Raw genomic sequence first — 60,963 nt, 5'->3', positions numbered from 1 at the left:
ATGTAACAGCCAATCACGCGCAAAATTTTGTGTTCGTCGCATTCCGGTTAGTAATATTCGATATGTCAAAAGATGCACCACGCATCTGGAGGCCCAATTTCGAAATCGATTAAATCATGGACATTGGCTCGAGTCGACGTCATGTAAGCATTGTTTCGGTTGCCCAAGAGCTAAAGATTTGCACAAAAAACCGTTTGGAACCATTTGAATAAGGCTGGATACAAAAAGAAGCTCGATGTATGGGTGGCCACACGAGTTAACGAAAAAAAAACTCATGGACTGAATTTCCATCTGCGAATCGCTGCTGAATCGCAACAAAATCGACCCATTTCTGAAGCGGTTGGTCACTAGTGATGAAAAGTGGATCACTTACGACAACGTCAAGCGAAACGGTTGTGGTCGAATCGCGGTGAGCCGGCGGAAACGGTGGCCAAGCCAGGATTGACGGCCAGGAAGGTTTTTGCTGTGTGTTTTGGTGGGATTGGCAGGGAATTACTTACTATGAGCTGCTCCCCTACGGCAAAACTCTTAACTCGGAACTGTACTGTCAACAATTGGACCGTCTGAAGGAAGCAATCGCCCAGAAGCGGCCAGTTTGGCCAATAGGAGAGGAATTGTGTTCCATCAGGACAACGCCAGGCCACACACATCGATAGTGACTCGCCAGAAGCTCCGGGAGCTTGGTTGGGAGGTTCTTATGCATCCACCTTATAGTCCGGACCTGGCACCAAATGATTACCATCTGTTCCTGTCCATGGCGAACAATTTTGCTGGTGAAAAATTCGCTTCAAGAGAGGCTTGTGAAAATCGACTGTCTCAATTTTTTGCCAATAGGGACGAGGGCTGCTATGAGAGAGGCATAATGAAATTACCTTCAAAATGGCAACAAGTTATCGAACAAAACGGCACATATTTGATCTAAATCGGATCATTCTAACTATGGTAATTAAAGCCTTCAATTTCATGCAAAAATAATGGATTTCTTTTTACTACATCTAATATAATACTCGGCTCGTTAAGGCCATCTATGGTAAGAAATATTTTCAGTCTTCATAGAGAGAGAGAGAAAGAGAGATTAGTTAGTATTGTCATCCAACAAGAAATGTGCTTCTTTTGCAGATGCTGTATGTAGAACAACTATTTGCAAAACCTGAGAAGTCAGAGTTCCAGAAGCAGATGCGGGAGTTTTTGCGTGTAATAAAAGAAAGAAACCGTATGAGAGGAAACCGTGGACGCCAACACAATCTTGCCTGACTGAACGCAGAGCATTTGTGGGACAAGGAAGAGGAAGAACACAATGATGATTGACAATATGAATCAGTTAAGTTAAAAATATCCGTTGCACATTTTAAGACAAGTAGTGAGAATGAAGAAGATGATGCTGATAACGTCGATGGATAAGTCTGGGGAAGAAAGTCTAATATCTCTCTTTTAGATCAACATACTGAATTACAAAAATTGGCTGAAGGTATTAAACTTTTGAAATGCCTTAAAAAACCGTGCCGTCAGTGTTAATATTTGCGAAGAAGAAGCGCGACGTGGATGCTATCCACGAATATCTGCTAATCAAAGGAGTGGAAGTTGTTGCATTACATGGAGGCATCGGTACGCCGTATTTCAAAGCACTGGGACTGTTAATAAATTGTATTAACATTTCGAAGTTAAACATCATGTAGATAAATTAAGTCTATAGCATGATATTTATTTTCTTATTTATTCTAGTATGTATAATATTCACAAACATTGTCAATTACAGATCAGGAGAAAAGATCATGTTCTGTCGAAGCGTTTCTCGCAGATCAGAAGGACGTTCTGGTTGCGATAGATGTTGCGTCCAAAGGTCTCGAGTTTGCTAATGTACAACACATAATAATAAAATTATGATATGCCACATGATGTGGAGAATTACGGTGATATTTCGTGATTTAATCTACAATTTAGGTTATTGCATCAGAAGAACTCAATGTTAATGTATCTCTCTTAATATAGTTCACAGGATAGGACGTACTGATCGTTCCGGACGTACTGGCATCGCGATGGCTTTCATTAATAAGGCAAACGATGAATCGCTGTTGCTTGATCTCAAATATCTGCTAATGGAGGCGAAGCAGGAAGTGCCGTCATTCTTGTTGAAACTTTGCTCGGAAACCGAAAAATACCTCAATCTGGGAAGTAAGATGATAATTGCAATACATTTGCTTTCTTCTTGTGATGTTCAAATTACAAGCGAACACTAGCGTTTGGTGACTGCGCCTACATTTGCGTTTATGATCGTCTCTTGACTAATTAGAAAAAAGCTACTGGCGATTGAGATTTTTCTGATTGATCAAGAGACAATCGTAAATATAGACGTTAGTGTGATTTGGGCATTAAACAGCGTTCATTCTCGATCTCACTGTGACTTGTAAATTCATCTGCAAATTTGAAATGGACATTTATGGACATTTATATTCTTTTCATTTTACAGACGAACGCGGTTGCAGTTATTGCGGCGATCACAGAACCACAGAATGTCCGAAATTGGAAGCCATGCAGAATAAGCAAGTGTCAAATATCGGACGTCGCAAGCTAACAATGCGGCAGATTATTAAATATTATGATATTTTTTAGATAATTATTGTATATATATACAATAACATATACAAAAGATTATTTATATATATATATAATACATATACATATATAAAAGATCTTTTAGTATATGTTAAAGCGTTGTAAAAACAAAATATGTTACGAGAAACAAAATCTAATAAAATTGTTACATTCGCGTTATGTTTGCGGAATAATTATGCAGAGAATCGATAGACAAGCGCGAAGAGTTCCTGCACTCCGCCAACTTCAAGGACTCCTTCATTTCATCGAAGAAATGCATTCACGAAAGAGACCAAGCAAAGCATATCGCAAGCGTTATTTTTATTAAAAATGTTTCTCATATATTTACAAAATAAAATTAATATTGTATATTCACAAATACCAATTCTGACTTCTTTATTCAGAAATACCAATTCTAACCTAACGACCAAGATTATATACGCGATGCGTACCATTAAAAGATCAGCTGATTTAATGCAAGCGTTGCTGCGAATTTGCTGTCAACTTGCACTCAAGTCTTGAGTTCAAGACCTTGCTCCGGTGTTGCCGCCAACTTGCTGCCAAGTTATGTGCGCAAGGTTTGCGTGCTGTTTGCTGCAAATTTGCATCAAATGCTTGACGTCAAGATTTGCAGCCAAATCCATAGCCTCAAGACGCCGCAGATGACTATGGTTTTGGCATCAACATTTGATCAAATTTGCTGCCAATTTGCGTGCAACTTTCTCTCAATTTGCTTGCTGGGTAGTTGCTTATTAATATTACTAATAATGGCTTTATATTACTAATAACTAATAATTAAGAAGCGCAGATTATATAAACCAAATAATAATAGCTTAGACCAATAAATATCTAAAATACTTTTTTTCCTAATCCACAGACATACATACCTTTATTTTTTTAACTATTCAAATGTAATATATTTTAATCGCAAAGAAGACTCATAACAAAGGATTAAACAAGGACAACAATTATTAAACAAGGATAACAATTAGGATTCAATCAAGGAATGTTTTCTTCGTAAATACATAACACATACATGTGTTATATACCTACAAGGATAGAAGAGAAGAATCAAGTAATAGTGCAATTTAAAGTACGTTTCAAAATTAATATAGCAATATATTCTTTTAAAACTTCTCTCAATTGCGCACACATCACAGAATTAAACTAAAAGATAGAATAGAACAACATTCTGTAATAATGGAGAAAAAATGAAAAATTTTTAATTGTAAGATTACTTTACCATTATGGCCATGGTGTACAATCTTCTCTCGAAAGTCTTAATTGCAAGGTACTTTTCTATTATATTTGACCCAATTGCGCATTAGTAAAATTTATCTTAATATCTCATTTTGTCATGTCGATAGTCTCTAAAACAATACAAACCAAGTTGACAACTGTAACTGTAAGGAAATAGAAATCTTCAATAACATATCGTAAATTATAATCAACAGTTACTTTCTATGCCTAAGGTTGCTTTCAGAGCAATATGCAAATAAACGTCACATCTTATATTATTAAATTGTTAACTACTTCTACACTTTGACCCTGTCACATACCTAATGACCATTAACAGATACAAATTAAATTTCAAATCTTACAATAATGCGTAATCCAAAATATACTTACGTACAAAAACTTTACGAAACACTGGCTGCGTTCAAAAAACAAAGCGCTCACTGAGCGCTTAGTAACTATTGGTCCTTAATGTTAGATCCTTACATTCAGACCAATAACGTTGACGAATTACTCAACCGTTGTGTAATTGTCGTGTTTTCTGAACGCAGTCAATGGTTGCGTTTAGCAGAGAAAGCTGCTTTGCAACTGTTCCCATATAGCACAGATCATTGCAACAACATTGCAGCAACGTTGCAACGTTGCAAATTGCATAGCAACATTGCAAAAACATTGCAGAGACATAAATCCGCAAGATATCAGCACACTTTTAGCAACATTGCATTAACGTTGCATTAACACTGCAAAATGAAAATTCCATAATTTATTTATAACAACCACTATTGTTGCGAGCGTTAAGTGGAACGCATCAAAGGTTCTTCCTACGGAGAGCAGCTTTCCAATGGAGAATTCAATTCTCTATTAGACAGCTGTTCTCCTATTGGATATCGTATTATGACTGTGTCCCGAAATTCACTGCCAGTACTGAACATCTATAGTTTATGAGACATAAACTATAGATTTTCAGTACTGACAGTGAATTACGGGACACAGCCATCGGCCGCGTTCAGTAGACTCAACAGTTGGACAACATTACTAGATTTTCCACCGAATCTCGCTCTTGATTGGTAAATACTTCTGGGTCTATGAAGAATCTAAAAGAATGCTCCAATCACAGACAATAATCACTAAGCGCTCACTGATCACTTTGTTCTACTGAACGCGGCCATTGTATGTCGCATCATCGGACACAGTGTGAATCCGCCATAACATGCACTTGGGTCATGTTTATGAACGCAGCCTTAGGCCGCCATTCAGAATGTATCGTGAGCGATTCGAACATCGATCGTGTGTGGTTGTTAAATAAAAGAAAGAGGTAAGTGCTTTCTGATAAAATTAGTATTTAATTATAGGTACTTGTGTGATGCTTCTATGCCTATTATAATAGTATTCTATGCTTATCCCAGAGTTAACCCTCTACAGACAAGGTTGAAATAAGATTCTCTCCCGTGGACGCCACCTTGCCGTGGTGGGGGAGCTTGCGTGTCCCGATGAAGTACAGAGCTGCGCCGGCGGAGGTTTCGACCCCTGGCAGGTTCTACCATGCCGGAGAGGTCTGTACAGAGGGGCCAGACTAAGAGCGTCCATAATACTCCTGGATGGGCAGCTGCCTCCAGGTTTTATCCAGGGTTTGGAGGGTTTCATTCGTGAGGCTCAAAGGACTCTACAGCGCGGGCAGAGCGGGCTCGTTAGCCTTGGCAGGCAACCGGTCTAAGGGAAGGAAAATCCCGAAATCACACCCGTGTTACAGGGGCACGTAAAACTCCTGCATTTATGGAGATATGACTAGTAAGGAGACAAGCGCCCCGGTACTCGGAGCCGGGGAACGGCGGGAGGGGACGTATCGTCCCGGCACCCCCCCGTCGTCATCCAGCTACGGGCTTGACGGCGCGTGCCAGGCGGGCGCGCCGTCTGAATATGCTACCGAAGGGAGGCACTCTTGGACCGGCTGAGGCCGAGTGTGGGTCGGATGAACCCACCCTCGGCCTTCGCCGGTCCAAAGAGCGCCAAGAAAAGGAAGCGCGTGGCGGAGGAATCTGCCACGCATTTGTGGCAGGACAGAGAGATGCACTTCCCTCCCCTCGGGGGCGTTAGTTCCCATCGGGGGGAGGGGAGTGCAGCTCCCTGCACGCGTAGGGGTAGGGACGTAGTATCCGCCACGCAAAGATGGAAGGAACTCTTCCCAGGGGAGGAGTTTCCCTCATCCGAGGACGAAGAGTCCTCGGTTGGGGGGACTCCACTCCGAAACGCGCGGGAGGGGAGAGTTTCGGGGGGGCGATCAGGGCGCCACCAGTGGGGCCTTCCGCCCGTGCGGAGACCCGCTGCCGAGGCGGAGAGAGAGAGGGACCTTGCCGACAGGGCCCTGGACGGCATAGATTATGTCCGAACCGTCCAAGTAAATCCCTCGTTGAGGGCTGCCAAGGGGTACGGAAAACCCTTGGAGGCCCTCAACGAGGATTTTAGGGAGAGCCTCCTCTGCATAGAGGAGGCATTAGAAGATTATAAGAGGCAGGCGAGGGAGGATGGCCCGGATGGACGACTTGGGGCCCTGGAGGTGCAAGTCCGGGGCCTCAAGTCCGAAATCGCCCGCATTGGGCGGCTGCTGGAGAAGCTTTTGCCTTCTCCAGCAGCTGCAGCTGCGGGCAGCGGGGCCACCCTCTCTCGCCCCTCTCCGCGGCAACCGACGGCCGATGGGGAGGGGCGCGGCGGGTGGACAGTCGTGTCCACCCGCAAGGGGAAGGGTAAGGGAGGGAAGGGTGCGCGGCCTGACCCTCCTCTACCAAAGGGTGGAGGTGCTGCAAAGAAGGCGGCATCTCTTCCCAAGGGAGGGAAGGCTGGGAGGAAGAGGGCCCCGAAGAAGGGACCCCCTCTCCCCAAGGAAGCCACAGATGAAGAACCCCCCGCGCAACCCGGTCGTAACCTTTGACTATATAACTATGGACTGCTAGCAATGACTTTGGGCATCTATGAACATCTGCAGCGCCGCCAGTACCAAACACGGCCATTATTAGAACTATCATCGCACTTTTCATTCCTGTTTTACCATTAAAAAGATATTTGCGATCATGAATTTATAAGGAAAGGAAAATATAAAGAACACAAAATATGCTGTATATAATAAAAATTACATTAGTTATATAGTTTATGTTATGAAAATCTTTATTATACAATAACAATTAGTATTTATATATAAATAAAAATAAAAATATATATGTTAAACATAGCATCACATAACATATATATGTTAAACATAACATAAATAAAAATAGAACTTTGTTATTAATGTAAAAAAAAACGTTACATTTTCCATATTTGTTAAGATATTACTGACCTTTGAATAAAATAATTTTTGTAAACTGATGTCTGATGTACTCAATATTTTGGCTCATTAATTTCCCTTCATAATTCATAAGAATCTGTATATAACATTCTATAATTAATTTAATTAAATAATATTTGTGATTTTCGAAAACGTCTAACTCATTAACGTGGTTGTTAAAATTTATAAATATCTTATCCATATCAATATTACGTATTGTTTTTATAATTATTTCTTGGCATACATTTTTCTTATACAAATTATTCTGTAATTTATAAAAATTAAAAACTTTGTCAGCGGCAACAATGAGTTTATATGTATCTTCTCGTGGATAATGTAAATATCCACAGCTTTTTCTTTCTATGAATGTAGACTTCATAACTGTACATTAAAAAGATAAAGACATGTTTCGCAAGTAATCTTTTTTAATAATTTAATAATTAAACTTCCTTAAACTACTTGACGACATGTTTGCCACTTTTTCGGTTGTAATATCTCCTGGATATCTTATTAAACATTTATCATTTGACGCCACAATATTGGTTTTTGTTGAATATGTCATATCATCTTGTGTTTGTCCTTGATGAGAACCAATTGTTGATTCATCTTCCATCAATACTTCAGAAGATGCATTATTGTTTTCGTTACAGTGTATACTTTCTGTTATGCTATTAACAATTTTTTTTTATTTGTATAAAGTTTGTATGAAAGTTTGTATGAAAGTGGTATTATTATAGTTTAAATGTATTAACAATTTTAGTAATATTACCTTAAATTAGAAACATGTGGAAATATAGATGATACAGATCCTTCGTACAAGCGTAACTATGACAATCCAGTTTTGTACATACAGGTTTCATTAAAATGTTCTTGACATACAGTGCTATTTGTTTTTATGGCCACATTTTTCAATGCTTTCACCCATTTTGTACGATGTTCCAGATTTTTTGGAAATCTAAAAATATTAATAAAGATTTAAACTATTCTAGTAATATATTTGTTTCATATGATATTCTCATACATGTCTAAACACATGAAATTGTACAAACATTACTTTTAATTGCCGTATTATTATTGCAATCTCATGTGTTTATATGTATACACATATTATACGACACTGCTTTCTTACTTTATTTAAAAATTAACCATTTAATAAGTTATTGTTGTAATGTAACATGAGAGAGACTTACGCAAATAAAGCCACATGCTTCCTGTCTTTTTCTCTTTATGAATAGAATTATTGCACCAATGGACAACACAGTATTTCATTTTTATTTATTATTTTCTTGTTTGTAATTGCCGTGTTATTATATATCTTATATGGTATAATATATAGCTACTAGATACGTCTACTTTGTTATCATTCGTTATGCTCAACGAGTTCCATCATTTGCCGTGTTTGGTACTGGCGGCGCTGCAGATGTTTGTAGACACTTATTGCGTGGAAAAGTAAGCTGCTAGCAGTCCATAGTTATATAGTCAAAGGTCGTAACAGTGACCGCGTTGCCGGGGGGTCCCTCCATCACGGAGGTGATGGCTAAAGCCAGGCTTCAGGTCGACCTGCAGGAGGTCGGCCTGGAGCCTGGCAGCTTCAAGATAAAAAGGGCCAGAAATGAGGGAGTAATCCTGGAGGTCCCTGGCCAGGACGGTCAGAGTAAAGCCGACCGCCTGGCTAGGGATCTCCATGTCTTGTGTGGGGACGCAGTGGTCTCCAGGCCGACGAGGAGGACGGAGCTCCGCCTCGTCGGACAGGAGGACTCTGTGACCAAACTGATGGTCAGGGTCGCGATATTGAAAGCCACAGGCTGTCCACCGATCTCCAGGTCGGTGAGATCAGGAGCTCGTCCGGGGGACTAGAGGGGTTTGGATCCGGTGCCCGCTGACACCGGCCCAAAAACTGGCGGCAGCCGGGGGTCTGATAGTCGGTTGGGGACGGGCGCAGATACGGACACTGGAGGACCGGCCCCTCCAGTGTTATAAGTGCTTGCACTTTGGTCACATGGCAGCGACCTGCCAGACCGATAATGGTCTGGCAGGCCGCTGCTTTAGGTGCGGAGGGGCCGGTCACGTGGCACAGGGGTGCACCGCGGCGGTGCGGTGCCCCCTGTGCGACAAAGAGAGGAGGGAAGCCGGCCACCGAATGGGTGGCCGAGCCTGTAGGGCGGTTCCCCGGACTGTCCCGAGAGGGGGGTACCTCCTCCTCGAAAGAGGAGGAGAAAGAAGAAGAAGGCGGCACGCGGGGGGGCTGCGGCTGATGTCCGGCAGCAGCCTCCAGGCGATGCCGCCGAAATGGCGATACAACCGGTCGCTGGCCCAAGCAGGACCGATGGGGAAGGGATGGGGGCGACGGAGGCTGGAGCGATCCAGCCTCCGCCGCCCACGGATCAGGTAGGGCCTGGGGTGGGTGGAGCGTCGGCCGCTCCAACTGCGCTGGACCCTCCTCCGGCGGTTAGGCCGGAGGGGGTTTCCGAGGCGATGATGACGATGGAGGTCGAGGCCTCAGTCTCCCTCCTAGCGGAGGCGGGGTGGGAGGAGTGGGGGGGGGCAATGAGCACGAGTAGTTCTCCCCACCCACTCCCTCACCCTAGGTCCATGGGATCTGCCGGTGCGGTAGTGGCCTCGAAGTGCTAGAGGCCCCCGCACCGGGACCCATGGGCCAGGTAGGAGCAGTCAGGGGTGGGCCGACCCCTTGTGGGAACACCCCTGACCGCGCTAGGAGGGTTAGCCTCCCGCCAAGGGTGAGACCCCCGAATCCGATTTTGGTGCGGAGGAGGAGGGAGCCCTGGGGGGGAAGACCCACCCCACGTGGGGTGGGTGCTGTAGGGTCCCCCTCGGTTCTTCACCGGGGGGGGGTTGGGGGGTCCCATTCGGACCCCCACACACCTTTTCTTCTGCGGATGGTCGCCACCTTGTCGTGGTGCAGAAGCTTGATGGCCACAATGATCCAAGGGGATGGACTCGACTTGGAATCTCAGGATTCCAAGTTCAAGGGTGAACCGAGGAGAGTGGCTACTAAAAGCGACCAACACATGCTTGAAGATGGGCAGCTGCCTCTTGAAGCATTAAGGGACTAGAGGGCTGCTCTCGAGCGGCACGAAGGACTCTGCAGCGCGGACGTTTGGGCTCGTTAGCCTCGCCTTTGGGAGGCAACCGAACAAGGGAAGGACACCCATAAAAACCCGTGGCGATGAGGGCACCCGTTAGCCTATTTTCCAGGCACCCAATGAGGGGACGGAAAACCCATTGTAAAAACCCGGGTATCGGACTCGTTAGTCTGGGAGGTTTCCAGACAATCCGACGAGGAGAAGGAAAACCCACTGCAAAAACCCGGGCTAGTGGGCTCATCAGCCTTGAGCAACCTATTCCGGAGATTGGAAACTCTGTTATCAAATTCGGAAGGCTCGAGAGCTTGACTTCGTGGGCAAACAACCTAAGTGAAGGGGAAGAAGAACTCCAATACCAAACCCTGGCATCGGGCTCGTTAGTCTGGGAGGTTGCCAGACAATCCGACGAGGGGAAGGAAAACCCACTATAAAAACCCGGGTTAGTGGGCTCGTTAGCCTCGTGCAACCTATTCCGGAGATTGGCAACTCCGTTATCAAACCCGGGCGAGGGCTCGAGGGCTTGTCTACGTGGACAAGCAACCTATTGCTAGGGGAGGAAGAACCCCAATACCAAACCCGGGTGTGCAGCTCGTTAGCCTGAAGGCATCTGCACCGGAGAGAAAACTCCGCACAAACCGGGCGTTCGGGCTCGTGAGTCTGGCGGTCCGGACATCCGAAACGGAGAGAAAACTCCGATCAAACCGGGCGTTCGGGCTCGTGAGTCTGGCTGTCCAGACATCTGAACTAGAGGGAAGGAAGAACCTTGACTAATAAATCCGAGCGTGCGGCTCGTTAGCTTAGGGCATCAGCACCGGAGAGAAAACTCCGCATAAACCGGGCATTCGGGCTCGTGAGTCTGGCAGTCCAGACATCCGAAACGGAGAGAAAACTTCGAACCAAACCGGGCGTTCAGGCTCGCGAGTCTGGCAGACCAGACACCTGAACTAGAGGGAAGGAAGAACCCTGACTAATAAACCCGGGCGATCGGGCCCGTGAGTCTATTTTTCCAAGACATCCGAACAAGGGGAAAGAAAACCCAATGTAAAAATCGAGGGATGGAAAACCCACGAAAACCCGGGTATCGGACTCGTTAGTTTGGGAGGTTGCCAAACAACCCGACGAGGGAAAGGACACCCACTGTAAAAACCCGGGCTAGTGGGCTCGTTAGCCTTGTGCAACCTATTCCGGAGATTGGAAACTCCGATATCAAACCCGGGCGAGAGCTCGAGAGCTTGACTTCGTGGGCAAGCAATCTATTATTAGGGGAGAAAGAACCCCAATGCTAAATCCGGGCGATCGGGCTCGTTACGCTGGAGAAGACAGCTAACCGAACCAGGGGAAGGAAACCCAACGTAAAAACCCGGGCGTGTGGGCTCGACAGCCTTCGGGCAACCACAACAGAGAACAAATCTGACAATAACCGGGCGTTCGGGCTCGTGAGTCTGGCAGTCCAGGCAGCCGATACTAGGGGAGGAAGAACCCCGAATAATAAACCAGGGCGATTGGGCCTGTTAGTCTGTTTAACAGACACCAAACGAGGGGCAGGAAAACCCAAAGTAAAAACCCGGGAGTTTGGGCTCGGTAGCAGCATGGCAACCAAACCAGAGAGGAAAACTCCGATTAAAACCGGTCGGGCGTTTGGACTCGTTAGTTCCGGGGCGGTGTTTAGGACTCGCCAAGCCTCGGGGCGACCAAACCGGAGAGGCAACTTCGTGAACAAACCGGTTGGGTGCTCGGACTTGTGAGACTGGTTTCCCTGTCCACCGAGGAAGAAGGAAGAACCTCAAAGAACAAATCCGGGGAGGTGGCCTCGTTAGTCTAGTGAGACAGCCGAGCGTATGAAGTCCACAAGGCAAAGTTCATGTGGTCTAATTCCTCTACATGAGCGCTGCCGAATGGCAACACCCGGTGGAGCGCGTGGCGAACCCCGCGGGTCCCGGTTCTGTCGTCGGTGGGGGTCTTTTGGGTGCCGGGGGGCGGAGAATAGTCGGCAACGGTGGGCTTGCACTCACTGATCCGTTAGGACGAAGTCCCGCGGCGCCTGGGGGGGTCGCTCGGCGGCGGGGGCGGGGGTGCTCTCGGGAGACGGGGCGGGCTCCTCCTGGGTGTAGGATGGCTAGCCATCCAGAATGAATGTGTGTGTGGGGGGGTGGGGACCGGAGGGGGCTGGAGACGCCTATCCTCGATGGGATGGGGCTGTAACGGTGGTGGATGGGGCCACCTTCGTCACAGTGCCGGAGAGGATAAGCGTGACGAATGAACCAGCTTAGGTCGCCTCTGAAGGGGGGTTTTTCTGGGTGCTGGGTGGGTATCCCTTGAGGAAACTTGGGGGATGCATTTATCGGTGTCCCAGTCTTACTCCCATGGAAAGGAGTTGGCCGGCTGTTACGGGCGTATGGGTCGTGGAGGTATGCCGCCGGTAGAGACGGTGCTGCTGCGTCGCCCCGCGTGGGCTGGGCGGGCGGAGGTAGGGCGGCCGACCTTCCAGGTCAGGCTGTCTGGCCTCTGCTGGCCCGGCGTGTGTGGGGCGGCAATGTGGCGCCGATGACGGTGACGAAACCTCCTGTATGCACTACTGCAGGGCTGGGAGACTCCCGCAGCTGGCGTCCCCTGCGCCTCGACCGGCCCTGAAAAGGGTGCATGCGGACAATACTGTGACCGGAATCAGTTCGACCAGCGCGTGCCAAAAATGTCATGACAATTACGGTGCCTGGATTGCGGGCGAGATGGATGAAGTTCACCACTCACCATTTAGCATGTAACCAAGGGCACAACATCCGGTGTCCGGGAAATCTGGAGCATACAGTCGGGGGTTGTCCGTCCGAAATGGAGTACCCCGGTGTTCGACGGCTGGAGATAGTCGGCAACGGGGAACCCGCAGGTGGCGGGCGACCTGATCCGTCAGGCAAAAGCCGCCGGGCATTGGGGCCCATTTCGGAGTGGATGGCCGACGACTGTGCCAGGTTACTGGGCATTAGGTGGGGAAGGGGACCAGAAAGAGTCTCCTTTTCCCCCCCGTGGGCGCCACCTTGACGTGATGGTGGGGCTTGTGTGCCTTCATGATGTACAGAGCTGTGCCGGCGGGGGTTTCGACCCCTGGCAGGTTCTACCATGCCGGAGAGATCTATACTGAGAGGCCAGACTAAGAGCGTCCTTATTCACTCTCGGAGGGGCAGCTGCCTCCGAGTTTCATACAGGGACCGGAGGACCGTACTTATACGATCCAAAGGACCCTACAACGCGGACAGAACGGGCTCGTGAGCCGGGTGAAGGCAACCGTTCTAGGGGAACGAAAACCCTGATTGCAAATCCGTACTTGTCAGGACGTATAACCTGACACAATTGCGAGGGGCCAGGGTGCTTCGGCACTCTGGTACAGGGGGCTCGGGCATCCCCGGCAGACCCTAGCCTACACCGTAACCCTAGGTCATGTCTCTGGGGCCGGGAGTCTTGCCTTAATTGGCCAGACCGCGAGGCGGGTCTTCTATAAAACACCACGTAATCCTACGGTTGAGGCATGCCACGCTTATGGGATGAATGGCAGGTGCGTGACCTATCGCTAGTGGTTCCTCACCCTGGGCACCTGGCGAACCCAGGGGACAAGCTAGCCTTACCCCGGGTAATGCGGGGGCTCTACCCGGGGTCGACGCCCACTTCCTGCCGCACTCGTGGGAACAGAATGAAGATTTCCATTTTAAAAACAAAAAACTCCGAGCTTTCGGGCTCAAAGTCCCGTATGGACGGGTGTAGCAACCCGTCCGAGGACTCACCACTCTCTTCGGAGAGTGATTTTTATAAGGAAGGGAAAGGGGGTTTAGAGGTGGTAGGAAATCTACCGGCAGGTGCCACCTCCCCGCCCCCTGGGGAGGAAGAGCAGGCAGGCCCCAGTGGAATAGCCGCTGGGGTGCTGCCTAAAAGCGAGTGTCGACCACCACCCTCGGGGAAGCATCCCTCCGACCGTGGAGATGGCGCGGTGAGCTCGCCGGGTAGGTCTATGCGAGCGGCCACCCAACGTGGGATCTGCAAACCTCAGGGGCCTGGGGGTCCTAGTCCGGCACTGGCTACCACCAAACCCGGTCCCCTCAGTTCAAAAAGGGGAAAGGACGTTCCCTAAGAACGAGGAGGAGGAGCAGCAGCAGACTGGGAGCCGAGAGGTGGGGACCTCGAGGCCTGTGAGGGCTGAAGGGACGCCGGAGCGGACCACCGCTGGTCCGATGGTCCTCTCCGACGTCCTGCTCTCACAGGGATCGAGAATCCCCATATCCCGACTGAGGGAAGGACAGAGGAAGAGGGCCAAGGAGCTGGTGAGCTCCAACGGCAGCAGCAGCAGCGGCTCATGCACCATCACCGCCGGCCCAGCGCTTGAGCAGGTACAGAGGGGACGCGGTAGGCCCGTAGTTACTGGCAAGGGCGTAGGGATTAGGGAGAGGAAGAAGGCGGAAAAAGAGAAGAAAGAGGCGGAAAGTGCCAGACTAGAAAAGGAGATACAGGCCATTCTAGATGCTGGCATATTCCGGTCCCTGGGAGATAGGAGGCCGATGGAAGAGGTCTTCCGAGACAACGCCGCGAAAGGGCTGCTGAGAGAAGCTAAGGTGAGTGAGCTGGCCTCGGAGGTAGGTCGCGCCCTGGGCACGATTCGTATGGTCTCACGAAGGTCTAACTCCCAAGTTTAACTCCCAACTCTTCGTGGGAGCACTGAATCGTGTCGTAGGGATCTCCGAGGCCGTGCTCACCACCCTAATGGCCAGGGTAGCCAGCAGGGAAAAGGAAGGGGACATCACCCTGGCCGAAAAAGAGGCAGAAGAACTCCGCATGGAGCTGAAAAAGGTAAGGGTGGAGAATAGGCGGCTAGCTGGAATCGACGAAGCGACAAGTCGCTTCGTCGATTCCTATGGCTCCTCCGGCGGTTGCCTCTTCTCCACCAGCTTCGTCAGTAGGCCGCAGGAGACCGACCTATGCGGAGCTGACGGGAGGATCGTCGTCGGTTGCGATGAGCGAGGAAGGGGAAAGGAATAGGGAGGAGAGGGAGAGGAGAATGATGAAGGTAAGGAAGAAGAGGAGGAGGATGGCCTCTTCCTCCACTCCCGCCTCCATCGGGGCAGCGGGAAAGGAAGGGGGAGGGTCGGACATCCCATCATTGGATGATAATATGGAGGAGTTGAACGACCCCCCCCCCACAAATGAAAAGATGAAAGGAGCGGAGAAGGAGCTGGACGCCGACATGGAGGCCCGGTTCCCGGACTGTAGCTGCAGGGCGGAGGTTAACCGGCTCAAAGCCGTAGTCGACCGCCTTGCAGCTGCCGGTCCGGGAGACGGGGCAGCTATGGCGGTGGGGGCTTCGGCACCCATCCTCCCCGTAGGACCAGGGAAGGAAAAGAAAGGGAAGGCCTCTCCCAAGGAAGAACGGACAGTCTCCAAGGTGCCCAAAGGACAGGGGAAAAAGGAGAGGAAGAAGGAGAGCAAAAAGAGGAAGAAGGCCAGGGCCAAATTAATGAAAGAAGAAGAGGAGAAGAGGACCCGGGAAGGAGGAAGGAGCATTGCTGCCAAGGACCTCCTGGAGGCAGGATGGGATCCGACCGAGAAGGCTCTACTGAAGGCGCTTCTGCCCAGCCAAGGACCAAAGGAGACATGGTCCTAGGTGGTTGGGCGGAAGGAGCTGCAGAGGAGGAAGAAGGAGGAGATGAGGACGAACGGGCCGGCCGGCCCGGTGGCCCCCGCTCCAAAGGCCAGACCTGGAGGAAAGGGGGCAGCAGCAGCGGGACGGGGCAGGCCCAAACAAAACCCGCCGCGCTCGGCGGCCGTCACGGTGATATGCCTCGAGGGTGAATATCACAGATTCATGGTGGAGGCCAGGCGCCGCATCATCCCGGCGGACCTGGGGATATGAACATCCCTGAAGGTCCGCTGGGCCCTGAGCGGGGCTCTGTTGATTGAGGTGCCTGGCCTTAACGTCGGGGCATCCGCCGACCGGCTTGCGGAGTAGCTCCGCAAGCTGGCGGCGGAAATGGGCCCCGGTTTTCGCATCCAGAGACCGGTGAAGGTCGCAGCACTGCGACTAGCCGGCCTGGATGCGATAACCGGGGCCGATGAGGTGACGGCCCGCGCTGGTGGATGTTCGCCCGGGGAAATATCCCTCCCGGGAGTGATGAACATCACCCAGCGGCGAACGGGCGCAATTGTGATGCGGTGTCCGCTGGCGGTGGCCGCGAAAGTCACCGCCGCGGAACGGGTCCACGTTGAGTGGACCCGGGCCGGGGTGACGGCGCTGCCCGCTCGCGCAGTGTTGTGCTTCCGGTGCTTGCAACCGGGGCATGTACGCGAGCGATGCACCAGCGCCGTCGACCGCAGCGACCTATGTTATCGCTGCGGTACCCCCAGCCACCGCGCCGGGGGGTGTCAGCGGGCGGTGAACTGCCCCGTCTGTGCAGAGGCGGGCAGGCCCTCCGGTCATAAGATCGGAGGGCCGGCCTGTGCCCCCCCCCAGGAACGAAGAAGAAGAAGAAGAGAGGAAAGAAGGAGCGAGGACCGGAGGGAGTGGGAGGTGCACAGGCGACGGGAGCCCGAGACGTCGCCGGGTTACCAGCCTAACCTACACCGGAGCAGCCAAGGGAGGGGAGCGAGTCCCCTTCCCCAAAGAGGAACCCTGAGGAGAGAACGAGCGGTGGTGAAACACCGGCTCTCACCCCAGCGGGAACCACGGAGGACCAACTGCTCATCCAATTCGACTGAGAGCCGGAGACGACACCGGGCCTGGAAGGATGGAGGGAGGAGCCACCAACAGCAGTTGGGAGGAAAAGGAAGGGGAGAGAGGACCCGGACCCGGAACTGGACCTTTTGACTGGGGACGTGCAACACGAAAGACCAGTCACAGAGGAGGGACAAAGTTCCAAGGTGAGGAGGGTGAAGCCTACGGGCCCACCCCCAACGACCGTAGAAGGAGGGGAGATGGAGGGAACGCCACCCCCATCTCCCCATTCAGCCGATTCCTCCTCATATTCCCGAGAGGAAGGAGTCGCAGAGGTAGCGACCCCCCGCCACTCCGCGGAGGTACTTGCAGAAGGGGCCACCATGGCCGAAGTCCCCCCCGGGGAATCCAAGACGGCTCAGCCGTCGGAAGATGACCAGGGGGAGACTGAAGTAGGCAGCCCAGAGGAGGCGTGCAAGGTTTAGCCTTCATACCACGCCGGGCCCTACAGGCCAACGTCGGCCGCGGCGCCCGGGCTCAGGACCTCTGTATGCAGTGGATGACTGAGCTGGGCGCCGGGCTGGCGGTGGTCACCGAGCCGACCTGGATCCCGCCGACCTGGTTCGCAGCGCGAACTGGTTCGGCGGTCCGGACGGCTCGGTGGCCTTGGTGGCAAACCCTGCGACGGGGACCCCACTCTGTACATTCAGGGAATCGGGGCTCTCGTACATGGCAGTCGATTGGGGGCCTGTTACTGTAGTGGGGATATATCTTCCCTACCGCAGAAACAGAGCCGGTCTCGGTTGTCCTGCCTCGATTAAGGCGGTCCTGGACGGGGTCGGGGAGTTGGTGCGAAGGTGCCATCCTCGACCAGTCATAATTGCCGGGGACTTCAATGCCTACTCGGAAGGGTGGGGCTCTAGTCCCCGGCAGCGGGACCGCCGGGGGAACACCGTGATCGGCTGGGCGGAGGGACTGGGTCTCGTTCTGATGAACGAGGGCTCAAAGAGCACCTGCATGCGGCCGGGGGGGGCGGAGGCGGAGGCAGAGGGGGAAACACTGTCTGATCACAGACATATAGTGTGGACCCTCCGCCTCCCCAAACCCGAGCAGGTGCTCATCCGCTGCCCAGGGGAGAGGGAGCTCCTTCTCCCCAAGAGATGGGCCCTCAATCGGCTAGACGCGGACAGGTTTTGGGCGGCTGTCCTTATGGCATCCTGGCACCTGGGAGAGGTGCCAGGAGGGCGGGACCCCGACCCCTGTAAAGGGGCCGGGGAAATAGTGGGCATTGTGACGTTGTGCTGCGACGTCGCGATGCCCCGATCTCGCCCCCGTCACTGCCGGGCCACGTATTGGTGGAGCGAGGAGCTACGGCGGCTCCGGTGCTCCGCCAAGCTGCCAGAAGGCAGCTGACACGGGCCCAGCGGGAAGACGGGGATGCCGCAGGGGCAAAAAGGGATTACCTCAATGCGAGGGAATCCCTAAAAGTCGCCATCGCCGAGGCAAAGCGAGCGGCCTGAGAGCAACTAGTGAGCTCCCTGGACGACGATCTGTGGGGACGCCCTTATAAAAGGGTGATTGGGAAGATTCGCCCTTGGGCGTCCCCACCGACCGAACAGTTGGACCACCAGGCCCTCAATGGGCTCCTGGATGCCCTCTTTCCGAGGGCAGAAGGGGGCCCACCCAGGATTCCTCCCCCAGAAATGGGGGAGGGAGACTGGGACGAGGGCCTGGAGGTCAGTCCGGAGGAGCTCGCTGGGGCCAGGAAGAGGCTCGGGGTCAAGGGCAAGGCCCCTGGCTCCGACGGGATTTCTGGCCGCGTCTGGGCCCTCGCATTCGGCGAGGGAAATCTGTTCGCGGCCACCCGCAAGGTACTGAACGGGTGCCTCAGGGAGGGGGTATTCCCCCCAGAGTGGAGGAGGGCCAAACTGGTCCTCCTCCCCAAGGAGGGCAAAGCACCCGGCAGTGCGTCGACCTATAGGCCGATATGCCTGCTGGACGAGGCGGGTAAGTTGCTTGAACGCATCATTGCCGACCGCCTCGTCCAGCACCTGTCCTCGGAGGGGCCGAACCTCCACGATCGCCAATATACCCACCGGTTCAGACCCGGGAGATCAACGGGACGCAATCCAGTGTCTCCGGGGCCTGACCCAGGCGGTCGTGGAGAGGAACGGCGGAGTGTTGCTGGCAGTATCCTTAGATATAAGGAACGCCTTTAACACCTTGCCGTGGCCGGAGATAGGACGGGTACTCGGGCATCACGGTGTGCCCACTTATCTTCGGCGTATCCTCTCGGCCTACTTCGGGGGCAGGGACCTCGCCTTCCCAGTGGAGGGTGGGGTCCAAGGCCGGCACACAATGGAACGCGGTGTTCCACAGGGGTCCGTCTTGGGCCCCCTGCTGTGGAACATCGCGTTCGACCGGGTGTTGAGAACTCCGCTCCCCCCGGGCTGCCACGTCATCTGCTATGCGGATGACACATTAGTGGCGGCCGGGGGGGAGAGCTGGGGGAAGTCCGCCTCCGAGCGGAGGCGGCACTGGTATCGGTGGTGGGCTCCATAAAGGACCTGGGCCTATCGGTGGCGCCTCAGAAGACCGAAGCTGTATACTTTTACGGCAGAGGTCGAGGGGTGCCTCCGGAGACTCAGGTCCTTGTGGATGGCGTCCACGTCCGCGTCGGGCCGACGATGAAGTATCTCGGCCTGACGCTGGACAGTCGCTGGAGTTTCAGGCCTCACTTTGGGAACCTGGCCCCCAGGGTGCGCAAGGCGGGCCTGGCGGTCGCCAGCCTCATGCGCGCCCAAGTGGGCCCAGGATGGATGGCACGCCGCCTGTATGTCACGGCTGCGCTCTCGATCGCCCTATACGGGGCATCCATATGGGCGCCCAGCCTCTTGGTCTGCCGAAGGGGAAACGCTCCCTTCGGCAGGCCTTGAGGCAAGTATTAATCAGGGCGATTCGAGGGTATCGGACCGTGTCATACATGGCGGCGACCACCCTGACCGGCGTCCCTCCCGTGGAGCTCCTTGCTGAGGAGAGGTCGATCCTCTATTGGCGGGTGAAGGAGCTCCGCGGGGAGGGGGCTCTAACGGCCAGGGATTTGAAGGGCCTGAAGCTCCAGGCCAGGGGCCGGAACCTTCGGAAGTGGAAGGACGAATTGTCCGACCCGAAGGTGTCCGGTCCCACAACAGCCGCGGCTGTCCACCCCTGCCTGTCTGAAATGACGGGCAGAAGGGGACGTGGAATGACATTCCACCTGGTGCAGATGCTGACCGGGCATGGCTGCTTCGGTCGGTATCTGCACCGGATACGAAAGGAGCCCACCACTCGATGTCACCACTGCCCCATCCTCGAGGACACGGCGCACCACACCCTGCCCGCATGCTCCGCATGGGACGGGGAGCGCTGGGTCCTCGAGGGGGCGGTTAGGTGCCGAAGGGGGGAACTCTCGCTCCCGCGCATGATCATGGCCATGTGCGGGAGCGAGGAAGTGTGGGACACAGCGGCCTCCTTCTGCAGGGAGACCATCTCGCAGAAGGAGGCCAGAAGGGGGAATCGGTAGCGGACCCGAGGTGGCGTCGGCCGAGGAGGACCTGCCTGTCCACAGGGACTGGACAGAGACTCCTCGGCCGCCTCGGGCCCGCCTCCGTCCGGACAGGTAGGACAAGGCGGAGTGGTGTCCCGGTTGGGGGCCGGGCCCACTCCCCCAAAACCCTCCCTCCTTGACTAGCAAGGAGGGGGGTAAGGAGGAGGGGTGGATGTCCCCTTCCTCCTAATAGGTGATACCAGAAGGCCAACCGGTGGGGCAACCCACCGGGGACCGCGCCCTGGACTCCATCTGTGGGACAGGGCGCGGTACGTTGATGAGCGCGGGGCTCCCGGAGAGCCCTGGGGCCGGGGGGTTGGGGAGGGAATGCGGGAGCAGTCTCCTAACTCCCCACCCAACGGCCCGACAGGTAGACATCCCGCAGGGGTTTTAGTCGGTAAGAGTCCGACATAACCCCCTCCCCCACAAGGGGAAGGGGTATCCACGATGGATTTCTCCTGCGTTACCAAAAAAAAGAAAAAAAAAAGGTTGAAGTAAGATTCACCCTGCATAGGTGACTTCAGGTTGAATCACGTTAACACCTGCTTTTTTAACCCATTTTCTACTGATTAGATGAAAATTGGACAAAAGAACATGGGGTCGGATCCGACCCCAACTTATTAGATACGTCTGAAAATCTATCTTGTCCGTAGAGGGTTAATAACCTTAAAACAATTGTTTTACTTTATATATTTTATTTGGAAACAATATTTATTAATAACGGTTTTGTGTTAAATATTTAAATTAATAGTATTTAAAATATTATCTATAATATTTGTGTACTATTATTTTAGAGAATATCACCAAGTAATTAATCACAGTATTCCACATATAGTGCAATACGTATATATGGCATTCAACCAACAATAGAAGGAAAGTGTCTTCAATCACATTGGGTTAGTTTTTTCACCTTTTATTAGTAATTATTGAAATTATCTTAAACTATATATATAATATATTTTTACAGATTTAATTCAAATATACATTTCATTGTCAAGAACTATACTTGTGTTTATACTGGTATATTTAAACTTATATGTATGTAATGCTAATATTTGATTATATATACAGGGTGTTTGATAGCTGATCATGCAGACGAAAGTTGGAGATAGATTAGGTGTAGCCGAGAAGAAAAGGCATGTACCATAATGTCAAATTGGCAATAGTTATCGAGTTATTAATTAAAACATGTGAGCCAACGAGCGCGTAGAGAGCGGAGAGCGGCCGCAGTAGGCACGAAGAAATTTGATACAGGCGGAGTCAGTGAATGACGGTAGGCAAGCGCGCGCGGCGAGGGCTACGTAAGCGACAAGAGGCGATCGTGCACGATGAGGAGCGAGCGAGTGCGAACGACGAGGAGCGAGCGAGTGCGAACGACGAGGAGCGAGCGAGCGCGCGCAGCGAGCTATAAGAAAAAAATGTCATTGCGCCGACCCGTCTTTTCAGAGGCGATAGGAAAGTGATGTGCTATCATTTCCACACCACCTTGCGGTAGATAGCTTGGTGCGTTTTTTTATAGTGGTTTCCCGGTAGGCCTAATCCACTCTTACAATCTAATGTAAGAATTGTTCGAAGTGCCATCCTCTCTCTCGTATGCAGAGTTCGGCCCTTCATATAATATTGCGCGTCGCATGGCGTGCCATGTCCGGCGTAATGGTATCGAAGGCTTCAATAATAGCTTCACGTACCTCGTTTTCTGTATCATGACGCTGGTGCTCGATTAGACTTTTTATATGATCCCATATAAAAAAGTCTAATATATTTAAATCTGACGACCGTGCCGGCCAGATGATTGGATCACCACGACCCATCCACCTGTCCGGAAATTGCGCGTTTAGTACCTCCCGTACTTCGCGACAAAAATGAGCCGGTGCTCCGTCATGTTGATAAATCAACTGTGCTCGTATGTTTAACGGCACACTTGCGAGAAGTACTGGCAACTCGTTCTCTAAGAATTGTTTATAAATTCTGCCAGTTGAACACGGCGGGAGGAAATGTGGACCGATCTGGAAATAACAAACAAAAAAATGTTTCACTTGAACAGTAGGAAAAATTATTTTCTTTCCACTTACCACTTGATTCCCAATTATTCTCGCCCATACGTTGATGGACCAACGATATTGAAATCCGCCTTCACGGACGACGTGCGGATTTTCATCGGACCAATATAAATTATTGCGACAATTAAGTACGCCGTTTGGTGTAAATGTTGTTTCGTCGGTCCACAAAATAATACCCGGGAACGTGTCATTCTGCCGACATTGCGCGAGGAACCCTGATTATATTTTTCAATGATTATTATATTCTCAAATTACCGCGAATATGAAAAGTTAATGACAATACCTTCGCAAAAGTATATCCGTTGTTCCAAATCCCGCGGTAACAGTTGTTGCACCCGCTGGTAATGGTACGGATGCAACTGATCTTCATGTAAAGTGCGATGTACGTTGTATTGCGATAAATTTAGTTCGCGCGCCGCACGACGCACGCTGTTTCCGGGGTTTTCATAGAAGGCGTCGAGAATCCTTTCCTCGTCTTGAAGACGACGCACTGGCATATGTGGCGAATTATGCACTAAACACCCCGTTTCACGTAATCTTTGCACAACACGGAAAATTGATCTGTCGGATAATGTGCACGCCCGAGAAATTGCTCCGTGTATATTCGAGCCGCGATGCGTGCATTTCGACCTGTTAGCCCGTAGGCCACTATCATATCCGTGTATTCTTGTGAAGTATATCGCATTGTCGGTTTGTCACTATGCGAGAACTATACGTGACTGCACAAAAAGACCTCGTGTTCACGAATCTCGGCAGAAACAATTGACGTTCGAAATATCTAAAGTCAATTGTTTCTGCCGCCTTTTTCGAAATACGCTTGTCGCAGCTCGAATATACATGGTGAGGCTTCTAACTCTAGTAATTTCCCGGACGTGCACATTATCCAAGACATCAAACAATTTTCCGTGTTGTGCAAAGATTGCGTGAAACGAGGTGCATAATGCGCCAGATATGCCAGTGCGTGTTCAAGACGAGGAAAGGATTCTCGACGCCTTCTACGAAAACCCCGGAAACAGCGTGCGTCGTGCGGCGCGCGAACTTAATTTATCGCAATACAACGTGCATCGCACTTTACATGAAGATCAGTTGCATCCGTACCATTACCAGCGGATGCAACAGCTGTTACCGCGGGATTTGGAACAACGGATATACTTTTGCAAAAGTATTGTCATTAACTTTTCATATTCGCGGTAATTTGAGAATATAATAATCATTGAAAAATATAATCAGGGTTCTTCGCGCAATGTCGGCAGAATGATACGTTTCCGGATATTATTTTGTGGACCGACGAAGCAACATTTACACCAAACGGCGTACTTAATTGTCGCAATAATTTATATTGGTCCGATGAAAATCCGCACGTCGTCCGTGAAGGCGGATTTCAATATCGTTGGTCCATCAACGTACGGGCGAGAATAATTGGGAATCAAGTGGTAAGTGGAAAAAAAATAATTTTTCCTACTGTTCAAGTGAAACACTTTTTTGTTTGTTATTTCCAGATCGGTCCACATTTCCTCCCGCCGCGTTTAACTGGCAGAATTTATAAACAATTCTTAGAGAACGAGTTGCCAGTACATCTCGCAAATGTGCCGTTAAACATACGAGCACAGTTGATTTATCAACATGACGGAGCACCGGCTCATTTTTGTCGCGAAGTACGGGAGGTACTAAACGCGCAATTTCCGGACAAGTGGATGGGTCGTGGTGATCCAATCATCTGGCCGGCACGGTCGTCAGATTTAAATGTATTAGACTTTTTTATATGGGATCATATAAAAAGTCTAATCGAGCACCAGCGTCATGGTACAGAAAACGAGGTACGTGAAGCTATTATTGAGGCCTTCGATACCATTACGCCGGACATGGCACGCCGTGCGACGCGCAATATTATACGAAGGGCCGAACTCTGCATACGAGAGAGAGGATGGCACTTCGAACAATTCTTACATTAGATTGTAAGAGTGGATTAGGCCTACCGGGAAACCACTATAAAAAAACGCACCAAGCTATCTACCGCAAGGTGGTGTGGAAATGATAGCACTTCCTATCGCCTCTGAAAAGACGGATCGGCGCAATGACATATTTTTGTCTTATAGCTCGCTGCGCGCGCTCGCTCGCTCCTCGTCATTCGCACTCGCTCGCTCCTCATCATGCACGATCGCCTCTTGTCGCTTACGTAGCCCTCGCCGCGCGCGCTTGCCTACCGTCATTCACTGACTCCGCCTGTATCAAATTTCTTCGTGCTTACTGCGGCCGCCCTCCGCTCTCTACGCGCTCGTTGGCTCACATGTTTTAATTAATAACTCGATAACTATTGCCAATTTGACATTACGGTACATGACTTTTCTTCTCGGCTACACCCAATCTATCTCCAACTTTCCTCTGCATGATCAGCTATCAAACACCCTATATAACTGTGATCAATATGTCTGACGCATCAAAACGTAAAGTATCTGCTCCAAAATTATATTTTTCAAAACGTCATATTAGGAGAATTGTTAAAGATGAAACTAACATTGATATAGCAGGATTAAGTACACAAATCACTAATCAGTCACTACTAATAGATCTATTAAAGATAATTGTTTAGATAACATTATTGATATAAATATTAATGCGTTTAATGAAGATGTCATTGGTGAAACACGTAATGCTGAAATTGAAATTTCTGAAAACGAAAATTATTATGTACAAGATCAAAATGATATTAACACTGACATACAAATGGACCATAATCATGATAGTGATATTGACAATCCTAAAACAGAAAGTAATAACAGAGCTCACAATGATGATGATGATGATGATGATGATAAATTAATAATAAATTTAAAAATGATATAGCCATATGGGCTTTATCATATAATATTAATCATAACGCATGTAATTCATTGCTAAAAATTTTGCAGCAGTATACTGCATGTAACTTCCCAGAAGATATACGAACATTACTACGAACTCCACGACAAGTTGATGTAATAAGTGCATGTGGCGGGGAATATTTTTATACCGCTTTGAGTAATGTAATTAAACAAATGTTTTTAAAATCTGGAGAGAAATATATAAATTTACTTATAAACATAGATGGTCTTCCTCTGTCAAAGTCGTCACATGCTTCATTATGGCCTATTTTATGTTCAAATTCAATAAATAAAGATGTGTATCTTGTTGGTGCATTTTTTGGAGATAAAAGACCACAAGATTCTAATACTTTTCTATAACCTCTAGTAAATGATTTAATTTCTTTAAACAATGGTTATATTTATGATAATAATGTGATTAAATTAAATTATATGGTTTGATATGTGATGCACCAGCAAAATCCTTTGTTTTGTATACAAAAGGTCATACCGGATTCTACAGTTGCACAAAATGTACAATTAAAGGAATATATTTAAATGGTAGAATTTGCTTCCCAAATACATCATCATATTCTTTGAGAACTGACGATTTAATTTGCTATTAATGGTTACAAGAATTTTCAGACTGGTTATTCTATTATAAATAATATTCCTGGCTTTTTACCTAATAACAAACACGCCATTAGACTACATGCATCTTCTATGTTTGGGAGTTGTTAAGAAATTAATACTTTTATGGTTAAAAGGACCGCTTTCTATACGTCTGAGTCCAAGATCGATCAAAAGAATATCCTATTTGTTAATTCTACTTAGAAATAATACATCAAGTGATTTTGTTAGGAAGCCAAGATGCATTGAAGAAGTTAAACAATGGAAAGCTGTCGAATTCAGAAATTTTCTGTTATATACTCGTCCTATAGTTTTGAAATATTCATTGACAATGCGACGTAATTTCTGCTCGCCGTCGGCAAACTGCCGTCGGTCCACGCGCCCCGGCCGTTCGCACTTGCACCAAAGTGGTTGGGCGCCAGGTGCAGCGGGCTGCACCGATCACCAACACGAAACGACACACCACCAAAGGGCCGAGACACGCGAATTCGACGGGACCGGTAGTTCCTCGGTATTTAGAGTCGGTAGACGGGAGGGTTCGATCGGGAATCCGGGAAGTGACCGGGAAAACACAAGAATAGCAATGCGCGTTTCGATTATCTCACTTTTTATTATTTCGGGAATCGGAACGGTCCGACCCCTCGATACGGTACACTCCGCTGGGTGCTCTTGCGAATTCGAGATTTGCTCTTCGCCGACAACTAAATCGAGACACGGTACGCACGGGACACCGAAATAGTAAAACAAGTGGACGGTCTTACACAGTCGGGAACCTCCCGGCGGCGTGGTCCTTCGCTTTCCTTCCACAGCTCGCTCCTACGCCACGTAGCCACCCCCGGTAACTCCCTGGGCGCGTGGAACTCCACCAAAACTTCTCCTCTCGCTCCCGGCAAACGATATCCTTTTCGTTCGTTATCGGCACGATACTCCTTTCCTTAGTGATATATGCGATACTCCAAGCGATACTTTTCCCGTATTAGCCGACAACAGACTAACTATCCCAGAGATAAGAGAGAGCGAAAACGGAAGTTCGCTCTTTTATTTTCTCCCAAAAACAGTGTCGCTCCTTTCTTCATTGTTGTGTCTCGCTACACTTCTCTCCCCGTTCCTCGTTTTATCTCCCAATACGGGAATCCTTCCGCGGATCTTTGTTATCGATCCGCGGAACGGGTCTCGGTCTCACTCTCGCGCGTTCTCTCTCTCGCTCGCGCTCCCGCTGTCGTTTCGCCTAGGCCGGCTTTGTTTCGCCTGCGATCACGCTTCGAGCACGGGAGTGACGATAGCTTCGCTGGATATTCCTACGGGCCTGTGGACAACGGAAACGGCAGCGAGAATCTTTTAAGGCGATACGGGAGTCGGCAATAATAGAGAGAAGGAGGAGCATTCACCTGAGGTGGCGGTCCGGGCGATGGGTGACGTCCTCTTCTTTCCTCTGGCTCTTTCGGTCTGGATGGGCGGCGCAGGAGGTCCAGGGGCACAAAGCTCGGGGACGCGGGACCGTCACACCTGCGCGCTCCTATCACTAATACCAATTAATACGGGGGGGGGGGCAATGCGGCTCCTCTCCCCCGCAATTCTCGCGCGATACTCTTCCCCCCCCGCAAACCTCGCGTAAGGACCGAGGGTTCGCACTGTGACGGGCGCCTTCACGGCCGCCACATCACAACAAATAACCTGTATCATCATTTTCTTACGCTTCATGTAGCTACCACAATTCTTGTTCGTTCAGATTTGTGTAAACTAGAGTTAATTAATTATGCTCAGGCTTTACTATAAAATTTTGTCTCATCATTTCAAATATTGTATGGTAAAAAATATATATCACATAATGTCCACAACCTATTACATTTATGTTCCGATGTGAGAATATATGGTCCGTTAGATAATTTCAGTGCCTTTCGTTTTGAGAACTACATGATGTCCATTAAAAGATTATTAAAAAAGAAGGAAAAACCATTGCAACAATTGATGAAGAGATATAATGAAAAAGAAAATATCGATTTTCTGTTATCAAAACCTAAATCCAATATAATATAGCCAATTTATTTTCATTAAAATATTTGCATAACAATGGACCAATATCTCCAGATTGTATTAATTTTCAATCACAATATCTACATTTATTTACTAAAAAATTTAACATTGATTGCAAAAGTAATAATAATAGTAATAGTTGTTGTCTTTTAAGAAACGGGTGTTATATTGTTGTTTTAAACATTGTGAAAAAAAATGAAGATATTTTCGTTATTGGTAAAAAACTTACATATGTAAATAATGTTTATGAAGTACATTGTAAATCTAGCGAATTTGGTATAAAAGTAATGATGATTAATAGTGATGAAATGTTTTCTTATCCAATTACAGATGTGCTTGGTAAAGCATGGAAAATTCCGTTGGCAAATAAGCCCAACACATTTGCAATATTTCCTTTAAATCATATAATATAGTAACATGTACACCCCTGAACATCGATTCGTCCTATCCTACACTTAGAAAGGCAAGCCCAAAAGATGCTCACCCTGTTGCATGTAGGGAAATGATATAAGTAAAGAGTCACATACCATAAAAATCTTATTGTGAAAAATATGGTACAAGGATTGTATTCATATTTAATCATTTTACAATACTGTATACGATACAATTTACGGTATATAGCTTTTTACGTATATGATTATTCTACATAGAAGAGAATGAACATTTTTTTGGCTTATCTTTCTACATCTAGGATGGAATGAATCATTGTCGAGACACCGGTATTGATCTCTTGACACTTACTACATCTATGGTCATTAGAAATTGACTGATTGTCGAAGACTTTATAGTGTCAGATTTACAGATCCTAGCTCCTTTTAGGTATAGGTGTCGCTTTTTCAATTATCTATAGTCATAGTTTACGAATACATATAATTAGCAACAATTCAAAATAAATAATAATCCTATGTCTGGTAAGTGTCAAGAGATCAATGTCGGACTCTGTCCATAAATGTATTTTGTTAGGGATATATAATGCGTTACACATGTTTTAAATACTTTATAATGTTCACTCAGTTTTTTGCGTTCTCAAAATATTTATTAAACAAACATATAATGCATTATATACATATTTTTATACCTCAATAGACACTCAATAGAAGTATTTTTAACCTTTAAGAACAATGAATAACAAGGCATATATAATTGTGGAATTCTACGATGGACTACAAATAATACCTGCATCGTGGTACAATGCAGATAAAAAATCAAGTATTTGGCCTGCTCATTTAAAAAGTAAATTCCGGATAAACAAAGCTATAGTGACGAGAGAGATGCCAAAAAATAATATTGAATGGGACGAATTAGCAGTTAAGAGGATTTTTAGCACAGCTGGTAAAAATTAATTGTTATATTCTGAAATTACACAGTAGAAAAAGAAACATTCGTATTTAATTTGTTTCCATCACTGTAGTACACATGTTATAAGTTATTATTAGTATGAATCATAATTTATACATAACTTATTAATACATAACTTCGTTTTCAATTTTACAGATACTTACGAAGAAGGAATAGAAAAACTAGTCCTTGCGGAAGACATATCTAATATAGATATGTCTTCTGACGAATTAAGAGAACAGAATTAAGAGAACAGAATAAAAAAAGAAGATGAAAGCTCAAATACCTATATCATCTTCTTCAGACGAAGATGCATGTATAGATAAAAACGAAAACAATAGGCTCAGACAAACTTTTGCCAAATTTATGCCTGCTTATCCACAAATTGGAGACTTTGTATCATCTAATAAAAAATTGCATATTCAAAACTCGATTAAAACCAATCCAACAAATATATTACGCCAAGCAAGTACTTCCTGTGCAATGAGTGGAAGCGGTGAGTAGTAACTATAATTCATGAAGACTATATAATGTTAATATCAAAAGTAATTGGTAATGCTTTTGCTCTTCAGATAGAACTCTTAACTCTGAATGTTTTCCGAAGAACATTAAAGATTCTACAGATAAATCTCATGGAGATAGCGACACCGAAAACCGTTTTACATATGGTATGTATAAGGTCCCTGGCTAATCGCTGTTTCTATCTTTGTTTGACGTCAGAAGCGAGGAATCGCATGTCAAAAATAACTGCAAACTACAGCTAAATAAAAATATGTATCCATAAAACGACATTTGTGATCGATTCGGCAAACTTGTAAAATGCTCCGAATATATTTCTTTTGCTATGAAAATCAGTAAATATCCGTAAAATTTACATAACAGAAATCATGAGAAAAGATAGGTTAAAAGGTAAGTTTGTTATCCCAATTATGTAATGGTTACTTATTGATTTTCATAGCAAAAGAAAAGTGTTGGGAGCATTTTACAAGTTTACCGAATAGATAACAGGTGTCGTTTTATGAATATATCTTTTTATTTAGCCGTGGTTGGCAGGAATTTTTGACATGCGATTTCTCACTTCTGACGTCATGAGACAAGGACGAAAACAGCGACTAGCCAGGGACGTTTATCATATCTATCATTTTTAGATATTTTATATAAAAGCTATATTTTTATGTAATTCTTAATAGTAAACAACATTAATTGCTACATTTAATTATTATAAATTTTTCAGAAGACAGAAAACTACTTGTAAGAAAACTAAATAGAATTTTACGTAAACTTAATAATATTGAAAATAAAATAGATATAGTGGAAGACAAAATGCAACGTTCAAATTATTCCAATCAAGAAGAGATTGTTATAGAGTTGCCTATAACAACATTTGAAGACTTAACATCTTTTGAAGAACAATTGAAGGAAGTTCATTTCAAAGACGAAGCGGTACGATATTTTAGAAATATACTTTTTTATTATTATTTCGTTGTACAACACATCTAACGTTCCATATTTAAATAATGACATTTAACATTTATCCACTAGTTTATTAGTACTTTATAGAGAAAGCATGAATCAATATAAAAGCAATGTTTTCTAATATTTACCAGGTATGTCGGTAATTACTTTCCGGTTTTTGTAACAGATGTCACTAGCCATAAATATGCAATGTTATGATTTGATACATATGTCATTTTATTCTACTGACATTAACCTCAAAACTACACAAGTTACGTTCCGCCAAAATAACAGCGTTATAGATTAATAATTTTTTGAAAATGTCGAGTTTTATGCCTGAAAACGTGCATTTGCGGCACGCATTACTTTTCTTGTTTAATCAAAAGAAAAAAGCCGCTGAAAGTCATCGTTTGCTGGTAGAGACTTACGGTAAGCATGCTCCAACCATAAGAACATGTGAAACGTGGTTTCGACAATTCAAATGTGGTGATTTCAACATTCAAGACAAAAAACGTCCTGATAGGCCGAAAACGTTTGAAGATGCGGAATTGCAGGAGTTATTGGATGAAGACCCAACAAAAACAACAACTCAAAAACAATTGGCAGAAAAGTTGAATGTGAGCCGAGTAGCAATTTGTGAACGATTACAAGCGATGGGAAAGATCCAAAAGATGGGAAGATGGGTGCCACATGAATTGAATGACAGGCAATTGGAAAATCGAAAAATCGTCAGTGAAATGCTGCTTCAAAGGTATGAAAGGAAGTAATTTCTGCATCGAATAGTAACGGGTGATGAAAAATGGATTTATTTTGAAAATCCCAAGCGAAAAAAATCATGGTTATCACCTGGCGAAGGCGGCCCATCGACTGCGAGGCCAAATCGCTTTGGTCGCAAGACCATGCTCTGTGTCTGGTGGGACCAGGTTGATGTCGTATATTATGAACTGTTGAAACCTGCAGAAACAGTTAATACTGATCGCTACCAACAACAAATGATCAATTTGAACTGTGCATTGATCGAAAAACGTCCATAATACGCTCAAAGACATGATAAGGTGATTTTGCAGCATGACAACGCGCCGTCTCATACAGCAAAACCAGTCAAAGAAGTGTTGAAATCACTTGGATGGGAAGTTTTATCGCACCCGCCGTATTCTCCAGACCTGGCTCCATTCGACTACCACCTTTTCGCATCGATGGGCCACGCGCTTGCAGAGCAGTACTTCGCCGATTTCGAAGAAGTTAAAAAATGGCTCGATGAATGGTTTAGCTCAAAGGAGAAACAGTTCTTTTGGAATGGCATCCATAAATTGCCTGAGAGATGGACAAAATATATAGAATCAAATGGCCAATACTTTGAATAAATATATTTTAACTATCCATTGTAAATAACGTGTTTTCTTTAGCGAAGAAACCGGAAAGGAATTACCGACACACCTGGTATATCTTGTATATATTTCTTTCAGATTAATACATTTAAACTCGTCGGCGGGAACACTGCGCACATAATGGTACGCAATATATCAGGTGTAGTAAAAAGAAATCCATTATTTTTCCAATAGATGGCTTTGGTTATCTGTATCTCGCGTTGTATAAATCCGATCGGGTTCCACTAGATGGCGTTAGAAAGATGAGATTTCGTACTAAAAAAACTTTACTGACAGTTTTGTGATCAGTTGACTCAGTTTTGTTTGAGCGCGCGTCAAAGATGGACACTAGCAAAAAGAAAATACGCTATATTTTACAGTTTTTCTTCGATAAAGGCGAAAACGCAAACCAGGCGGCTGAAAATGTGAATAGTGTTTATGGTCCTGATACTGTAACAGCCAATCACGCGCAATTTTAGTTTCGTCGATTCCGTTCCGGTAATTTCGATGTCAAAGATGCACCACGCACTGGAAGGCCAATTGTCGAAAATATCGATAAAATCATGGACATTGTCGAGTCCGACCGTCATGTAAGCACTGTTTCGATTGCCCAAGAGCTAAAGATTGCACAAAAAACCGTTTGGAACCATTTGAATAAGGCTGGATACAAAAAGAAGCTCGATGTATGGGTGCCACACGAGTTAACGAAAAAAAACCTCATGGACCGAATTTCCATCTGCGAATCGCTGCTGAATCGCAACAAAATCGACCCATTTCTGAAGCGGTTGGTCACTGGTGATGAAAAGTGGATAACTTACGACAACGTCAAGCGAAAACGGTTGTGGTCGAATCGCGGTGAGCCGGCGGAAACGGTGGCCAAGCCAGGATTGACGGCGAGGAAGGTTTTGCTGTGTGTTTGGTGGGATTGGCAGGGAATTATCTACTATGAGCTGCTCCCCTACGGCAAAACTCTTAACTCGGAACTGTACTGTCAACAATTGGACCGTCTAAAGGAAGCAATCGCCCAGAAGCGGCCAGCTTTGGCCAATAGGAGAGAAATTGTGTTCCATCAGGACAATGCCAGGCCACACACATCGATAGTGACTCACCAGAAGCTCCGGAAGCTTGGTTGGGAGGTTCTTATGCATCCACCTTATAGTCCGGACCTGGCACCACGTGATTACCATCTGTTCCTGTCCATGGCGAACAATTTTGCTGGTGAAAAATTCGCTTCAAGAGAGGCTTGTGAAAATCGACTGTCTCAATTTTTTGCCAATAGGGACGAGGGCTTCTATGAGAGAGGCATAATGAAATTACCTTCAAAATGGCAACAAGTTATCGAACAAAACGGCGTATATTTGACCTAAATCGGATCATTCTAACTATGGTAATTAAAGCCTTCAATTTCATGCAAAAATAATGGATTTCTTTTTACTACACCTGATATTAAAAAAGGCTGTGACAAATTGTTTCGCACAACATTTTAGTTGGGTTGGAAAAAAAAGTAAGTGAAGCTTCCAAGATTTAGGTCTTGCAAAAATAATCATACGTAAATATAATATTCTATGTAATTTTAGATTCAACTTACAATTAAAATTAAATAATTTGTCACTCACACACACACACATACACACACAGACATTTATATATATATACAGAGTGTATATCCATGTGCACATAAAACTCATTAACTGAGCGAAAAAGTCCTATATCTTTTTACAAATTACAATGTGACATTTTTATATTAATAAAAAAAGATAGGCTAATCAGTACATGTGATGCGGTGAGACGACCTTTGTACACATGTTTTCCTCAGAACTTGTCAAAGTCGTAACGTGATATGCGACGCGTAATATGATTGTATTGTTACTGTGGAAAATCTGTACATTCATTAGATATCACGCGTTGCGTGTCCTGTCGCGTATTTGCGCTGGTCTGCTGGAGTCAGATTTGTTAGCAATAAAGAATAAGGTAAAAGTACCAATAGCTGGACATGTACCAATATCTGAACATTCGTATTTTTTTTATCTTTAAATACTAATAAATAAACTTTCGACCATGTATATGTACATACATATATACATACATATAACATATATACGAGGGCGGTCCGATAAGTACTTAGCCTCACCGCCCGATGGCGCCACTATCGCAAGAGAAATTTACTATCGTGTAGTACATTCTCGTAGACGGCTACTGTCGAAATTTCAGCCGAATCGGACTCGTAGTTTTGTTTTGACCGCGTGTGGAAGCGGGCGTGTCCGCGGATTTTAGAAAAATGGAAAAAGAGCAATATCGGTCGGTGATTCGATTCTTGTTTTTGGAAGGGAAATCGCGCAGCGAAATCAAAGAGCGCTTGGATGCTGTGTACGGTGACTCTTCTCCTTCGATGGCGACCGTCAAAAATTGGTTTAACGAGTTTCAACGTGGTCGCACGTCGGTTTTTGATGAGTCACGCCCAGGTGCCCCGAAAACGGCTACCACGGAGGATAACATGACAAAAATCCACGATCTCGTATTGGCAGACCGCCGATTGAAGGTGCGCGAGATAGCTGAGACAGTAGGCATCTCAAAAGACCGCGTGGGTCATATCCTGCATGAAATTTTGGGCATGAGAAAGCTGTCGGCGCGATGGGTGCCGCGTTTGCTCACTCCGGACAACAAGCGCAACCGTGAGACCACTTCAGAGCAGTGTTTGACGCTGTTTAAGCGCAATCCGAAGGAGTTTTTGCGTCGTTTCGTGACCGTCGACGAAACATGGATCCACTGGTACACACCAGAGACCAAGGAACAGTCGAAACAGTGGACTTCACCCGGCGAACGTGCTCCGAAGAAAGCGAAGACTGTCCTATCGGCCGGAAAGGTGATGGCCACCGTTTTCTGGGATTCACAAGGTGTGATCTACATCGACTACCTGGAGAAGGGCAAAACGGTCACAGGGCTGTACTATGTCGAATTATTGGGCCGATTCGACGCCGAATTGCTGAAAAAACGGCCCCATTTGGCGAAGAAAACAGTGCTCTTCCACCATGACAATGCACCGGCTCACACCTCCGCCCTCGCCACGGTCAAATTAGTCGAATTGGGCTACGAAATGCTGCCCCATCCACCGTATTCTCCAGATTTGGCCCCGTGCGACTTCTTTTTGTTTCCAAACTTGAAAAAGTCACTCGCCGGGCAGAAATTTAAGTCGAATGAGGAGGTCATCGCCGCCACGGAGGCCTACTTTGCAGACCTCGAGAAAACATATTTTTCAGACGGGTTAAAGAAGTTGGAGCATCGCTGGGTCAAGTGTATCGAGCTAAAAGGAGACTATGTTGAGAAATAAATCGCCACTTTTCCAAAATTTTCGTTTCTCTTTTGTAGGCTAAGTACTTATCAGACCACCCTCGTATATACAGGGTGCACGATTTATCTGAAGACATTGAAATATCTCGAGAACTATGCATTGGATAAAAAAAAGTGGTTAATGAAAGTTGTTAGTCTCGAAGGGAGACATCCAATGATACCAAACTCGACCTCCTACCCCACCCCATGGGGGTGGGGGTTGGGGGCAACTTTGAAATCTTAAATGGAAACCCCCATTTTTCATTGCAGATACGGATTCTACGCCACAAAATACGTAAATTTTGTCCGAAACTTTTTTTTTATTCGTGATAGATGGCGCTGTAATCGCAAAAAATTATATTTTCCGCAATTCTCCAGTAATGATCATTGGATTGAGAAATAAAAATACCTGTTCAATATTTTTAAAGAACATAATAAAAGTTATTCCCCCCCCCATCCTCTCGGGGTAGGGTGGGTGGTAACGTTCAAATCTCAAATGGAAACCCGAATCGAAGAGGGAACTGCTCGACGCGCCACTGTGGGTGTATGGCGAACTACGGCTTATTATAAAAGGCAGTGCAATGCTATCTATCATGAATGAAAAAAATTATTTCAATAAAAATTTCACGTACAATCTAATTCTGCAATGAAAAATGTGGGTCCCCATTTGAGATTTGAACGTTATCACCCACCCTACCCCGAGAGGATGGGGGGGGGAATAACTTTTATTATGTTCTTTAAAAATATTGAACAGGTATTTTTATTTCTCAATCCAATGATCATTACTGGAGAATTGCGGAAAATATAATTTTTTGCGATTACAGCGCCATCTATCACAAATAAAAAAAAAACTTTCGGACAAAATTTACGTATTTTGTGGCGTAGAATCCGTATCTGCAATAAAAAATGGGGGTTTCCATTTAAGATTTCAAAGTTGCCCTCAACCCCCACCCCCAGGGGGTGGGGTGGGAGGTCGAGTTTGGTATTATTGGATGTCCCCCTTCGAGGCTAACAACTTTCATTAACCACTTTTTTTTATCCAATGCATAGTTCTCGATATATTTCAATATCTTCAGATAAATCGTGCAACCTGTATATCATATATACAGGGTGGACCATTTTAACCTTTAATGGAGAATAACTCAACCGGTGAGCGAAATAATGAAAAAAGTTTCATACAAAAGTTGTTGGACAAGGAGGGGGACGTATGACCATATCCTTGAATTTGACCTTGACTTTGACCTTAGGGGTTATTTGAAGGTCAAATAACATTTTTTAAATGGAATTGCCTATTTTCGACCCCGGATTTGGAAAGAGCGGGAAATTTTAGAATAGGATATGGTATGATCGATAAGATCAAATATCATGTTTTGAGGTCATTTCAAAGTCAAAAGGAACTTGTACGTGTATTCATGCGAAAATCGTATCTGTATACGGGGATTTCTAAATTATCTTCTACACTTAGCATTACCCAGAGACAACGACGTGGACGTGGTAGAATTCTGCCTCTTTCGGGGTGCTTGTTTAGAGTGAGTCCCCTTGCCTCTCACTATGCATACTTTGCTATTGTTAATCTAGCTATTCAAAAGGTTTTCGAAAGTTGCACCGTTAGCATTTATGCAATAATTGAGCCTTCTTTGGAAATGGGCCACTGTGCTGAGCAAGACATTTCGTGGAATCGCTTCGTCTTATGCGATTTTCCATATCTTCTCTTGTTGTTGGTTCTTCTTTGAAAACAACTTCTTTCAAATAGCCCCAGAGATAAAAATCGAGTGACGTCAAATTAGGAGAACGAGGAGGCCATGCAATCGGACCCTCTCGACCAATCCATCGGTTCGGGTACCTTTCATCTAAAAACCTCCTGACTATACGTGCAAAGTGCGGTGGTGCACCATCCTGTTGGAAGAACATTCTTCGCCTGGTTTCCAAGTCTACGTTCTCCAACAAATGAGGCAATTGGTCTGTGAGCAAATCGAGGTACGTATTTGCATTCACAGTACGTTCGAAAAAGAATGGACTGACCAAGTATCCATTAACAATCAACACCGCTGTAGCCTCAATGTCTGGTGCGGGATTGTTAATGGATACTTGGTCGGTCCATTCTTTTTCGAACGTACTGTGAATGCAAATACGTACCTCGATTTGCTCACAGACCAATTGCCTCATTTGTTGGAGAACGTAGACTTGGAAACCAGGAGAAGGATGTTCTTCCAACAGGATGGTGCACCACCGCACTTTGCACGTATAGTCAGGAGGTTTTTAGATGAAAGGTATCCGAACCGATGGATTGGTCGAGAGGGTCCGATTGCATGGCCTCCTCGTTCTCCTGATTTGACGTCACTCGATTTTTATCTCTGGGGCTATTTGAAAGAAGTTGTTTTCAAAGAAGAACCAACAACAAGAGAAGATATGGAAAATCGCATAAGACGAAGCGATTCCACGAAATGTCTTGCTCAGCACAGTGGCCCATTTCCAAAGAAGGCTCAATTATTGCATAAATGCTAACGGTGCAACTTTCGAAAACCTTTTGAATAGCTAGATTAACAATAGCAAAGTATGCATAGTGAGAGGCAAGGGGACTAACTCTAAACAAGCACCCCGAAAGAGGCAGAATTCTACCACGTCCACGTCGTTGTCTCTGGGTAATGCTAAGTGTAGAAGATAATTTAGAAATCCCAGTATACAGATACGATTTTCGCATGAATACACGTACAAGTTCCTTTTGACTTTGAAATGACCTCAAAACATGACATATGATCTTATCGATCATACCATATCCTATTCTAAAATTTCCCGCTCTTTCCAAATCCAGGGTCGAAAATAGGCAATTCCATTTAAAAAATGTTATTTGACCTTCAAATAACCCCTAAGGTCAAAGTCAAGGTCAAATTCAAGGATATGGTCATACGTCCCCCTCCTTGTCCAACAACTTTTGTATGAAACTTTTTTCATTATTTCGCTCACCGGTCGAGTTATTCTCCATTAAAGGTTAAAATGGTCCACCCTGTATATATTCTCTCACACACACACACTCTCACACACTCTTTCTCTTTCTCTCCCACACACTCTCTCTCTCTCTTTTTCTCTCTCATTCTCTTTCTCACGCAATCTCTCTCTCATACTCTCTCTCACTCTCTCTCTCTCTCTCTCCCTCTCTCTCGCACTTCCTCTCTCTCTCTCTCTCACTCTCTCTCACGCCCATTCTCTCTTTCACATTCTCATTCTTTCACATTCTCTCTCTCTCACACTCTCCTCTCTCACACTCACCTCTTACACTCTCTCCCACTCACCCCCCCTCGCATATAATAATAATATATAATAATATATAATTATAATAGTATATATAATAATAATATAATATAATAATAATATAATAATAATATAATAATAATATAATATAATAATCGGCATCTGCTAAGGAGAAAAGAGAAAAGCGCGATATATTACAGCGAGCGAGACACGTATAGAGACAGCGCGGTGCATATAAAAAATTAATATTTTTTAATTTCGCTAGTTCACACGATAGATAGGCATGTTTCGAATATGTATGTAACTACATGCTGAAGTCGATCGATCGACTTTTATATGTAAAAAAAAGGTTTTTTCTCTGGTTTCAGGAGATGCTGTATATAGCGTCTCGTTATTATTACTGTAATTTTTATTATTATTCAGTCTCCTAATTTCTTTTTATATTTTCAAGAGCAGAGCCTACATTTTAAATAGCATTTAAAGGAGGATGTTGCACTTATCCCTCCCTCCTTCCCGCAGTCTTTTCAGAAGTAATTAATAATTAATAATTATTAATTATCTTGCGTTTCTGTCCCAGTCCACCGTATTTCGAGATTTTATAGAAACCGTGAAACGGCGCGCGTATAAACACGTCACGTTATTTTTTGTGTATTTGCTACATTATTATTATTCATATAACACTATAAAAATTCATTCTCATCAATAAAATATATATTATTATTTCTATCAAGTTTGAAATCAGTCGTCTGCTTAGTTTCCGAAAAAAAAATTCGTGAAAATAGCTTCTGGCCTACAGACAGGATTCCCTCCTTAATCGGCATTTCTGCTAAGGAGAAAAGAGGAAAGCGCGATACATGGCTATTAGAGCGAGCGAGACACCTATAGAGACAGCGCGGTGTCTCTATAGCTGTCTCACTCATATTCCTTGCATTCAAGCGTAGAGCGAGCGAGACACCTATAGAGACAGCGCGGTGTCTCTATAGTTGTCTCACTCATATTCCTTGCATTCAAGCGTAGAGTGAGTGAGACAGCTATTGAGGACACCATTAACCGTACCACGTCTGCTAATGCTTTCTCTCTCAATCGTGCGACGTGCGAAAAAGATGCAACTTCGGAACGTCTCCCACCATTTCTCCTTCTTCGCTTCTCTCGCGCTGTACAGTACGCCCATATGCGTATGCGTATATGCCTGTCATTGCTTTCGATTGTTCTACAGGCGTATACACGACATCGCCGAGGGACACCATACCTGCCTCTGAGTGTACAACTTTGCTTCCGCCGTTTTCCTATAGATGGCTTTAACGGTAAGTAGTAGTCGAAATAAATAGATCATAGACGTCATGCAATAAACTTGGGCATCTGTCAATATAACCCCATAGAAACATTAGTCGATTTGTGTCTGCATCATAAAGTTATTCTCGATTGAAAATGTCAGTTTACGAGCCAAATTCTCGTCATTTGCGGGAGGTTTTAATTTTCTGCTTCAATATGAAGAAATCTGCGACTGAGGTTCATCGAATGCTCTCAAATACGTATGGTGAGGCCGCTATTAGTGAAAGAACGTGTCGTGAGTGGTTTCAATGTTTCAAGAACGGTGATTTTCACGTCGAAGATCGGCAGAGCGGAAGAGCGGTGGAAGAGAGAAAGTTTTCGAAGATGCAGAATTGAAGGCATTACTTAATGAAGACTCGTGTCAAAGTCAAGAAGAATTGGCACGATCATTGGGAGTGACTCAACAAGCAATTTCAAAACGCCTCAAAGACATGGGAATGATTCAGAAGCAAGGAAATTGGGTGCCGTACGAGTTGAAACCGAGAGATGTTGAACGGCGTTTGTTTGCTTGTGAACAGTTGCTTGAGAGGTTAAGACGGAAGGGATTTCTGTATCGCATTGTGACTGGGAACGAAAAATGGATTCATTACGGTAACCCGCAGTAAATCGGTAAACGCAGAAAATCATGGGCATATCCCGGTCATGCTTCCACGTCGACGGCCAAACCGAATATTCACGGCTCTAAGGTCATGCTCTGTATTTGGTGGGACCAGCTTGGCGTAGTGTATTATGAGCTGTTAAAACCGACTGAAACAATCACAGGTGATCGTTATCAGACGCAATTAATGCGTTTGAACCGAGCATTGAAAGACAAACGGCTGCAATGCAACGAGAGACACGATAAAGTGATTTTGCAGCATGACAATGCTCGACCCCATGTTGCGAAAGTAGTCAAGACATACTTGGAAACGTTGAAATCGAAGTCCTACCTCACCTGCCGTATTCTCCAGACGTTGCTCTCTCTGACTATCACTTGTTTCGATCAATAGCACACGGCCTAGTTGACTAGCACTTCCGGTCTTATGAAGAAGAAATTGGACCGATTCGTGGATTGCTTCAAAATATGACGTTTTTTCAACGCGGGATTCGTACGCTGCCCGAAAGATGGGAGAAAGTAGATGGCCAGCGATGGACAATATTTTGAGTCATAAATGTATAACCAGTTTTTTACAATAAAGCCTCGAATTTCGGAAAAAAACGGCGGAAGCAAAGTTGTACACTTAATATCTTTCGTTTTTTCAATTAATAATTTGAGCTGGGCCTCTATTTTTATTAACTTTTTTTTTAGGTCTTCATTTTCAGTTTTTAAATTTGTATTTTCTTGTTCAATGGCAATTTTCTGCAACTCGTCCTTCATATCATTTATTAAATGGTCCTTCTTATTATTAGCCATTACTGAAATCAAGAGGCACGGTAGTTAATTAATACCAAATATATTTTTGAGGATGCATGAGTATTTTTAAACAGATTGCCCGTCTTTAACATTCTTTTTTCAGCTGCAAGTAACTGCATGTTAATACGTACATTTTCACTCAATTTATTTCAATGTCTTGAGTTATAAAAGAGATTCGTATTAACGTGCAGCCACTCATCAGCTGAAAAAGAGTGTTAAATGCAGGCAATCTGCTTAAAAATACTCATGCATATTCGCACATACTCGCGTATACTTGTCATAATTATTCATCATAATTTTGTGCTCTTACGCTACGCGAGCTTGCAAGTGCAAGATAAAAAAGAAGAAATGGATAGAAAACGAGCTAAAAAAATATAATAAACATATAATATTAATCATACTTCTTAATCAATCACTAATGTTTAATTAAAATATCCTAATCAATCACTGATGTATCCCACTGATGATGCACCGATGTTGCGTGCTTAATGTATACTGCGTTATTTTTAAAAAAATCGAAGAGCGATCTCCCAAGACTACGAGTCAATAAGCACCTCCCTCTCACTCTCTCTCGCTTGCTCGCATTCGCTGCTGTTTGCTTCTTCAGCGTTCTCGTAGCGCCCTTTGTGTCGGGAAAGCAATGTGCACGCATAGCCCCACTCTTTTGCGTCCGACATCTTTTTCTTACTGAATCGAAATTTTCCATGATTCAGACTTTAGCTTAAAATGCTTCCACTTACAAGGGCTATATAAACCCATGGGGAAACGGATTTCGCCGTACTTGCGCAGGTAAGTAGTACTCATGAAACAATGAAAAACGCTAAATGGATAGAGTGCGCTTCTCAAGCGTTTTCGAGAAAAAACGCTTCAAAGTTTTGCGCGGTACATAAGTGCCACTACAGTAGTACAGTAGTAGCGGGGCGATCAAGCAGCGGCGGTGGCGGAGCATACTAGGCGAAGCGCTACGGAGCTGCAGGTCGCCTGTTCGTGTCCAGCCTGATTTCCAATTTTTTTTTACTTTTCTTTGCAGTAATAAAGTATTGAAGTTAAATATGTAATAATGCGCACGAAATAGGTAGCTTCGTCGGACATTCTGCTTGCAGTATGTTAATATAAAAAAATATATTTTTGCATGTATATAGGCGGCGCAATTAATTTATACGATATGTACGTAATGTACTAATGTTTCTTTATTTTAAAAGTAAAAAAATATATACAAACTTTAAAGAAATCAGTCAATGCTACTAGTTCACGTGTACATTTTAACGTTTTGTACCTGCGCCGGCCGACCCTTGAAAGCCGGTTCCCTTATTGTAAGCATGTGGATAGCCGAAGCGAACAAAGAGTTTCTTTGATCTTATGGCAAATTTTGTCCAAGGGTCGACCGTTGCGCACCAGGTACAGTTTTTTCGATACTACAAAACGTTAGTCTGCGGTCGACTTCCACCGAGGACGCTTGTCTCTAACGTGAACTGTGAGAACTGTGTTTTTTTTTTATAAAGTTTGGCCCTAAAGTAACAAAAACAGTAGATTCCTTCATCGAAAAATACAAAAATGTTGTTGTCATATGTTCGAAATCTGGAAAACTGACCACCGAGTTGTACAAACCGTTTTTAGAACGCATCATTGCACCATATGTAGAAGATAATAAATTTTTATTTATTATTGATTCTCGGGGAGGTTAAACAAATACAGTTATATATGACGAAATGTTTGACGACGGAGATGGAGAGGCAACGTGTATAGTTAAAGTAATACCTCCAAAATGTACGCCTATATGTCAACCTTGCGACGTGTATTTCTACCGTCAAGTTAAAAATTTCCTTAAGCGCTTACAGAATTCTCCTACATTGCTGCAAGAACAGAGAAATCGCAGCTCGAGAAGATGCGATTAAATTGCATTCATTAATATTACATCAATTAAGTGCTCCAGTATTCAAACCGATGATATTATATGCATGGTTTGCGTCAAAACTGACAGATGACCGGCCGATCTTTTTGAATGTTAATGAAATACGTTTTCCCGTTAGTTTATTACAAAAAAGTGTGCGTGTAACAAAGTTGGATTTATAATTTGTTCCTGGTGCAAATTAGTATTGTTTTTGTTTTTTTGATAATTATCACCCCACAACATGTACTCCTACAGAAGACGACTAATTCACTGATTTCTTTAAAGTTTGTATGTATTTTTTTACTTTTAAAATAAAGAAACATTAGTACATTACGTACATATCGTATAAATTAATTGCGCCGCCTATATGCATGCAAAAATATATTTTTTATATTAACATATTGCAAGCAAAATGTCCGACGAAGCCACCTATTTCGTGCGCATTATTACATATTTAACTGCAATACTTTATTACTGCAAAAAGTAAAAAAAAAATTTGAAAATCAGGCTGGACACGAATAGGCGACCTGCAGCTCCATAGCACTTCGCCTATTATGCTCCGCCACCGCCGCTGCTTGGTCGCCCCGCTACTGTAGCGGCACTTATGTATCGCGCAAAACTTTGAAGCGTTTTTTCTCGAAAACGCTTGAGAAGCGCACTCTATCCATTTAGCGTTTTTCATTGTTCCATGAGTACTATTTACCTGCGCAAGTACGGCGAAATCCGTTTCCCCATGGGTTTATATAGCCCTTATTAAAGACAACGTACACAAAACGCACAAGAACACTTTTCTTCCTATTTTTTAAGGCCAGATCGATTGGGACTAAAAAAACCTCGATCGGTTCAGCTATTGAATATCTCACCTCGTTTCAACTCGCAGCTTCACGTAATATAGGCACGGTGTGCCTCTTGATATTGGTCCGATGAAAATCCGCACGTCATCCATAAAGGCGGATTTCAGTATCGTTGGTCCATCAACGTGTGCGCGGAAATAATCGAAAATCAAGTGGTAAGTAGAAAGAAAATAATTTGTAACGAGGTGCATTCGCGTCTCGTTACAAATTACCGGCCCGACCGACCATCTGTCGGGCCGAAGAACGGCGCTTTGCGCCACCTCAAACGATCGAAATTATCGCGTGCTGCCGCTATCGCGCGTCGCTGCGATCACGCGCCGCCGCTAGTGCGCGCGGCCGTTATCACGCGCCATCGCCGTGCCTCGCGCTGATTGGCGCGCCGCTCGATCGCCGCCGTATCAATCGTAGAGAATACAACTATAAAACGGCGGCGATCGAGCTTCTCAGGACCAGACCGATCCGTACCGTCGTTCGATCCAGACACTTTATGCCGATAGTGAGAATATCCGGACCGTTTCGCTCTGCCTTCCGCTTTCCGACTATCCGACCGGCGACTAAGCAAACGGGATTGTGCGTCCGCAGTCTCGATCGAGCGTGCTCGATACTTGGCCGTCTCTCGTCTTCCTGGGCTCGTGCGTATGCGTGCTTAGTCGAGCGTACTCAGCAGTCTCTAGCTCTTACCCGCCGCCCTGAGCCAGGGGCTCGTCCGTCGGCGAACTCCGCTGAGCGTACTTAGCCTCTAGGCGATCCGTCTAGCGACCAAGAACCCGGGACGGTGCGTCCGCCGTCTCCGCTGAGTGTCTGCAGCACTTGGTTGCTTTCCTCCGCAGACGTAGGGAAACGGGAAGGTGCGTACGCCTTCTCTGTCGAGAGTCCTCGGCCCCGACGGACGAAATCCTTGCTCGTATTCCGCGACTCGCGTGCGTGCGTTTGACCAAGAGTCGCAATCTCCGGTCCGACGATCATCTTTACGCGAGCGATTGCAAGCCGAGTATTGGGCGATAATTATCCGAGACGCCCAGCATCGCGGAGCGAGACCGATCACCGCACCGTTACCGCCGTCATTGTCTACACGTGTCGCGCAATAGGCTCCGCCTCCCGCGCGGCCTATCCATCCGTATACGCGCGTGTACCGCACACCGCACCGCACCGTACCGTACCGACACGCCTAATAGACGCAACCCGCGACAACGCCTTCGAGGCCGAGCTCTTGTACATAAGTCCACATAGAATAAATCTAAGTTATTTACATTTCTATTCTCAAGTGTCTCGCTGCTTTCCTCCTCACCGAACCCGGACTCCGACGAGTCTTATTCGCGCAATACGAGTAGCGACGACAGAATCGCGGAGTTCGGCCGTTACAAATTTTTCCCATTGTTTAAGTGAAACATTTTTTCGTTCGTTATTTCCAGATCGGTCCACATTTCCTCCCGCAGCGTTTAACTGGCAGGATTTATAGACAGTTATTAAAGAACGAGTTACCAGTGCTTCTCGCAAATGTACCATTAAACATACGAGCTCATTTATCAACATGACGGAGCACCGGCTCATTTTGTCGCGAAGTATGGGAGGTATTAAACGCGCAATTTCCGGACAGGTAGATGGGTCGTGGTGGTCCAATCATCTGACCGGCACGGTCGCCAGATTTAAATGTATTAGACTTTTTTATATGGGGTCATATAAGTTTAATCGAGCGTCAGCGTAATGGTACAGGAAACGAAGTACGTGAAGCTATTGTCTTCGATACCATTATGCCGGACATGGTGCATCGTGCGACGCGCAATATTGTACGAAGGGCCGAACTCTGCAAACGAGAGAGAGGACGGCACTTCGAACAATTCTTACATTAGATTGTAAGAACGGATTCAGCCTATTGGGGAAACTACTATAAAAAAAAACGCGCCAAGCTATCTACCGCAACGTGGTGTGGAAATGATAGTATCATTTTTCTATCGCCTTTGAAAAGACGGGATGGCGCGATGTCATATTTTTTCCTTATGACACGCCGCGTACGCTCGCTCGTCTCTTGTCGCTTGCGCTCGCTCACTCCTCGTTGTTCGCGCTCGCTCGTTCCTCGTCGTTCGCGTTCGCTCGCTCCTCGTCGTTCGCACTCGCTAGCCTCTTGTCGCTTACGGTTGCCCCTCGTCGCGCGCGCTCGCCTATCGCCGCTCGCTGACTCCGCCTGTACCAAATGTCTATTTACTGCAACCGTTCTCCGCTCTCTACGCGCTCGTTGGCTTACATATTTTAATTAATAACTCGATAACTATTGCCAATTTGACATTATGGTACATGACTTTTCTTCTCAGCTACACCTAATCTATTTCCAACTTTTGTCTGTATGATAAACTTTGAAATATCTTGTATATATACAGAGTGCCCCAAAAGTAACGGACTACCCTAATAACTCTTCAGTATTTAAATTTCAAGAAAAATAATCTGAATAAAAGTTGTAGGGATTTAAGCTACCTTATAATGACCTTGACCTCTATTTTCAAGGTCATTTGAAGGTCAACTTGCGTTTTTTAAATGGGAATCCTTATTTTTTATTACACTGTTTTTTTCTAGTAGTTAATTTGAACAACTTTTGTCTAAAACATTTTTTCATTTGTCTAATATTTTTTGAAATATTTGAGGAAAATTTGATAATTTTTTCAATATTTAACTTACGATGTCTCGCTAACCATTTGTCGGAAGAAAAGGTAGTACTAGATTTTCTTGCTTTATTTAGTCTCAAGAATATATTGTTACAATAGTGTCCTGATTTTTGTTAATTTGATTTTGAAATTTCCAAAAGTCAGTAAGTTAACAAAAATCAAGGCGCTATTGTAACTATATTCTTGAGACTAAATAAAGCAAGAAAGTCTAGTACCATTTTTTCTTCCGACAAATGGTTAGCGAGATATCGTAAGTTAAATATTGAAAAAGTTATCAAGTTTTCCTCAAATATCTCAAAAAATATTAGACAAATAAAAAAATGTTTGACAAAAGTTGTTCAAATTAACTAGTAGAAAAAGTGTAATAAAAAATAAGGGTTCTCATTTAAAAAACACAGTTGATCTTCAAATGACCTTAAAAATAGTGGTCAAGGTCAAAGTTAAGGTTGTCATAAGGTAGCTCACTTAAATCCCTACAACTTTTATTCAAATCATTTTCCTTGAAACTTCATTACTGAAGAGTTATTAAGGTGGTCTGTTACTTTTGGGACACCTTGTATACAACTAAAAACATACTTTATATCACATATATAATCGCATCGACGGAGCATAGTGATTCTTAATAAAATCAGTGTTTCGGGATCTCCTTGGATGTTGGCTGATTGATTCTCTTCGAGCGACGGCCCGTTCAATGAAATTCTAACGTTGCATATTTAGTGGAAGGTGTTTTGTAAATAGGCGCGGACAGATGATTTGAAACAAATAAAAGATTTTTAATAACTGCAACAAGAATTTCCTTATTGCGCATCACGTGATTCGCATATTTTCATGCACAAATTTATTCCAGATCAATGGTTTTCCTTTTACTCAACTAGTAGGATTAATTAATAGACATTTTTTTATTCGCAGATTAAACGACCTGTATTTTTCTTTGAGACTTTCCTATTTGTCAACTGCTGAATGTACTTTCGTGTGTTAGCAATATTTAATTCCCTTTGCTTTATTTGCCGTCGTAACATTGTTATCTTTTTCCGTAAGTTCCATATTTCTTCACGGTACTCATAATATACAGATATCGTTTGGACACAGGCATCTTTGGTTTCTATTACACTTACAGGCTAAAATAGAAATTATTTAATGATAAGTTCGTGGACAGAAATTTCTTTATAGATTAATGCAAATTTGTTTATAATATTTACTGGAAGATCATGTTCTTCTATACTTTCTTCTGTTTCCTGGTTTGCATCAATTTTTTATAATTTAAACAATTAGAATGTATATCATATTAATAAAAACCTTTGCATTTTTTGTATAATTTTATACTTTCTGATTTAAAGTCTGTTTAATCGTGAAGAATTTCTGAACTAATGCAATAAGTTAGAATGAAACAAGTATATTTTCTTTCACTTTTTTAAATTTATTATACTAGTTCATAAGTTTTGCAAGAACGAATATACTTTTATATACTATTTTACATACTTATTCTATTTATTTGGTGATTTAATGTTAAAGTAGTCAATCTGTATTACCATTGAAAATACAAATAAATCATAAATTGGAGTAGAAAAATATTATCAATTGTTTATGTTTTGTATAAGGAATATTATATAGTATTCATATCATGACATTCACACAATATTCTATGCAGTGAGTTCAACAGCGTATATGTCAGCATACTAATCAGCATATAAATCAGAAAGTAAGAAATCATACATCATGTGATACTAGTTTTGTGTATAGAAACCTTATTTAATTCGGTTATCGTTTCTTCAGGTATATTTGTACAAATTTCTTCCCATATTTCTGTTACTTCTATTCGGCTATCATCTATTATCTAAAAACATATTATATATATACACACACATACATATATATATGTAGGCAGTCTGAAAAGTTCTCGACCTGACACATACATGATATTAGAAACTGTCAAACTATAATTGTATTAGAAAGTGGCGTCCCTGATATAAACCCATGTAAAATTTTATTTGATCTGTCAAGTCATTCGAGTAGTAGCACCAGTTGAAAAAGCTTTGTGCAAGATGGGTGCCGCATTTGCTAACAATTGACCAAAAATGCATTCGAATGTATATTTCTCAAGCATGTTTGGCACATTTTAATCGTTTTAAACAAAATAAAATGGATTTCAAGCGTCGTTTCATAACTGTTGATGAAACTTGAATCCACCACTATACACCAGAGCGAAAAGAACCTTCCGGAATCACACTTTAATGATAGTATTGAATTATTGGAAAGACGTTGGAATAAATGCATTGAAGTTTCAGGAGATTATATTGAAAAATAAAACATATTTCATGGCAAAAAAAATTTTCTTTCATTGTTAGGCTGAGAACTTTTCAGACTGCGCTCGTATATGCAATTTATGGATGTATAAATATTATTCATATAATAAATATAATTTATAAAAAATTTTTTTAATTTATAAAAAAAATATATGTATATATAAGTTTATTAATATGCTGAGGACAATAATAATGTGTAAGAACCATACTTGAATATGTTCTCCAAAAAGGGATGGAATTGCATTTTTTTTTAACCTTCTTACTGCACAATGTTCCTCAAAAGATTCTGGTGTAAAGTGTACACTACAGATACGTTTTGCAGGTGTTATATTTATATTTTTTAATTCGTTTATTTCCAACCATTTTGCGAGTCTTGTCTTGTCCTTCAAAGGAAATCTGTTGGCAATTTTCAATGTAATGTAAACAATAGTGCATAGGTTTTAATTATATATATATATATAGGTGTATATATATAACTTACAGATGATATGCTATGTTACTATTTGGTTTCCAAACATTTTTACAGTCAGCTACACAACAGTTCTGCACCATCATGAGAGTATAACATAAAACAAAATAATGAATAATAAACTCAAATATCTCACATTGTTATATCACAGTCAATGAAGTGATGTTTAATTCTTTTCTTTACTGTGTTCTAATTGGTTCCATAGATTATGTTTACACGACAACTTTAATCCAGTTTAATAAATATTATAGTTAGTGATTTCTTGCATCTAATTGGTATATTCTTTTAGATGTAAAAGTATACTTCAATTAAATGCAAGAACTTATTAACTACAGTTATTACAAAATCGGATTATACATAATAACATTGTGTAGATTATGTAGTCTATATTTGGCTTATATTTTGAATTCTCTTTCATCACAAAAGTAATTTTAAAAATAGCTTACAGTGAATCAGGAGACTTATAAGCTATATTTACGGTCACTTTTAACAATAAAAAAGTTCAGAATTTGAGCCTAAGTCTACTAAGAAGACTACTAAGAAGAATAGGCCGAACATGTCTTCTTGTCAGAGACTGAGATTAGGTAGAAAAAGATAGAATACAGACGCCCCATGGCTGCGTTCCGATATTCACTCCCAGCATTGAAATTCTATAGTATATGTGACACAAACTATATATTTCCAGTACTAGCAGTGAAGTTCGGAACGCAGCCCATGTAATTTTCTCTACTCACGCATGCGCAATGAGATATAGACAATTATGACAAACATGTGATATCAGGTTATTTCAAATATTTTAAAATATTTAAAAATTCTAATTCTTTTCTACGGAATTGTAAGTATAATCCTATTCAGCCACGCTCAACTGTCTCTCCACTTTTTTTCATGCTACACTTTCTTTTCCATATTTTTCTCGTCAGAGAAAGATACATAGCACTTATTGTCCGTTTCTTTTTATTTGATCTTCAGATTTCGAACTTTATGCACGGCCTATTCTTACTATCTATGGTCCTAATATTCGCTGTCAGTCCTGAAAATCTATAATATATAAAATATGAATTATAGATTTTCAATATAGCAACAAGAGAAGCAGAGAAGAGTAATCACTGAAATATAAATATACGAGAACGCTCACTGGCATACTACGGCACAAGTGGGACACGAGGGAACAACAACTTGCTATCTGAGAATGCGTTCCTTTATTTACTGAGAGTACTGTCAGTACCAGCAGAGAAGAACTTGAGAGTAGTCACTGAGCCGGTTACGCCGAGACGCTTTTTTCGACGCGCCCTCTGAGAAAATGCATGCACACTACATTTGTCCTAGGCAGCGATCATGAATCTTTCACGTGAACTCAGGGTTGTTAGGGCCGTATTCATAGTCGAGTCTCAAGGCGATACTGAAGATCGTCTTAGTCAAGATTATCTTATTGAATGAAGATCACCTTAAAATCGATATAATTCATAAACATATATTAAGATAATCTTTGCGAAGAAGTTTTTGCCTAAGAAACTCTTATTCTATTTGAGAATATCTTCGCAAAGATTTGCTTAAGATGATACTTATTGATCATTCGGCTATTTCCGTATTATTTCTTTTAGGCCAACCAATAAAAATGATCCTTCCTTTGAGCTGAAGTGGTTAAAACAAGAGTGGTCTGTTCTTTTTAACTGTACTACTACACAGTGCAACAAGTTAAAGTGGACATGTGAGAAATGTGATACATTTGATTAGAAGAATTAACAAATTTTTATTTGCTAGTTGTCTCATTGTAAGATTTCAATCTTTAAAATTAAAAAATTTGAAAATGTCGAAGAATAAACATTATACAACTGTGGAAAGAAAACTTTTCGTAGAGATATTAAAAGATTTTAAGCACGTCATTGAGGTTAAAAAAAGTGATTCTTCAACACTTCATGACAAAGAACTTGCATGGGCTGAAATTTGTAAGAGATGTAACGATTCTTCCATGATTATGCAAGAAGTAAATATAACAAAATTAATTATACTACGTACAGAAAAGTTTTGAAATACAGCTCTAAATATATTAGTGATATTAATGTTTTCCCTTTTGCAGCGTACAGTTCAACAGCTAAAGAAACTCTGGACAAATATTAAACAAACTCAAAGAGAATTATTAACTAAAGAAAAACAAGCTCGTCTAGCCACTGGTGGTGGCCCGCCACTACCAGAAATAAACATTGACCCTGATGTTGCCATAATAACACCACATCTTTTAAAAACAGCTCCTGTTCTATTTACATCTAATATGACAGAAAATGAGATAAATGGTAGGTAACTTTAAAAATATATTTAAAAATAAATAAAGAAACATAAGTAAGGCATATATATATATTTATGTATAAATTTCTTACTATTAAACATAATATAGACTGCGTTCCAATAATCATTGCCAAACATTGCCAGCCTTCACAAACTATAGGTATATTCCATTTCTCGCATGAAATGCATGATGCACACATTTATCTATAGTTCATATTACATATATTATAGAAAATGTTCACATTATGCGCTTCATGCTAGAAACGGAATCTTACAATTGATGTCACGTATATTAAATATTTTCAGCACTGTCAATAATTTTGAAACGGTCATAGTTGCACATGCTAAAGATATAATTTTACTAGATAGAAAGAATTTTACAAATATTTATTATAATTCATATATTAATATATTTTATTTATGATTCAGAGAAAGGAGAACATGTTTTGAACCTTTTAGTAAATGATGACATCTCATCATTATACGGGAGTAATGTTGATGAGCTGAATGATAAAGAAATTAACAAAACACAAGGTATTTTCGATTAAAATTAATTCAAAATTAAATTTACATATACCATACTATCTGCGAGAAGGTACATAATTTGTTAATTATATAGATTTTATTAATACTTTTATATTTACTCAATTATATACAATAGAAAAAATAAATACGTTTGTTTAAAAATATTGTCAAATAATTTAGATTCATTATTAACGATTTTCAGATATAATAATGGAAGAGATGATTGACAAAGAGAACCAAGATACTAATCTTTGTAATGAAGGTAGTATAAACTATTTTTTACTTATTTTATAGTGTTAATGAGAGGAAGTAACTAAATATTGTTTTTACAGTTTTTGAGCTGAAAGAAGAAAATAAATTGGATTTTGCCTGTACGCGACCAGTAAAAATAGCAAAAGGAAAGAGAAATATAAAAGAAAATTTTGTTAGCGAAGAAGATACTGTAAAGATAAAAAGAATAAAGCAAATCATAGAACAAGAGAAAGATATATCAGATATAAAAAAATTTCATGAGAAAAGAATTGCTACAATGAAAGAAAATCTTCAAACAGAATTATTTACTTTACAAATTCGAGAAGCTACTGCGAAAGCTGAGTTAGCCGAGTTACAATTACAAAAGGAGAAAGAAAATATACGTTTTTAAAAGAAGTCTGTAAAAGGAAATATCGAAGTCCATTTAACCAAAGAAATATTATAAGAGAAAGTTATGTATTTTTAGCTGCAAGAAATAATATTAAAGTATTGAATAATATAGATTAACCGTATTATGTTAGTGTCCGATAACTCACTGCACAGCCACGATGTATACAAAATATTTTTCATTTTGTTATATTTTTTTTATTATAAAGAAATTTAAAATTTTATTTTTAAAATATATATAATAATATACAGGTGTTTGATAGCTGATCATGCAGACGAAAGTTGGAGATAGATTGGTGTAGCCGAGAAGAAAAGTCATGTACCACAATGTCAAATTGCAATAGTTATCGAGTTATTAATTAAAAATGTGAGCCAATGACGTGTAAGAGCGGAGGCGACCGCAGTAAACATAGACATTGATACAGGCGAAGCCAGCGAGTGGGTAGGCGAGCGCGCGCGGCGAGAGGCAACGTAAACAACAAGAGGCGAACGCGCGCGACGAGGAGCGAGCGAGCGCGAACGACGAGGAGCGAGCGAGCGCAAGCGACAAGAGGCGAGCGAGCGAGCGCGACGACGAGGAGCGAGCGAGCTATAAGAAAAGCTATAAAGAAAAAGCTCGCTCGCTCCTCATCGTTCGCGCGATCGCCTCTTGTCGCTTACGTTGCCCCTCGCCGCGCGCGCTTGTCTACCGCCATTCACTGACTCCGCCTGTATCAAATGTCTACGTGCTTACTGCAGCCGCCCTCCGCTCTCTACGCGCTCGTTGGCTCACATGTTTTAATTAATAACTCGGTAACTATTGCCAATTTGACATTATGGTATATGACTTTTCTTCTCGGCTACACCCAATCTACACGGCAATCTTCTCGGCTACACTCCAACTTTCGTCTGCATGATCAGCTATCAAACACCCTGTATATAATTAACAGTGGAAATGTGCAACAAAAAGTAAGACTGAATAAAATTTACTTTGTTACTTTTTGTTTATTGTATAAGTTGTGTAATAAGTTGTATAATAAACTATCTATACAGTCTCTCAATAAGTGCTTCTCGCATTACAAAACCCTCTCCCGGCTACCAGTGTGGTTCAATTGGTATTTCTATTTCATTATTTTCTTCAACTTCTTCTTCTGGTAACATATCATTAAAAATTAAAGACATGTTATGCAGCACAGCACACGCAACAACTATTGTTGTTGAACCAATTAACTTGTTGCTTAATCCTCTAGATAAGCACGGAAATCTACGTTTCCATATCCCAAATGTTCTTTCAACAATCTGACGTGTTCTTCCGTGAAGTACATTGTAACTGTAAAAAAGTACATTTGTTTACTAACGTTATATAAAAAAAAATATATATATAACCTAATGTAACCACAGAAAAATACTAACGCAATTTCCTTATCTGTTTGCGGATTCTGAATAGGAGTTAAAAGAAATAGTAAACAGGGATATCCTGCATCTCCTACTAGAATACCTGGCAACTGACGTTGAAAGTATTTCATGTATATAGCAGAATTTTGAAAAATTCTACTATCATGTTGGCTACCCGGCCATTCTGGAACAATGTCCAAAAATTCTGTTCTAGGCCCAACAACAGCCTACATATAAAAATATATTAAACCAATATATTTTAGTATAATGTACTTAATAACATTTTATTACAATTAATATGTGTGTATTTACATATGTTGCATTGCATACCTGTACATTTAATGATAGATATCCCTTTCGATTTCTATAAATTTCTTCTATGATCTGCAATTTGGTACCAACTAATCGTACATGTGTACAATCAATAGCTCCATCAATCCTTGGTAAACCAATACCTCCAGCACGACGTCCTATATCTTTAAAAAGATTGTGATTTTCTCTTATAGCATCTGGTGTAGAAGGCATTTTTATAAACCTATTGAATATCCTTGCTAACAATATGGATACTCGAAATACAACTCTTGATATAGTTGATTGCGAGACAATAATTGTATCTCCAAGTACTGTCTGTAAAAATATAAAAAAAATATATATTATTTGCATTAATGAATCCAAAAGAATTATAATTATAAAATATTATTTGAAATAATTATGATAGATATCTCAATATATCCTAGCAGGAATCATCAAAACACATCATAGGGATATCTTACAGAAGTTGTAATATCTTTAGGATATGCTTATGATATATTTTGGATATTTCTGCTGTGGTATAAATTTATCATGTATAATATATACTATATATAATAACTTATTGCATGTATAATTAAATATTTTATCTTCTCTAACCTGAAAACTGCCTGTAGCGTAGAACCGTAAACAAATTAACAATTGATATACCGGACGTATTGGAAGACCACGATTATTATTGCGTGCAAGTCCTTCTTCAATTTCTGGCAAAATTCCGTGTATTACAGATTCTTTATTAAATCTAAAACGCCTTTTAAATTCTTTGTTCTAAATTCTATAAAAGTGAAACGGATCGAACCAGTCTCTAATATATCTTTTCGAAACACGCACGTCTCTTTCATCATCGCTATTAATATCCTCTGTTTCTAAATCATTATGTAAATCAATTATACCACTTCCATATTAAAAAATAAATTTGTTTAATTACGGACAAAATAGCTACACAAGCACTGAGCACTACTAATATCTTAAGTCTACTTTTAACATGACTTGATGAAGACCGCCTTATTTAACTATATATACGTCGAATAAGATAATCTTGAACGACTATGAATTTGGTAGTAATAAGATAACTTTAAGTCAATGCTTATATGAAATAAGATTAGTTTATGAATAATATTAAGAGGTTTTAAAATAAGATAGTCTTCGAACAGTTTTGCCTTCAGGTTTTGCTCAAGTCTTCGCTTATTTGTTGATTATGAATGTAGAGAATGTCTTGAGACCAAACTTAAGGTGGTCCTCAAAATAAGAATCGACTATGAATACAGCCCATATTAACACTTTGCCGTCCGCACGTCTCGTAAAAATTTATTCGCTTGGCGCCGGCAGCGCTAATTCGGATTACTTGGCTTGTCGCCGGCCGTTCTTGACATTATCGGAAGATTATAAATTGTTAAGTTTTACTAATCTCATCGTTAGTTCTCATAAGTTCTCAACCCTGTTCCCCTACTTTCATGAAATTTCGAAGATATACATACGTAAATAAATACAAAATTTGTTTGTTTTATATATTAGTTTATTTGCATTTTCTTTGGTACTTAGTATTTCTCTTTCATATGATATGCAGCAAAACAGTCTCCAAGATGTAACGCAACTCCACAAGACTTGCACATTAAGTTTGTTGCTCTTCTTTTTTTATTCTTGGAACATACATGGCAGTTTCTTCGTTTTCGTTTATTCGTTTCGGAAATAAATATCAGTTGGTGTTGCTTTATGTGACCGGAAAGTCTGTCAACCGGATCATGATGAGACGTACGCGATGTAGTGGCAACCTCCAAGTTTTGCTCAGAAGCAGGTACATGGTCTTTTATCCACGAATCAGACACTTTCAATAAAAAATCGTGAAATCGGAGACTCTTGTGTTCTGTATTGAAATATTGACATGTACGGAATGCATTAAATAATGCGCAATTAAAGAGGTACATGCAAACCTTTTTTGACCATTTTACAGTTTTTCTGTATATAGGGTAATAACTCAAATATTGGTCTGCCCGATCCACACCTTTCATGTATTTGTTGTAGTCTAATACACTTTCAGGTTTTTTTATTGTGTAATTGGTTTTTCTACATTTTCTTTGAGTGTCAGTCAAAGTGGCGTTATGTATTGTAGAGATCATTCGTATCGTTTTAGTTTTCGAAGTTCTCCATACCTGTGCGAGTACTTCACCTTTCCGTTGATGACAAGCTTCAAACACATTGAGTTTTGCGCCCTTTAATTTTTCCGGAAATCCTCTATTTTGCCGTATCGTTCCACAAACTCGAATTTTCTTTTCAAGTAAATTCTCTGCAAGTTCTACACTGTTATAATAATTATCTATATAGAGGTGATGCCACTTTCCATAAGAAGGTGTCAATAGTCCCATCACTATTGTTGCTAAAGGCTGTCCAGCGCCGGAATATATCTTGAATGAGGAAATGTATCCCGTACTTGAATCACACAGCATCCGAATGAATATGCCGTATTTCGTAATTTTCGACGGATTGTAAACTTTAAAATTTAACCGTCCACGCCATGGTATCATTCCTTCATCAATTGAGATGTTTTGACTCAGATTAAAATTTTCTTTAAATTTTTTGGAAAAATAATCAATTATGGATTGCACTTTGAAAAGCCGGTCGGCATTATCCGGTTTATTGTTGTTGTCGGAAAAATGTAAAAATGATAATATTTGTCTGAATCGGTTGCGGGACATCGTTTTGCGAAATATCGGTGTGTCTATCAACGGATTCGTTGACCAATAATCATCGATCCTTGCTTTTTTTACAATTCCCATAAGGATAGCAAGCCCAAACCATTTTCTAAGTTCGGGTGCCGTAACGTCGACAAATTTGGCATTTTTTTATCCAGTTTCCTTCTATTGAAATTTTGACTGTAGTACTTGTTGGTTTCGTTGCTAATATATTCAAATAGATCGTTCCCAATATATAATTCTACGATATCCTCGAGGCTCTGTGTATCTTTGGGAAATATGTTTGGACCCGGAGATCCTTCAAATTTATTATTGGTCCTCGGTAAATTAAAGTCTGACCACTGTGCACTGTCTTCTTCGTCGGATTCATCCGAATCAGTTGGCAACCGTAGCGTTCGCCGAATTTTTCTTGGAAATATTTCACTATCTTCTGACGATTCTGCTTCACTTTCATCTTTTTGATATCCAATGTCTTCTTCCGAATCGGCCAAGTCGTCCGGAACGTCAGACAAGACGTCCGCGCATTCATCGTAAATATTCGTATCGTCTCTTTCGTCTGCCATGATGAAAGGGCACAAGTACTTATAAAAATAAAAAACTTGTTGACGTGTGTAACTTATTGTTACCTAAACAAAACACCAACAGAATGCAAAAGATACTAAAGTGCTGTCGCCGGCCACTGAACGATACTATGCTCACGACACAACTGTGGTGTCGCCGGCCGCTGACCGCTAGTTTGCACACGACACCACTGTTGTGTCGCCGGCCGTTGACCGCTAGTTCGCGCACGATACCACTGTGGTGTCGCCGGCCGTTGACCGCTAGTTCGCGCACGACACCACTGTGGTGTCGCCGGACGGCATAGTGTTAATATAATTATATAAAAAAAAGTCATTTTAAGACAAATCAGGATGATGTCATTCGATATAGTTTTCGTGATGGTTTGGTGATGTTTCTTTGATATTGAAATGATGTTATGGTAACTTTTAGAACTGTACACTCGCGAGCATAATAGTTTGTGACCGTTTTTTTGTAACTTTCGGAACGTAACCCTCGAGAAGAATGAGAGTCACTGCTCTGTCTACGGAGCACGCCTGCGCAGTGACTCGCGACGAAAGGCGAGAAATGAAATATACGTGGTGGGACACATAATAATACAGACTCAAATATGAGTCTGAATACTCCAGTATTAAATGGAAATGAGGGAACACAGAACAGACAAAAATCATCCGATGTAAGTCTTATACTCCGGAGGACATCCGAAAAAGGTAAAATACGAACTTAATTAAGAGAATTAAGCTGCATTACGATACCCAGTAAGCAAAATGAGCGCAAATTGCGTGCAAATTGGCAGCAAACCTGATCAGAAATTGATATCAAAACCATAGCCATCTGTGTCCTCATTAGGATCCGGTTTTGCTGGTAAGGCTTGATACCACATAATTTGCAGCAAGATTGCAGCAAAAACAGCGCAAACTTTTCAGCGCATAACCTAGTAACAGATAGGCGCCAAAAACCGAGCAAAGCATGCGCACAAGAGTTGAGAGCAAATTGCTTGCAAAACCAGAGCAAGTCTTGTACGCAATTAGCTGACGTGGATTGGCTTTTAAATGAGCTCTAACCTATATACATATATATATACAAGGTGTTTGAGAGCTTATCATGCAGACGAAAGTTGGAGATAGATTGGGTATAGCCGAGAAGAAAAGTCATGTACCATAATGTCAAATTGGCAATAGTTATCGAGTTATTAATTAAAACATGTGAGCCAACGAGCGCGTAGAGAGCGGAGGACGGTCGCAGTAAGCACGTAGACATTTGATACAGGCGGAGTCAGCGAGTGGCGGTAGGCAAGCAGCGAGGGGCAACGTAAGCGACAAGAGACGATCGCGCGCGACGAGGAGCGAGCGAGCTTTTTCTTTATAGCTTTTTCCTTATAGCTCGCTCGCTCCTCGTCGTTCCCGCTCGCTCACTCCTCGTCGCGCGCGTTCACCTCTTGTTGTTTACGTTGCCCCTCGCCGCGCGCGCTCGCCTACCGTTACTCGCTGACTCCGCCTGTATCAAATGTCTATGTGCTTACTGCAATCGCCCTCCGATCTCTACGCGCTCGTTGGCTCACATGTTTTAATTAACAACTCGATAACTATTGCCAATTTGACATTAAGGTACATGACTTTTCTTCTCGGCTATATCGAATCTATCTCCAATTTTCGTCTGCATGATCAGCTATCAAACACCCTGTATATATATATATATATTGATACAGATTTTTATATTGTGAAAGGAATATTGTATAAATAAGAGATGTTGAAAAGAAAATGTATAATTTATTATATATTAGTATGTGTATATATACAATTTATTATATATATATATATATGCAATATATATACGCAAACTCATTAGTAGAATACATTGATAATGTAGGGATATCAGGAAGGTATAAAATATATCGGGCCACTGCAGATCCTCTCCTCTCTGGCAAAAACTGAGAATTTCGATCTTACATACAGAGTGAAGAAAAAACCCCGGGACCTCTGAAAATTTCGAGAAATATACACTTTATAAAAAAATTTTTTCAGACAAAAGTTGTAGCGTTGAAGAAGATCCATTTACCGACCTTAACAATTTGACCATGAGTGGCGTCATCAAGGTTAGGACAAGATCACCTCAGATTTTTTAAATGGAACCCCCAATTTTTTATTGCATATTCTTATATCCCTTCTTCAGACCTTTTCAAAGCACTATGATTTTATCCAATTTGAATAAGCTGTTTCGAAGTTATCGAGTTTTTTAAAGTAAGATATCTAGCCAACTAAGGCAAGATTGGAGGATGATCCGGCCAACTAAGGTAAGGTCGTAGGTTGATCCGGCCAACTAAGGCAAGATCGGAGGATGTTCCGGCCAACTAAGGCAAGGTCGGAGTGATCGAGCCAACTAAGACAAGATCAGAGGATGATCCAGCCAACTCGTAAAAATAATTGCGTGACTAACTTCCAAGCGTTGGCTCCTATTGGCTTGTCTTAATTTCGTTGATTGATTTATTTCAGTTATTTATTTATTTGAACTATTCTGCTGTTCGATGTTTACTTCTTCCATTTACTCATTTAATACTCATTACAGTTTAGTGAATCGCAAACTCGATTGAAATTCCTCTATTTTTTTGAAAATTATTAAGAAACGGTTTGAAGCTAGTTGTAAGCTGACTTAATTGCACTTCATTCCGTGCTCATTATTATTTTTCAGCACTGTCTTTAGAATAACTTTGAATTGATCCAAATATTAATTTAGTCGATTAGACTAAATCTTACCACTTCTGCTTGTCAATATGGCAAGTCTTTCAGAACGAGAACGCGTATCTCTTTTGATGATGAGAGGATGGGATGATCGACTAAGTCGTACAATGATGTGAGGCGGCTTTT

The 60,963-nt window shown here is 43.1% G+C and overlaps 5 protein-coding genes, 1 long non-coding RNA gene and 2 pseudogenes across 8 annotated transcripts; 3 read left to right on the top strand and 5 right to left on the bottom strand.

Moving 5' to 3' along the window:
* The first annotated feature begins 1,366 nt into the window (after positions 1-1,366).
* LOC112590251 (ATP-dependent RNA helicase abstrakt-like) lies at positions 1,367-4,566 on the top strand (annotated as a pseudogene).
* An 83-nt stretch (positions 4,567-4,649) lies between these two features.
* LOC112590250 (uncharacterized) lies at positions 4,650-7,383 on the bottom strand. The gene is made up of 3 exons (XM_025306195.1): positions 7,160-7,383; positions 6,738-6,862; positions 4,650-4,760 (listed from the first exon to the last, which is right to left on the bottom strand). The coding sequence occupies exons 1-3, from the start codon at positions 7,347-7,349 to the stop codon at positions 4,650-4,652; spliced, it is 426 nt and encodes a 141-aa protein (XP_025161980.1). The 5' UTR covers positions 7,350-7,383.
* Positions 7,384-7,541: 158 nt separating this feature from the next.
* On the bottom strand, positions 7,542-8,357 carry LOC112590252 (uncharacterized). The gene is made up of 3 exons (XR_003114079.1): positions 8,338-8,357; positions 7,917-8,102; positions 7,542-7,815 (listed from the first exon to the last, which is right to left on the bottom strand). It is a non-coding gene; the product is annotated as an uncharacterized LOC112590252 (long non-coding RNA).
* A 20,850-nt stretch (positions 8,358-29,207) lies between these two features.
* Positions 29,208-30,115, top strand: LOC109503857 (uncharacterized; annotated as a pseudogene).
* Positions 30,116-47,696: 17,581 nt separating this feature from the next.
* Positions 47,697-50,993, bottom strand: LOC105181346 (THAP domain-containing protein 1-like). 2 transcript variants are annotated; one of them, XM_011138054.3, is made up of 6 exons: positions 50,857-50,993; positions 49,734-49,795; positions 49,462-49,648; positions 48,694-48,783; positions 48,149-48,184; positions 47,697-48,067 (listed from the first exon to the last, which is right to left on the bottom strand). In XM_011138054.3, the coding sequence occupies exons 1-6, from the start codon at positions 50,860-50,862 to the stop codon at positions 47,849-47,851; spliced, it is 600 nt and encodes a 199-aa protein (XP_011136356.1). In that variant the 5' UTR covers positions 50,863-50,993; the 3' UTR covers positions 47,697-47,848. The 2 variants fall into 2 exon arrangements, with proteins under 2 accessions (XP_011136356.1, XP_011136355.2); XM_011138053.3 differs by lacking the exon at positions 50,857-50,993 and having other exon boundaries at positions 49,734-49,819.
* A 94-nt stretch (positions 50,994-51,087) lies between these two features.
* Positions 51,088-53,354, top strand: LOC105181348 (uncharacterized). 2 transcript variants are annotated; one of them, XM_025306196.1, is made up of 6 exons: positions 51,088-51,705; positions 51,799-52,012; positions 52,114-52,164; positions 52,434-52,538; positions 52,732-52,791; positions 52,862-53,354. In XM_025306196.1, the coding sequence occupies exons 1-6, from the start codon at positions 51,529-51,531 to the stop codon at positions 53,170-53,172; spliced, it is 918 nt and encodes a 305-aa protein (XP_025161981.1). In that variant the 5' UTR covers positions 51,088-51,528; the 3' UTR covers positions 53,173-53,354. The 2 variants fall into 2 exon arrangements, with proteins under 2 accessions (XP_025161981.1, XP_025161982.1); XM_025306197.1 differs by lacking the exon at positions 52,114-52,164 and having other exon boundaries at positions 51,089-51,705.
* Positions 53,355-54,132: 778 nt separating this feature from the next.
* Positions 54,133-55,827, bottom strand: LOC112590254 (putative nuclease HARBI1). The gene is made up of 4 exons (XM_025306199.1): positions 55,452-55,827; positions 54,873-55,169; positions 54,561-54,769; positions 54,133-54,477 (listed from the first exon to the last, which is right to left on the bottom strand). Exons 2-4 carry the CDS (start codon positions 55,065-55,067, stop codon positions 54,243-54,245), a joined length of 639 nt encoding a protein of 212 aa, XP_025161984.1. The 5' UTR covers positions 55,068-55,169; positions 55,452-55,827; the 3' UTR covers positions 54,133-54,242.
* A 1,785-nt stretch (positions 55,828-57,612) lies between these two features.
* Positions 57,613-58,104, bottom strand: LOC105192087 (uncharacterized). Its single transcript, XM_011155962.1, has one exon. It carries the CDS (start codon positions 58,102-58,104, stop codon positions 57,613-57,615), a length of 492 nt encoding a protein of 163 aa, XP_011154264.1.
* Positions 58,105-60,963: the final 2,859 nt, after the last annotated feature.

Source organism: Harpegnathos saltator, unplaced genomic scaffold, assembly GCF_003227715.2.
Source record: "Harpegnathos saltator strain DR-91 unplaced genomic scaffold, Hsal_v8.6 scaffold765, whole genome shotgun sequence".
Classification (NCBI taxonomy): domain Eukaryota; kingdom Metazoa; phylum Arthropoda; class Insecta; order Hymenoptera; family Formicidae; genus Harpegnathos; species Harpegnathos saltator.
Note: the sequence above shows the minus strand (reverse complement) of the source record. Positions and strands in the feature narration are given on the sequence as shown.

What these genes read in the sequence shown, in the direction of transcription:
- LOC112590250 (XM_025306195.1), bottom strand. Translation starts at nt 7,349, where the DNA reads ATGGATAAGATATTTATAAATTTTAACAACCACGTTAATGAGTTAGAC. An exon ending in AAAAATTATTTTATTCAAAG is followed by an intron (nt 6,863 to 7,159) that starts GTCAGTAATATC and finishes ATGGTAAAACAG; the next exon opens with GAATGAAAAGTGCGATGATA. An exon ending in TAGTCAAAGGTTACGACCGG is followed by an intron (nt 4,761 to 6,737) that starts GTTGCGCGGGGG and finishes CATAAACTATAG; the next exon opens with ATGTTCAGTACTGGCAGTGA.
- LOC105181346 (XM_011138053.3), bottom strand. Translation starts at nt 49,807, where the DNA reads ATGATGGTGCAGAACTGTTGTGTAGCTGACTGTAAAAATGTTTGGAAA. An exon ending in TTTTTGGAGAACATATTCAA is followed by an intron (nt 48,784 to 49,461) that starts GTATGGTTCTTA and finishes ATATGTTTTTAG; the next exon opens with ATAATAGATGATAGCCGAAT. An exon ending in TAGAAGAACATGATCTTCCA is followed by an intron (nt 48,068 to 48,148) that starts GTAAATATTATA and finishes TTTCTATTTTAG; the next exon opens with CCTGTAAGTGTAATAGAAAC.
- LOC105181348 (XM_025306196.1), top strand. Translation starts at nt 51,529, where the DNA reads ATGTCGAAGAATAAACATTATACAACTGTGGAAAGAAAACTTTTCGTA. An exon ending in CTTCCATGATTATGCAAGAA is followed by an intron (nt 51,706 to 51,798) that starts GTAAATATAACA and finishes TCCCTTTTGCAG; the next exon opens with CGTACAGTTCAACAGCTAAA. An exon ending in TACTAATCTTTGTAATGAAG is followed by an intron (nt 52,792 to 52,861) that starts GTAGTATAAACT and finishes TTGTTTTTACAG; the next exon opens with TTTTTGAGCTGAAAGAAGAA.
- LOC112590254 (XM_025306199.1), bottom strand. Translation starts at nt 55,067, where the DNA reads ATGCCTTCTACACCAGATGCTATAAGAGAAAATCACAATCTTTTTAAA. An exon ending in ATCTATCATTAAATGTACAG is followed by an intron (nt 54,770 to 54,872) that starts GTATGCAATGCA and finishes TTTTATATGTAG; the next exon opens with GCTGTTGTTGGGCCTAGAAC. An exon ending in CAAACAGATAAGGAAATTGC is followed by an intron (nt 54,478 to 54,560) that starts GTTAGTATTTTT and finishes ACTTTTTTACAG; the next exon opens with TTACAATGTACTTCACGGAA.
- LOC105192087 (XM_011155962.1), bottom strand. Translation starts at nt 58,104, where the DNA reads ATGGCAGACGAAAGAGACGATACGAATATTTACGATGAATGCGCGGAC.